The sequence below is a fragment of the Nicotiana tabacum genome, chromosome 10 (genome assembly GCF_000715075.1).
Source record: "Nicotiana tabacum cultivar K326 chromosome 10, ASM71507v2, whole genome shotgun sequence".
NCBI lineage: Eukaryota > Viridiplantae > Streptophyta > Magnoliopsida > Solanales > Solanaceae > Nicotiana > Nicotiana tabacum.
In genome coordinates this window covers 279482-351570 of record NC_134089.1, presented here as the reverse complement: position 1 = coordinate 351570, position 72089 = coordinate 279482, and the positions used below count along the sequence as shown (strand labels likewise).

The 72089-nt window shown below is 39.8% G+C and overlaps 2 protein-coding genes across 4 annotated transcripts; both read left to right on the top strand.

Moving 5' to 3' along the window:
- The first annotated feature begins 7576 nt into the window (after positions 1 to 7576).
- Positions 7577 to 13430, top strand: LOC107774012 (endoglucanase 8-like). Of its 2 annotated transcripts, none has more exons than XM_075222390.1 (7): positions 7577 to 7855; positions 8027 to 8434; positions 9285 to 9377; positions 9497 to 9658; positions 11026 to 11137; positions 11281 to 11444; positions 13363 to 13430. In XM_075222390.1, exons 1-7 carry the CDS (start codon positions 7616 to 7618, stop codon positions 13387 to 13389), a joined length of 1206 nt encoding a protein of 401 aa, XP_075078491.1. In that variant the 5' UTR covers positions 7577 to 7615; the 3' UTR covers positions 13390 to 13430.
- A 14371-nt stretch (positions 13431 to 27801) lies between these two features.
- Positions 27802 to 34516, top strand: LOC107773352 (uncharacterized). Of its 2 annotated transcripts, XM_075222408.1 has the most exons (10): positions 27802 to 28329; positions 28650 to 28839; positions 28955 to 29088; positions 30708 to 30820; positions 31730 to 31853; positions 32868 to 33023; positions 33270 to 33425; positions 33512 to 33591; positions 34009 to 34058; positions 34160 to 34516. In XM_075222408.1, exons 1-10 carry the CDS (start codon positions 27943 to 27945, stop codon positions 34294 to 34296), a joined length of 1527 nt encoding a protein of 508 aa, XP_075078509.1. In that variant the 5' UTR covers positions 27802 to 27942; the 3' UTR covers positions 34297 to 34516. The 2 variants fall into 2 exon arrangements, with proteins under 2 accessions (XP_075078509.1, XP_075078510.1); XM_075222409.1 differs by lacking the exon at positions 34009 to 34058.
- The last annotated feature ends 37573 nt before the right edge of the window (positions 34517 to 72089 follow it).

Below are 72089 nucleotides of genomic sequence, written 5' to 3'. Positions count from 1 at the left end.
GAACTCTAGGCGAGGCCGAAACTAGGTATCCCCACCTAGAAAAATTGGCGCTCTCTTTGCTAAGCGCCTTTAGAAAGCTAAAACCGTACTTTTAATGCCACCCCATATGTGTTGTAACTACTTACCCATTGAGAAACATAATGCATAAACCTGAGCTCTCGGGATGATTGGCCAAATGGTCCGTTAAGATCAGTGGGTACGGTATCGAATATCAGCCCCGGACCGCCATCAAGTCTCAAATTTTGGCACACTTCGTGGCCGACTTTACACCGGCCCTAATACCCGAGGTCGAAAGAGAGTTGTTGTTGAACTTAGGGACTTCTTCGGGAATCTGGACCCTCTTTATAGACGACGCCTCGAACTCAAGTGGTTCAAACTTGGCATTGTATTGAAGTCACCAACAAGTAATATAGTTAGACAATCTATTAGGACTGTAAAATTGACTAACAATGAGGCCGAGTATGAGGCCATGATTGCAGGTCTCGAACTGGCCAAAAGCTTGGGGGCAGAGGTGATCAAAGCTAAGTGCGACTCCCTCCTTGTGGTGAACTAAGTTAATGGGACGACGATAAGTTCAACTCGGGGGCGGTCGTACAACTCATGAGATAGGTAGTGGAAGAAGGTCACGCCGAGATAAACTCAACAAGCCTAACTTGAGACTGGATAAACAAATATATAGAGTATCTGAAGACCGAAAAACTGCCCCCGGATCCCAAGGAATCGAGGACTCTGCATACGAAGGCGGCCCGATTAAGCTTGTCTGAAGACGGTACCCTACTCCGGAGAACGTTCGATGGTCCACGCACAATATGTCTTGGACCAAGAGACACCAAGTATGTTCTGAGGGAAGTCCACGAAGGCACCTGCGGAAATCATTCGGGCGCCGAATCATTAGTTCAGAAAATAATCAGAGCCGGCTACTACTGGATCGGCATGGAAAATGACACGAAAGAGTTCGTACAAAAATGCGACGGGTGTCAAAGGTGTGCTCGATGATTTATCAGCTCGGGGAGCATCTACATTCTGTCTTGTAACCCTGGCCGTTCATGAAATGGGGAATGGACATCGTCGGCCCCCTTTCATGGGCACCCGGTAAGGCTCAATTTATACTATTTATGACTGACTATTTTTCTAAATGGGTGGAAGCCTAGGCGTTTGAGAAAGTTAGGAGAAGGAAGTCATTGATTTCATCTGGGACCACATAATATGCCGGTTCGGAATGCCGACAAAGATCGTGTGCGACAATGGGAAACAGTTCATCAGCAGCAAAGTAAGCAAGTTTTTTGAATATCATAAGATCAAAAGAATCCTATCAACACCTTATCACCCTAGTGGGAACGGACAAGTGGAGTCCATGAATAAAACCATACTCCAAAACCTCAGAAAGAGATTGACCGATGCCAAAGGAAAATAGAAAGAATCTTGCCCGAAGTCCTATGGGCATACCGTACGACCTCAAAGTCCAGTAGCGGGGCTACCCTATTCTTGTTAGTTTACGGCGCCGAAGATCTAATACCGGTCGATGTGGGAGAACCGAGTCTCAGGTTCTGATATGCGACCGAAGAGTCAAACAGCGAGGCCATGAATATGAGCCCGGAACTGTTAGATGAAAGGCGCGAAGCTGCCCTCGTCCGGTTGGACGCCCAAAAACAACGGATCGAGAGGTATTACAATCGAAGAGCCAACCTTCGACACTTCAATGTAGGGGACTTAGTATTAAGGAAGGTCACACTAAGCACCCGGAACCCGAACGAAGGGAAACTGGGGCCGAATTGTGAAGGCCCGTATCAAATTATCGAGATCACCGGAAAAGGATCGTACAAACTCGGAGCAATGAACGGTGAGCGACTACCGAACAACTGAAACATAACTCACTTGTAACGATACTATTGCTAAGATACGACCCCATTCAGTTCTTTTATTTATTTACATTTTGGACTAACACTTGCATGTGACCGTCAAAGAACGATACAATTTTAGGCCTGAAAGCACGTATTGCACTCCTTTTCCCTTGAAAAGGTTGTCTCAAATGGGTTTTCCGGTAAGGTTTTTAATGAGGCAATAATGGATCGTGCTTAATTAGAATCGAAGACAGGTTATGAACCGGTGTCAAGGATCACATCAACAGTATCCGAGGCTTCTCTATGATTGGCCTCGAACACGGGTGGCATCACCCTCGGATAATGATTTTAGCAAGGAAATAAACTTTGTGCTCGAATAGTCTAGGCTCGATCGATAGGATTTACTGTAAGGGACAAACGATCAAATGAACCGTGCCCAACATAGACCACCCGAACCTTGACACAAAGCTTATACACATGTGTAACCTTGTATATTACGCACAGAAATGAAAGGAAGTATCTATCTTGCATATAAATGTTTTGTCCCTTATATTTCTTTCTTTCTTACATTTGGTCTCCTAAAGACGTCGAGCCAAAGGGCCACCTCACTCGGGGACTGCCTCCCAAGGCAGGTTCGGACGGCCTAGGATAACAAAGTCCGGGGGCACAAAGCTTATTAGGCAGTGCCCGAACTTTAAAGGCTACGGCCATCCCCATTCGGGGATGGATGTCTTGGGTAAGCCCGAATGACTCGGGGTAACAAGTCCACTGGGCAACCCCCGAACTAGAAAGGCTACGACCGTCTTAGAATGGCTCGAAGACGTCCGATACCCGTAACCAAAACATAAGGCCTTCAAAATTTCTAAACCAATTCAAAAGGCTACCCTCGGCAAATTGTAATCTAAACTATTCTAAGTACTACAAGTCTTAAGCAAAATAATATTAAGAACAAGGCTTGTTCAAACCTCTGAACAATATATATATATATATATATATATATATATATATATATATATATATATATATATATAAGATCTTTACAAAGGGCAAACGGCCTCAACAAAAAGTACAAAGGTGCAAAAACAAAGAAAAATCTACAAGGCACCTAAATAGCCCGGTCTTCGCCGGAGCCCGCCTCAGCAACGGGACCATCGGTGTCTTCTCCGCCCTCGGGAATCTTCTTTGTCCTTGGGATACGCCAATTTCTTGGCCTTGGCCTCGAGCCCCTTAGCATTTTTGATCTCGGCCGATAAATCAAAACCCCGAGCATGAACCTCCTCGAGGGCCTCCCTTCGGGACTGCCACTTCACATATTCGACAATGTCTTTTAGGCGGTTATGGGTTGCCTCGACATCGGCTTTGTATTGGCCATCATCTCATCGGCATCAGCCATGGTTATTTTAGCCACCGACCTGGCCGCTTTAAGCTCCTTGGCGAGGGTCTCTCGATCGGCAATAGGCGAGCTCAGCTGAGACTGAAACTCCTTAATTTTCTAGGACCGTGCCTCAGCCTTCTCCCTCGTCGCTTGAAGTTGGGCCTTCGCCGAGACCAATTGCGCCCGGACAGTCTCTTTTTCCTAGGCTAAGCGGTCCATCTTGCCTTTCCACTCTTCGGCCTCGACCTTGATTACATCCATCTCGATCCGGAGTTGGTCGATCCGATCAATCTTCTGTTGGATCTGCGAGTTCTGACCATTAGTCACCGTGTCTAGCTCATCATTACTAACTTCCAAGATTTTTACCTGTTCAACCAGGTCGGCGTGTTCTTTCCGAGTCGCGTCCAACTCGAGCCAAAAGTCAAATCGAGCCAAAAGTCACACCAAACCAGAATCCGGGGCATGCCGCCTGCCCTCGAAAATATCGAGGTCATGGTTTCGGAATCGGTCCTAACCTCGAACGATTTTGAAGAACATTGTTGGACAATCAAGCATAGCCAATAGAAGGCCGAAACATCCGTGATTGGCAGGATATCACAGCGGGGATTTCGGCATGTATCGATAAGCAACCGACAACTAGTTAATCAGAATATTTTTTACCTTTTATAGAGTTGTACATATAGTAGGACTCCCTACTATATAAAGAGGATGTGATAATTCATGAAATACATTATAACACGTATACCAAAGTAATATACCGCTATTTTCTCTGTCACTAGCTCTTTCTCTTTTTCATTGGTGCCAGCTGTGGTGAGCCCGGCTCGAGGGTCAATATTTCAGTAAGGCTGGAACTATCCTACTCGTGTGGTTTGAATTTATTTTATCTTTGTTTGTTCAATAGTAACTTAATTTATCGTTTTGTATCAAATTAATCCGTGCATCCTTAAAATCACTTACAAATTTAATTGTTATTCGATTTTGAGGATAAATAATTATTATTTATTAATTTGGTGCAAGCATAACGTGCAAGTACGATGTTTAGCAGTGCAATAGCTACTCCCTGTTTAGGATACTCTTTGACGACACAAATTAAAGCAGAATCACAAAATAAATTTTTGCTTTCTCTTCCCAGTCCTACTATTTCTTCGATTTTTTACAAATTATCATCCATTATAGTATTACTTTGGAATATAAAGTAGACATGCCAAAGAAAAAGTGGAGAGACATATACCAAGTTTCTCCATAGCCAAAAATATTTTTTTTTTCTTTCAAAAAAGTATTTTTTTTAAAATTTGAAGTGTTTCGCCAAACTTTTAGAAGAAGAAAAACGGTTTTAAGTAGAAACGGAAGCAATTTTGGAGAAGCAAAAAAAAATAGTTTATCTACGAAAATACTTTTGAGAAAAATACACTTAGAAGCAGTTTTTAAAAAAATGGTCAAATATTAATTGCTACTCAGAAGTATTTTTTAAATTAATTAATTAAATACAAATTACTTTTCATCAAAAGTACTTTGATAAAAATAATTTTAAAAAAAATACTTCTCAGCAGATTTTTGTAGTTTGGGAAGAAGAAAAAACTTACGGCGTAGCATTTCACACTTACGTTACCTTTTTTTTCTTTAAGGTTTTCTACGTTGATAACTCCCAAAAGTTTAGCGGCTCGACACCCTTCTTTTTATGTTTCTTGGTCCTAATCATTTGTGTGGAAAACTTACATTGTGCACGCGAATTTCTTTAGAAATAGTTAAATTGGGACGTGTTCTTTTGAAACAAGGCAGAAATTTGATAAATATGTTGGTGAAAATCAATACAAACTTTCTACTTCTCCGAAAATTTTGGTGTCAATATATTCCGTTCTATGCGCCTCTATTGTTGCTCGTCTTTAGTCTCACTTCCCAACTCTTCATTTTTCACTGTTGGTATCATTGTCATTTGTGTTCTTGTTCTACATGACATTAGAAAGATACTAGTGACGCTAATACAATATTTTGAACACTTGCCGCATCTTCAACTTACACTAATTTCTTTTCTATAAATAGGGTTTCAAGTTTTTAAAATTTTGTCCAAATTCATGAAGCTAGCAGCTAAACACGACTGATTAACATTCAACATAGAGATTATTATTATTATTATTTTTTAAAAAGTTTTTCTGTTACACTAGGGGATTAGGGAGGACAACCAATATTGAAGCTACATCGATTGTGTGAGAGATTTTCAATGGTATCATCAGATTATAGTTTATTTCTTTTTGTCCTAACTTTCCTCTTTAAAAGAAGATAAACTTGGACCAATTTAAATTAAATTTCTTCAACTATTTCCATTATATTTCCCTTTATCTTTTCTTCATTTTTCTCCTTTTGAAGGCTACAATAAAGGAAGAAAGAAAGCAGTAGAGTAACCAATGAACCGGCTTTAGAAAGATCATAATCATAACTTTATATCTTCCCACCGCCACATCAATGAAATATGAAGAAACCAAGCCTCACGCAAAGGATAACGAAAGGAGAACAACCAAGAAAAAAAGGAAACAATTTTCCACTGAATTAACGGCGGAAATTATTTCGGTCAAAACGGGCCAACTCAGCAACCCATATCATAGTTCGTGAATCTGACTGGATATAATGGGACCCATTTTATCACTTTTCAGAACTTCCACGTGTTCCCCATCAACTGACGGTGAGCCACCCCAATACCCCACCCATTCATTTGTGTCTCTACACACCGTCTCAATTATTCAGCTGCCTGCCACCGTCTCCATTTTTAACTTTGCATCACAATTCTTGCTATGTAATAAGGATCATTAGCAGTATTTTAGAAAATACAACGACGGAAAGAACGTTCTTTAATTGAGTTAAGCAGAGTTGAATTAATATATTATATAAACAGATTTTACTTAAACTATAGAGCTTGTGATTTCAAAACTTCTGCACCTCTTTGTAGACATTATATATGGATCATGTAGGCCCAGAATTTTCCTAATAGATTTATACATAAGTTTTGTAGTGTTATAATTTAAATGTACTTTGTGATATAGTCAATTCTTGTACAAAGTTAAAATATAATTTTGGGATGGTATAACGTATATATTCACTATTTTTTCTCTTCTTCTAACAAGCGATAGAAGGTTTTAAAAGATAGTGTGCCCAAACATCCAACCTAACTCTTAAACCATTGTTATAAAAACATTAAGAAACTCAGTATCAAAAGTATTAAAGCATAAGATTTTAAGTTTCACAAATAAGAGATGATTTATTGACATTAGTAGAAGTTTGTGAGGATCCAAAAAATTAAAAATGAAGCTACTTGTTTAGCAAAATATGAGCTTGAAAATTTCTAATTTTTATTGGGTATGACTATTAAATATAATATATTAATTATTTTTAATTCAACTAGCAATAGTATAAAATCAAAAGATATGCATATTGATGTTATCATAGATAGCTAAGAGGTCTTATTTCTTTTCTGTCTTCAAAATTATAGATAAAAAGAATTTGCAACCTTGAATGTACAAATTAAGATCACCAAATGATGAGAGTCTTAATATTGAATATTTTTTAAAACACAATGGTCATTGATAGCTTAAACATATTTTTCCAACTAAAAATATTAAGAGAAATAGTATAAGTAAAAGATACTACTTTAAATAATATATTCAATCAAATAAAAAAAATGATTCTTTTTTAAATGTCAATATTACTTATAAAATAATTTTAATAATTCTTGTAACAGTTCCTTCAATGGAAATAAGTTTTCAAAATTAAAATTGATAAAATCTTACCTTAGATTAACAATGGTTCAAGAGAGATTAAATGAATTAGTGGTAACAGATTGAAGAAGCATTTTTAATGACTCTATCTACAAAAGTTAAAATAATAGATTTCAAATAAAAATTATGATAAATAAATTAAGTCCTTTCATTAAAGTTCGGCTTTAAACCTCTAATTTTGTGAGCCGCCCCGTAGAACCACGTCATTTAGGTGATTAAACTAGAGGCAATAGATAATTGGGTAATACTATGATTTTCTGGCTCAATCCTAGAAATTGTGATTAAATCTTGTTTCACCAAAAAAAGCAAACAAAAGAATCTTGATAGTTGTTTCACCTCCACAGCATTAATCTTGTGGTGCTAGCTGGAAAGCAAAAAGGATAAAGGAAAATTCCAGCCATATTTTACCCGGTCCAGCCAAACAAAGAACCGGTCAAACCGTTGGTAGAAAACGGTCAAAACTCTCCTCATCGGTTTCTCAACCCCATCCACTGACATTCCACCACGTGTAATGACCCTACAGGTGTAGCCCCAGGAATCCAATGACAACTACTTTCTCACTTTCCCCCCCTATATAAAACAGTCTTATATCGTAGTCCTCTTTACTTGTGAGTAGTCTCGAGCAACTAAATATGGCGCGAAAAAATTGCGGCTTTCCGGCAGGTTTCCCGTCATTTCCCCTTAGTCTAGCTCTCATTTTCTTCCTCTCCGTCAATCCCCTCCGGCATTGCTCTGCCGGTGGCCATGACTACCGCGACGCCCTCCGAAAAAGCATCCTCTTCTTCGAAGGCCAACGCTCCGGCAAACTTCCACCCGACCAACGTATAAAGTGGCGTAAAGACTCCGCCTTGTACGATGGCGCCTCCGCCGGAGTAAGTAACAATTATAATTTCTCAATCCCAAGCTAGCTGGAATGTAAATTTTTAAAATTAATTTATGTATAACTAGCTTTTTACTTTTCAACCCGCAATTAATATGAGAAAGTTTCCACATGATAGAAATGGTTAGTAATTGAGCTAAGTTACGCGTGACGTTTTGTACAGGTGGACTTGACAGGAGGTTACTATGATGCCGGGGACAACGTCAAATTCGTCTTTCCAATGGCGTTCACTACCACATTGTTGTCGTGGAGCATAATAGACTTCAAAAGGAACATCGGAAGTGAGCTTGGAAACGCCGTGAAGGCAGTGAAGTGGGCGACGGATTTCTTGTTAAAAGCGACGGCTAAGGAAGGCGTCATATATGTGCAAGTGGGTGATGCATTTTCTGACCATAGCTGTTGGGAGAGGCCAGAAGATATGGACACTTTGAGAACTGTTTACAAGATTGACCAGAATCATCCTGGATCAGACGTCGCCGGCGAAATCGCTGCCTCTTTGGCCGCCGCGTCCATTGTTTTCCGGTCACTCGACTCTTCTTACTCTGGTCTCCTACTTGATCGTGCCGTTAAAGTAAGTCTATACTGTTTCTCTTTGGTCTTTTCTCTACTGTTTTAGCTTTTTTCTTTTCGCTTTATTCTTCCGGAATAACAATTGTTTGCGATGTATATAAAATGTACGTACTACTATACACTTTTAAGCAACTTAGGTTAATGCTGACATTTTATTTTAAAAAAGTGTCTTAATTAAGAGATAAGGAGTAATATGTGTTGTTGCATGAAACTATCCCACATTATCGGGTGTAATTAGTAAGCATGGACATAAAGTTTAAGAGGGAAATAATGTATAATTTAGCAAATCCAGGATAGGTCCATAAAGTGTGGATTCATTCTCTAAAGTCTCAAAAGCGAAATGCTTTGGGAAGTGTTGTCTTAGTGTCCTTTTCTGGATATTGGTCTGGAAGCATTAAATAAGTTTGTTGGGTCCTCCCAAGAATTTCCCCATATTGCTAATTGGCCTTATAGTTGTACCCAATCCTCCTTTGGGAATTACCAAGGACGGGTTTACACTAGCTTTTCCACTAGTAAACTAGAATTTCTTCAAAACTAGAAGGGATATTACTAGCATTTTTCTTTAGTTTTTTCCCCCATTTTGTCAAGCTAAAGCTAAGTTACTAGTGTGGACATATAGTTATTTCGTGTAACCATAGTCATTTTGCATGTGAATAGATGGTGTGAACAAAGACCGGGGGGAATCATTATATCAGTTGTGTTTTAAACAAGACCTTGCTTTTGGAAATAATAAGATTACATTCAGTATACCTTAGATAAAAACACTCACCATATTCCAAATATCACTATCAACCCCAGAAAAAGGAAAAGATAATATGACCGTTGTATTAAAACGGTCTCGTGTTTTGTAGGTTTTCGAGTTTGCCAACAGGCACAGAGGTGCATACAGCTCCAGTTTGCACTCTGCGGTTTGCCCTTTTTACTGTGATTTTGATGGATACCAGGTAACTTTACTTTTATTAAGAAAATTATCTTGTTCGCTGATCAAGTTAATCAGAATTAATTTTTATATTATCAGCATATATTAACTTAAATCTTTTTGGGTATCGTTGATATTAAACAGGACGAATTGCTTTGGGGTGCGGCGTGGCTACACAAAGCAACAAGGAGGCGTCAATACAGAGAGTACATAGTGAAAAACGAGGTTGTTTTAAGAGCTGGAGACACCATTAATGAATTCGGTTGGGATAATAAACACGCTGGGATTAATGTCCTCATTTCCAAGGTTAGTCTGTTCTAGACTTAATTTATAACCTGGATAAGGAGATATTACTTACATCACTTATTAACTAATCCACTAGTAGTATATACTACTCATTTCATATTCGTCTTATTCTTGGTTCCCCATAATACATTGATATTGGTTTCTTTCTTGTGTCTGTACAGTACTTATCAAATCCTTGTCTCATTTATGACTTAGATTTATTCTTCTGGTACTGTGATTATCTATTCTTGACTTGTTCAGAAAAAATGACTGCCAATCACATGGTGTAGATATAGTTATCTGTATCAGTGTTTAGTGGATATCCATTGGTGGGGTCCTCTTGGCTACTGCTCTTTGAAAATTAGAGCAAGTGTGATTATTTCACATGATAGTTTACGTTATGGGCTCCATGTGTGTTTTACTTGAGAATATTGTAGTTTTTTTTAATGTAGCGTCCTTGCGTGAAGTAACTAATTCACCGGATATTTCTAACTAATATTTAGACAAATAAAAACAATTACCTAGCATTTACTTGACAATTATCCTTACCCTTCAATTATCCTATTCTCGCCTCAATAAAAAATATCATACTAAAACATATAAAAGCTCAAGAAAAAATGGTTTAAATTATCCAACCTTTTACAATGTCATGTGATTCATGGAATGGAATGAGCTATCAAAAGTATTAGTCAAATAGTGTACAATTTTATGTAAAATTGAACAGGGAACTGAATTAAGCAGTAAAAAGCTGCGGAAACTGTGAATTCAAGAGGAAAACAGGAAAGCCAAAAATGTTAAAATGAAAGTAGGAAAAAAGAAGACTTGAAAGGTGAAGCCTACAGAAGTGCTCCATGTGAAGTGTATATGCAAAATATAGATAAAATAAAAAATGACCCAAAAAAAGAGAGCTTGGGAGTAGTCTTTGAAGTAATGGGTATGTGTTAAGAGAGGGGTCCAACTTGGATCAGTGACTTTACTGGTGTAAGCATGTGCTAAAAGTTGTGGGAGGTCAGTTACTAATCTTCCCTATACAGTATACATACACAGATATATGATACAAGTGGCAACTATCTGCTTTATATTTTCGAAAACAGTGTGATTATGACTTACCATTATAAGGGGAAGGGGTTTCCTCCTCCAGTTTTGACAGTACTCATTTTGGCATAATATTTTATTCTCCTATTGGTCCCTTTTTAACTAAAATTTTGCCCACAGAATATATATCTGACAAGTTGGCTTGTAAACTGTGCTTAGATTCTTCTTAGCTATTCTTTCAACCAACAACTAGCTAGATTCAGGATTTATTTTACTAATCTTATTATTAGCTTTTATTTAGCACTCCAATATTACTTAGCACCTTAATTTTAATTTGGTTAACATTTCAACAGGAGGTGTTGATGGGAAGAGCACCAGATCTAAAATCCTTTCAAGTAAATGCAGATGCCTTCATCTGCTCAATATTACCTGGAATTTCTCATCCCCAAGTGCAATATTCTCCGGGTAACAAAAGGCATTATCTGACTACTACTTTCGAAAAGTGAATGCTGAAGAAATACTTAATAATAATATGAAAGAACTGCGAGTGAATTACAATATAGTATAATACTAATAATGTTTGTCATTTTGTTGTTGTGGGTGAGAAGGTGGACTCATTGTCAAACCTGGCGTTTGTAACATGCAGCATGTGACATCCTTGTCCTTCCTACTGCTCGCTTACTCTAATTATCTAAGCCACGCCAATCATGCCGTGCCATGTGGCTCCATCTCAGCCACCCCTGCTCTCCTCAAACATATTGCCAAACGTCAGGTAATTTTGCACCCACCCAATGTAATTCTTCAAAAATTGAGTATAATTTTTATATCGTGATAGTGAAATTTTGTTTTACACTATCAATAACATAAATGATAACAACAAATAATAATTCATAAGAAATGAGATTCGAAACCTAAAACATTTGACATATTACATGTTGCAATAAGTAAGTATGCTTATAGTGTAAAGTATTTTTAAGCATATAAGTTAATTCCTTAAAAAATTAGGATAAAAATTGGAACCAATGAAATCAGAACCTACTACTACGTTTAATATCTTGGAATGAAACAGGTTTAGATTTCCGTCGACTATATTCTAGATTAGAGTCGCACTTCAATAGTGATCATTTCGTCTGCACCTAATATTGTTTTGAAGTAAAAATTACGATACAAGCTCTTTCAGTCACTTCACTCTCCCTATACAACCAAAATTAAAAGGACCCCGTGTTCTTTAAATTTCCTCAAATTGCGGTGAATGAACTTGAAAAAACTTGTGGGCCCATCTGCCCATTTCAAAGTCTTAAATCTTAATTACCTTTTGTTGCAAGAAATCAATAATATTGATATGAGATCTCACGGATCATTGTTCCACATATCCATCCTTCCAAGTCGTTGTGTTGTTACTATTTCTTGCTCATTATTGTATTTCTTTTCAAGAATGTTTTCACTATGCTTTTAACGAGTCTATTGTCTGTCGGAACAGCCTTTTTACTTTCACAAGGTAGGGATAAAGCGTGCTTATCCTTCTCCGACTTCACTTGTACGATTACACTAGATTTGTTGTTGTTAATGTATCCATCCTTCAATGTCATTATTTATGCCTTTTTAAATTAATTTTTGTGTATATAATATCATAAATCTTCAATAAAACTATACATTGGGCCTTACAGGTGGATTACATTCTTGGAGATAATCCGCAAAGAATGTCATACATGGTGGGGTATGGTCCACGTTACCCATTAAGGATTCACCACAGAGGTAGCTCTTTACCATCTGTGGCGGCCCACCCAGCCCGTATTGGGTGCAAAGGAGGGTCCAATTATTTCTTATCACCAAATCCAAATCCAAATCGCTTGATTGGTGCTGTTGTTGGTGGGCCCAATATAACTGATTCCTTCCCAGACGCAAGGCCATTCTTTCAGGAGTCGGAGCCCACTACTTACGTTAATGCGCCATTGGTGGGCCTTTTGGCTTACTTTTCAGCCCATACTTGATCTCTTCCAATTTAAAGAGAGAATAGAGTGGTGTGCAAAGGCCACCCTCTCTATACCATATATTATTATTGTTCAACATTCTATTTCTTCCTTATTCAATCAACGAAGAAACTACTACGACTAGTCTTTTTATTTCACTATACCATATGCCAACTATTAATACAACAATGTCTTGTTCCCTATTCAATCGATGAACAAAGTACTACAAGTAATCATTTTTTCACTATATATGCCAACTATTAAAACATCAATGTCTTCTTTGACTTCTCCATGTGCCTTCAAATTAAAAATATAGATAGGTTAGTGAGGAAAATAAATTTTGCCCATAAGTGATGAAAGTCATTTTTTTTAATCTTTTAATGAAAATTCTTTTTTTTTTTCTTGTTTTGGAAGTGACTTCCATCTTACCAAACATGAGGAAATAATTCTCTAATGAGAAGTATTATCATGAAAAACGACTTTTTAATACGAAAGATGCTTACCTTGTAATTATGATCAAAATGAGAAGGAGTACTTTTTGTAGATGTTGAGCTGAGTTAGAGAGGTAGGCCTAGGGGAGGAAATTTCATACTATCGGTCATATTGCCCTGCGTTTCTTTGACATTCTGTATATGGATACTGTTCTCATCTTTTTCTCCTGTCTCAAGAGTTCTGCAATGAATATTAACTCTAATTTAATCAGTAAGTTGTTGATCGTAGGAGCAATTGATGTATGCTGGAACATAATGTGGATTTCTTTTACTAGTCCTATCAATGGGCAAAAATAACACAAGTTCAAAAGAAAGGATCAGCAGCCTTGTATTTTAATAAATAAGGTGGCAACATTTTCTATGCACAACCAAAACCACATTTTCATTTTGTGGGACTAGTAGCAGCAGCGCTAAATTCACCAAGTCTCATTCTCAATTTTGGCTTAGTAGATGACATATAGCTGAATATGCTTATTCTAAATGCTAATCAAAAAAGCCAGGAGTTGTCTATAAAAAGTGGTACGTACCATCATCGTTACCCCGTCGTTTCTTGTGTCTATTCTCAAGGGTAAGAACTCTAATAGTTCTTAAAAGATTTTTAAAATTTACATTTTCGAAAGCATCATGGACGTACTACTATCTCTATACACGTTATTTAAACTCAAGTAATTGGGTCCTAAAGATCTGTAACTAGATGCAGTTGTAGGCTACTATTATGTATGCATTCTGCCAGAGAGTAGTTCATATGCTCTGTTTGTCTATCCTTTAGCAAAAAGAGGCAGCAACAACAACAACAACATACCCAGTAATATCTTACACCGTGGGGTCTGGAGAGGATAGTGTGTACGCAGACCTTACTCCTACCTTGTGAGGATAGAGAGGTTGTTTCCAATAGATCCTCGGCTCAGGAAAGTATAAACAAGAAGGGACAGTACCAAGTAGTCATATAAAAGCAAAATAAAAATAACCAGATAGTAAAGTGATCAACAACAACAACCCAGTATAATCCCACTAGTGGGGTCTGGGGAGGGTAGTGTGTACGCAGACCTTACCCCTACCCTGGGGTAGAGAGGCTGTTTCCAATAGACCCTCGGCATCCTTCCCTCCAAGAACTCCCCACCTTGCTCTTGGGGTGACTCGAACTCACAACCTCTTGGTTGGAAGTGGAGGGTGCTTACCATCAGAGCAACAATGAAGTGTTGCTTAGGGGTACCCAGTAAAGTGATCAACAATGAAAGAAAACAATGGTTAGTTATAAAAATCTACTACCAACAGAAAGCGAGAGTGCCTGCCATTAAGCAAAAAGAGAGAGAAAAAAATACTAACAATATATTTTTCCTTGTAATAAAATTTTAAAGCTAACTGGAAAGTGTTGCTCAGGGGTACTCGGTCCCATTCAAAAAAATAAGGGGAGTGTTGTTTCCCAAACACTAAGTTTAAGGGGGTCTAGTGAATTTACTCTAAATAAAACGATATAAATTATAGGCATATCATTATATATCTATTTGTCTCAATTTATCTGACACTTTTATTTTTTTTTATCCATAAAAAAGATGTTTATATATTTAAAATAATATAACTTTAAAATTTTCATTTGAGATTATTTATAGACGATCCGAAGAGATTCTCTATCATATATCGATAAAAAGAGTTGATAATTCATTTATTTCTTTTTTCATGTAAAGTTGATAATTTTGATGTAGAATATCCTTAAAAGGCAACAAGAAAACTTGATTTTACATATGAGACTCATAAACAGGCACACCCTATGTGGAAAAAAAGGATCAAGAGCCGCAGATTAATTTTCTTCTCTTCTCCTCTATTTTTTTTGGTTGTGTTTTTCTGTTCTCTCTTTTGCCAAAATCGTACCAAGATTCCCATCTTCTTCTTCTTCCTATATATATTCGACAGGAAGATCAGTACTACACGCCTTTAACCTCTAAAAGCAAAAAGCTTAATTATGAGACAAAGTACTTCACTCACATTCTTGACCATTTCTAACTTGTATACGGTCAAAATCGAGCTTGCCCTTCGTATGATTAATCCAGACTGGAACATGATAGACCAAGATTCAACCTCGTGTAATATCGAGTCATGATGCGAAGTTAGGATGCCGAGCTCGTGACCCAGAGACCGATCAAGATCGAGATCGAGCAAAATAGAGATCGGCCAAGATCGAGATCGAGCAACATAGAGACCAATCAAGATCGAGATTGGCCAAAATCGAGACCGAACAAAATAGAGATCGAGCGAGACTGAGAAAATCTTATCGAGCCAAAAAATAAAAAAGCCGGAATATCCGCAATTGGGCGAGAATCTCGGCGGAAATCCTGGCGCATATCAAGGAAAGGCCAATTAATGAATTTATCATGTGATTCCTTACTGTATTTAGGATTATATTGAGAGTAGGACTTCCCTACTATATAAAGGGGATCTGATCATTTGTAGGGGACACATTATTTTATGCAAAAAAAGCAATACAGTGCCTTCTTTCAACATCATTATTTTATTATAAGGGTGACAAGTGGGCCGGTCTAGGCTCGGGACCAGCCCGGGACCGCGGGCCAAACGGGCAAAACGGGCTAAACGGGCCAGGACAGTTTGGCCCGGTTTTAGTGGGCCTGGGCCGGTCCTATGATTTGGGCCCGCCAGGCCCGGGACCATTTAGCCCGCCAGCGACCTAGACCGGCCCGGGACCAGATCGGTCCCTTAGCGGGCCAAACGGTCCCAACGACTATTTTATTTTTAAAATATAGCCATTGGGCTGTCAAAAATAGCCATTTAACCCCCCAAACTTTGTTTTAATCCCAAACTTTTTATAATTACACTTTTTCCCTATTTTCAACTATAAATACCCCATCATTCTTTCATTTTTTCTTACAAAATCATCAATCTATCACAATCTCTCTCTAATTTTCTTCTATAATTGCTACTATTGTTTACTTTATTGTTACTAAGTGTATAATATATAAGCTATATTCGATATATATATATATATATATATATATATATATATATATATATATATATATTTAGTATATATACTATACTATACTATATATACAACTTATATAAGCTATATAAGATGTATATATAGCTTATCGAATATAGCTTTTATATATATATATATATATATATATATATATATATATATATATATATATATATATATATATTCGATAAGCTATATATACATCTTATATACTATATATAAGATGTATATATAGTATAGTATAGTATATATAGTATAGTATAGTATATATATAAGCTATATTCGATAAGCTATATATATATATATATATATATATATATATATATATATATATATATATATATCTTATATACTATATATAAGATGTATATATAGTATAGTATAGTATAGTATATATACTAAATGAGATGTATATATAGTATAGTATAGTGATATCATGTATCCTTAGAGCCGTGTATAGATTCAATTATTTTCCGTTTTTCGGGTAAATAGTTTGGCGCCCACCATGAAGCTAAGGATAATAGTGGTTATTTGATACAAATCTCTATAAAACACACAATGTTACACTTGCTCTTTGAAGTGTCTTTGATTTCAGGCTAAATATGACGAACTTTCAATTACTGCCCCCGTATATCGACAACGGATCTGGCCATCAAGGTGAGAATAACAACGTGACGCCTAGTGATGTAAGGTCACCCGCTGACCCCGTTGGGACTCGGGCGGTGGATCCGATTGACGTTAATTCACATGTGGCCATCGACGCGAACCAGCATACTGGTACCGAAAACTGAGTCCATGGTGGAACCCGATCTGCAGCTCGAAATACCCAAAATATCGGAGAAGACAGGATCAGCCTACGAATGATCTTCGAAATATTACAAGCTCAACAGGTGGCGATAGCCTCAGTTGCAGAGCCAAACCCAGGCACCAAGCAGGGCTAAGCCTAGTCCAGCCCAAGAAGTCACCCACAGAACGGGGTCAGCTGTGGTAAGGTCAAATGAACAAGAACCGGGGACTAACCCCGAAATTATAAAAATTCTCGAGGAACTTACAAAGCGGATAGAGTCATGGAAAAAGGAGATCGAAGCAAACGACAAGAAGGTAGAAACCTATAACTCCAGGGTTGATCAGATCCTAGGGGCACCACCAATATTGAAGGGTTTGGATTTCAAAAAGTTCGAACAAAAGCCCTTCCCCCTGAGCGCGGCTCCCAAACTGATCCCCAAGAAGTTCTGCATGCCCGAGATTCCTAAGTATAATAGAACGACCGACCCCAATGAGTATGTCAGCTCTTAAACGTGTTCCATTAAAGAGAATGATTTAGAGGACGACGAGATCGAATCCGTGTTACTAAAGAAATTCGGGGAAACCCTGTCAAAGGGGGAAATGATATGGTACCATAATTTACCACCTAACTCTATCAATTCTTTTGCCATGCTTGCAGATTATTTTGTAAAAGCACACGCCGGAGCCATAAAGGTCGATACTAGAAAGTCGTACCTTTTCAAGGTAAAGCAGAAAGACAACGAGATGCTTAGAGAGTTTGTGTCTCGGTTCCAAATGGAACAAATGGATCTACCACCGGTCGCCGATGATTGGGCCGTTCAAGCTTTCACTCAAGGACTAAATGAACGAAGCTCAGTGGCTTCACAACAGTTGAAGCAGAACTTGATTGAGTACCCGGCTGTTACCTGGGTCGATGTACATAATCGATATCAATCGAAGATTAGAGTCGAAGACGACCAGCTGGGGCTCCTTCCGGGTCTGTTACCAAAAGGGACGCTGATCGAGAACCAAGATCGAATAAGGATCGATACCAGCCGTATAATAGAGATCGTAGGGGCAACGGGCCAGGGAACAACTCTGCATGAGGTGTGAGGAGAAATGATCAAGGCCAGAGATCTCGAGGGCTCATTAGCAAGAATGTTCCTATAGGCATATCGGACCTAAGGAAGCACTACGATTATCAGAATATAACTTCAATGTTGATGCATCCGCCATCATATCGACTATCGGACGCATCAAAGATACTAAATGGCCCTGACCTCTGTAGACCGATCCAGCCCAGAGGAATCCCAATCAAGTATGCAAGTATCATGGCACCCATGGCCACAGAACTAAAGATTGAAGACAATTGAGAGTAGAAGTGGCCCGGCTATTCAATGAAGGGCACCTTCACGAGTTTCTAAGTGATCGGGCCAAGAATCATTTCAAAAATAGGAAGTTCAACAAAAAAAATAAGCAAGAAGAACCTCAACACGTTATTCACATGATTGTCAGAGGGATCGATGCTCCCCAAGGGCCAGTGTTAAAAAGCAATAAGGTGCCGATCACAAGGGAGAAGCAATCTCGGGCTCAGAATTACATACCGAAAGGAACCTTGTCCTTTAACGACGAAGACGCAGAAGGAATCATACATCCTCATAATGATGTACTGGTAATATCTGTACTCATGGATACGACTCAAGTTAAACGTTGTTGATTGATCCAGGTAGTTCGGCCAACATCATTCGATCGAGGGTTGTAGAACAACTCGGTCTACAAGACCAAGTCATGCCCGCAGCTCGAATACTAAACGGATTCAACATGGCATGTGAAACCACTAAGGACGATATAACTTTGCTAGAAAACGTGGTCGGGACTATCCAAGAGACAAAGTTCCATGTGATCGAGGGCGACATGATGTATAACGTCCTGTTCAGGAGACCATGTATCCACAACATGAGAGCAGTGCCCTCGACCCTTCACCAGGTTCTAAAATTCCAAACACCAGAGGGAATCAAAACAGTCTACGGGGAGCAACCCGCTGCAAAGGAAATGTTTGTCGTTGATGAAGTAATTCCGATATCAACACTCTCATCGACGAAGGGGTCAAATTCGAAGGGAAAACAAGAGGCCAAATAGCAATCACAAACGCCGTCCTCGACCCAACAAGAGAAGCAGGGGACTAACGAAGATGAGGATTATAGAATCCCTCGATCCTTCATAGTCCCCAATGACTCTGACGCTACCAAATCAACGGTTGAAGAGCTGGAGCAAATCATACTAATCGAACATCTGCCTGAACGAAAGGTATACCTGGGCACGGGTTTAAATCCTGAGCTCAGGACAAAGCTTATTCAATTTCTTGTAGCTAACATGGACTGTTTCGCTTGGTCCCATCTCGACATGACAGGTATCCCACTAGAAATCACCACCCATACACTAAGCTTGGACCCGAAATTCCGTCCGGTGAAGAAAAAAAGAAGACCCCAGTGCGAGGTCAAACATGCTTTCATCAAAGACGAGGTCACCAAGCTTCTTAAAATAGGGTCCATCCGTGAAGTAAAATACCCCGAATGGTTAGCAAACGTAGTAATAGTCCCTAAGAAAGGAAACAAACTTAGAATGTGTGCAAATTACAAATATTTAAATAAAGCATGCCCAAAGGATTCTTTCACTTTGCCTAATATCGATCGCATGATCGATGCCACGGCCGGCCGCGAGATCCTCAATTTTCTCGATGCCTTTTACGGGTACAACCAAATACGGATGAACCCGAGTGATCAGGAAAAGACCTCGTTCATCACTAAATATGGTACCTACTGCTATAATGTAATGCCATTTGGATTAAAAAATATTGGTGCCACTTATCAATGCCTAGTAAATCGGATGTTCGAAGAACAAATAGGAAAATCTATGAAAGTTTACATTGACGACATGCTAGTTAAGTCCCTATGAGCAGAGGGCCATTTGAAGCATTTGCAGGAAATTCTCGATATATTGAAGAAATACAACATGAAGCTGAACCCGACAAAATGCGCATTCGGGGTTGGGTTAGAAAAATTTCTCGGATTCATGGTATCTAACCGAGGAATCAAGATTAATCTCGACAAGATCGAAGTTATCGATGGCATCATGGTAGTAGACAACGTAAAGGCCGTACAGAGGTTAACCGGGCACATGGCGGCCCTCGGGCGATTCATCTCGAGGTCCTCCGATAAGGGCCACCAATGTTTCTCGTTGCTAAAGAAGAAAAATAACTTCATATGGACCTCGGAATGCCAACAGGCCTTGGAAGAGCTTAAACGGTACTTATCCCCACCTAGAAACATTGGCGCTCGCTTTGATAAGCGCCACTAGGAAACTAAGACCATACTTTCAATATCACACCCTTATGTGTTATAACAACTTATCCACTTCAAAATATTTTGCATAAACTTGAGCTTTCGGGACGGTTGGCCAAATGGGACATAGAAATCAGCGGGTATGATACTGAATACCGACCCCGGACAATAATTAAGTCTCAAATTTTGGCAGACTTCATAACTGACTTCACGTCGGCACTAGTACCCGAGGTTGAAAGAGAGTTGTTGATAAACTCGGGTACATCTTCGGGAATCTGGACCCTCTTCACGGACGGTGCCTCGAATGCAAAAGGGTCAAGACTCGGCATCGTACTAAAACCGCCTACAGGTAACGTGGTTAGACAATCTATTAGAATTGTGAAATTGACTAACAATAAGGCCGAGTATGAGGCCATGATTATAGGTCTCGAACTAGCCAAAGGCTTGGGAGCAGAGGAGATCGAAGCCAAATGCGACTCCCTCCTTATGGTGAATCAGGTTAACGGAATCTTCGAAGTTAGGGAAGAATGAATGCAAATATACCTAGATAAGTTACAAGTAACTTTGCACCGATTTAAGGAGTGGAATTTGCAACATGTGCCTCGAGATCATAATAGTGAGGTCAATGCCCTCGCAAACTTAGGTGCATCGGTCGAGGACAACGAGCTCAATTCGGGGGCTATCGTGCAACTCATGGGGTTAGTAGTCGAAGAAGGCCACACCGAGATAAATTCCACAAGCTTGACCTGGGATAAGAGAAATAAATACATAAAGTATTTGAAAACTGGAAACTTCCCTCAGATCCGAAAGAATCAGCACGAAGGCAACACGATTCACCTTGTCCGAAGATGGAACCTTGTTCAGAAGGATGTTCGACGGTCCATTAGCAATATGTCTGGGACCAGGAGACACCGAGTATGTTCTGAGGGAAGTTCACGAGGGCAGTTGCGGAAATCACTCCGGTGCCAAATCATTGGTTCAAAAGGTAATCAGAGCCGGTTATTACTGGATCGACAAGGAAAAAGATGCAAAAGAGTTTGTTCGAAAATGTGACAAATGCCAAAGGCATGTACCAATGATTCGCCAACCCCGGGGAACCGCTCCATTCAGTCTTGTCACCATGGCCATTCATGAAGTGGATAATGGACATCATTGGCCCTCTTCCATGGGCACCAGGTAAAGCCCAATTTATTTTATTTATGACTGATTATTTTTCTAAGTGGATTTAAGAATAGGTATTCGAGAAAGTTAGGGAGAAGGAAGTCGTCAACTTCATTTGGGATCTCATCTTATGTCGATTCGGGATGCCATCCGAAATTGTGTGTGATAACGGAAAAACGTTCGTCGGCAACAAAGTAACCAAATTTCTCGAGGATCACAAGATCAAAAGAATACTATTAGCACCTTATCATCCTAACGGGAACGGGCAAGCCGAATCGACCAACAAAACCATCATCCAAAATCTTAAGAAGAGGCTAACCGATGCCAAAGGAAAGTGGAAGGAAATTCTACTCGAAGTTATCTGGGAATACCACACTACTTCGAAGTCCAGTACCGGGGCTACCCTATTCTCATTAGTTTATGGCGCCAAAACTCTAATACCGGTCAAAGTCGGAGAGCCAAGTATCCGGTCCCGATATGTAACAAAGGAATCAAATGACGAGGCCATGAATACGAGCCTAAAACTATTAGATGAAAGGCGCAAAATAGTCCTCATCCGACTGGCCGCCCAAAAGCAACGGATCGAGAGATACTACAATCGAAGAGCCAATCTTTGATATTTTAACGTCGGGGACTTAGTGCTAAGAAAAGTCACCCTCAATACCTGAATTCCCAATGAAGGGAAATTAAGCCTGAATTGGATAGGACCGTACAAATTCGAGGTCACCGGAAAAGGGTCCTACAAGCTCGGAACGATGAATGGGGACTACCGAGCAATTGGAACATATCTTACCTAAAACGGTACTACTGCTAAGGTACGCCCCTTTTCCATTCCTTTTCTATTTCAGATTAACACTTGCAGGTGGTTGACAAGAAACGATGATGGAGTTTTCAGCAAAAGGCACGAAGTCTTTAGGTCTGAAAGCACGTGTTGCACTCTTTTTTCCTCAGACCGATTTTGTCCCAAATGGTTTTTTTCGGAAAGGTTTTTGACGAATCGTCATCGAAGATCCATTCAACAATATCCGAGGTTCCTTTGCAATCAACCTCGAATACTGGGGGGCTGCCCTCGGATATGCGTTATCTTCGAATATTAACTCTAGCGAGGAAACTACTTTATAAAGGGAGGGTCTCGATAGATAGGATTTATTGTAAGGGTCGAACGGTCAAAACGAACCGTGCCTACGTAGATTGCTCGAGCCCTATTTTGATCGAGAATAAAGAGAAGTATCTTCCTTACAAGCATATTATGCTTTAAATTTTTTTATCTTCTCTCTTTACATCCCTTAAAGAGCTTCGTACTTCCGAAAATAACGAGCCCTAGGGCAATACTTAACCGGAATACGAATGATCTCTCCTTCATTCGGGGACTGCTGTCCCACTCAAATAGCCCAAGTCATTGGATCTCGGGAGCGAAAGACCTAATAGGCAACACCCGATTTCTAAAGGTCACGGCCACCCCACTCAGGAACTATTATCTCAGGAAAGCCTAGATAGAACGTGAAAACAAGCCCAATGGGTAGCTCCCGAACTAAAAGGCTACGACCAGTTTAACACAGCTCGGAGACGTCCGAGATCCGTGACAAAAATAGGCCTTCAAAAAAGAGAAATCTTTCACAACTGGTTCTAAAGGCTACCCTCGACAAAGTCTCAAAATATTTTCGAAGAAAAACTTTGGTAACATCGAACCCCAATAACGCCTTAACCCAGAAAGGCAGTAAAGGAAAGGTTTATTCGAACCCTCAAACACAACCTTATTGCTTCATGCTAAGGCATTTCAATCTTTATAAATACAAATAACAAAGCAAAGGAAAAATATAAGAGCCGAAAGGGAAAGAAAAGCCTTATATTCATATACAATAGTTTGTTACAAATACCAAATCGGCCTAACACAAAAATGTACAACTGCCAAAAACGGCCTCAGAAAAAATGCAAATGATAAACAAAAATTTCTAAGTGGCTTGGCATTCATCAGAGGTTGCATCTCCATCCTCGGGATTTTCTCCATCTTCGGATTCACTCGAGCTGGCTTCCTCTTCTTTGGAATTTTCGATCTCAGCCATAATATCGAAACCCTGGGCATAAACTCCCTCGAGGGCTTCCCTTCGAGCTTGCCATTTTGCATGATCCACCATGCCCTTGGCCTTGGCCTAGATGGCCTCGTCGTCGACCCTAAACCGGGCCACTTTAGTATCAGCTTTTGTATTGGCCATGGTCACCTCAGATCTGGCCATGACCACCTCACATCTGACCACGACCACCTCACATCTGGCCACTTTGAGTTCGTTGGCCAAGGTTGCTTTATCAGAAATGGCCAAATCCAAGTGAGACTGAAGCTCCTTGACCTTCTCGACCAGCGCCGAGGCCTTCTCTTTTGTAGCTTGGATCTGGGTCTCAGCCGACTCCAATTGTGCTTGAACGGTTTCCTTTTTCGAGGCTAGGATGTCCATGTTCTTTTTGAATTCTTCCGCCTCGGCCTGTATCGCATCTACCTGCGTCTGGAGCTGTTCGATTTGTTCGAGCCTCTGTCGGACCTGTAGAATCAGATCATTAGTAGTTATCTCCAATTTATCTTCACTATCATGAATAACTCGAAATACTTGCTCGGCCATCTCGGCATGCTCATCTCGAGCCGTCACTAAATCAGCCTGAAGGTTCTCACTGAGAAGCTTGTAAGTATCATTTTTCTCAGTGAGGTCCTGAACCTCATCCTTGTGCTCCTGCTGGATTCGAAGGAAAGCCTCATTATGCAACACCGAAGCCTGCAAACAAGGAAGATAATATTAGAATTATCTACAACTCCGAGTTTAAAAATAATGGAGAGACCCTCGAAGTTACCCGATTCAGAGCATGTTGGGTCTCATTAAAAAGGCAAGCGCCCCCCACCGCGTTCATCACGGCTTAGTCTTCCTCGGTCACCAAGGATCTAAGGTAGCTAATAATCCCCACGGGGGGGAGATAAAATTCGGGCATCCTCCGGGATAGAAAGCACTATATTCCGCCTGCGGTCGGGGTTAACACTTGGGGCCGGTAATCGGTCCACCAGTTTTGGGCTCAATGAAGAACAGATGGCACCCGATGAAGGTACTTTTTTTGGTACCGGTAAACTACCAAACCCGGTGTCATCCTCTGAGGCAGTGGACTCAAACCCATCCAAGAAGCCATGTATATCGGTCGCTCCCTGAATACCTTCGTAAGAGTGACCTTCCAACGTATTGGCCTCGCGGATCATAGCGTCCGAAATCTGAGGGAATCCAGAAATATCGATCAGCCCGAGATCATCCCTCAGGATATCTTCCGCTGCCCGGGAAGCCTCGACCCCGGTCTCTCTCTCGACCATCTCAGCTTGGGACAGAGTGGCCTTAAATCTTTCTGCTTCAGGAACTATGGACAATGCTCCCTCATCAACCTCTGCCAATTCGGAGGACTTTTGTATCGAAACACCAGCCCGCACACGGACCACTAGTTTGGAATTATCTTCATCTTCAGACTCATCCTTTAATCGGTGGATTAAGTTCGAAGGCATAGCACCAGTGTCCCCCTTGGGCTTGCGAGACTTCCTCATCATTTTTTTCTTTTCCGAGCCTGGGGAACTCTTAGCCCCTTTTCTCTTCTTTTCTTTGGCCTGCTTCAAAGCAGATGGAAGGACTTCTTCGTCACCAGATGGGGGCCTCATCGCAACATCCTTCCTGAGGCCTACAAAGGAAAAAAGGAGTAAGTAAGAGAAGAAGCTCGAACGATAACCGTTCCAAAAGAAAAGCTTACCATGATTATGGGCCTCCCATCGACCCTTTGATAACTCCACCCAAGCATGCTCGGAGTATGTTTTCTGCGACACCAGGCCCTCGACCCATTGCTTGATTTCCAGAATCGGTTCTGGCATCTGGGCCACAGTTGCAACACCAAAAACATAGATGAGGAAAGAGGATAAGAAGTAAAACAGTAAAATGAACGTTCAAAGGGAAATACTATTCATTATTTATGTTCCATTTCTCAAGAAACGACATGTCTTCAGCAGGGATCAGGTTCGAAGTCCTTATTTGGACAAATCAGCCCATCCAACCTCGGTCACGAGTCTTGTCTATGCTCGAGAATGGGGCTTTGTTGGCTCAACAAAAAAGCTTGATCAGCCCTCCTCGATAGAGCTAGGGACTGTAAAGGCGCATAAGGTGATCGAGGGTGAAAAGAAACCCCTCGATTTTGCTTGTGAAGAATCGGAGGAGAATCACTATTCTCCAAAAAGAATGATGGATCTAGCCAAGGGTCACGTCGTATCTCTTGCAGAAGGCGGCGATGATAGGGTCTAAGGGACTCAACGTGAAGGGGTAAGTATAAACACTTAGGAACCCCTCCACATGGGTAGTAATCGATTCCTCAGGCGATGGGACTACTACACGATTTTTGTCCACTTGCATTCCTTTTTCACTTTGTCGAGGATTTTCTCGATGATTGAATATATGAACCTCGAGACCGGCTCACATCGGCCTGGTACCGAGGAGGCTTTTTCGACCTTAAAGTTGATGACGGTTGGGCACATACCGGAACGAATTCCTCAGGGTGGGGCTCCGCCGCAGCCTCACCACCGGCAGGTCGTGATGAAGAAGCAGTCTCTTTTTGCGGAATAGTTTTGGAGGCTTTCACCATTGATGAATAAAGGAAAAGAGAATTAGGACGGTATGCAGTTTAATTAGAGTTCTAGAAATTTAGGTGTGAAAATTATGAAGCAAAGGGTTTTTCTCAAGAAGAAGCAAGAGCAGAAAGAGCTTTGAGTGTAAAGTTTGAATGAGAAATGATAAGGTTCTTATAGGTTGCTGGCGATGGTTCGGAACCGGTAATGGCCGACTAGTAACTGACAGGAATTTAATGCCTTGGTAACTGGACCGATGTGACGTTTCGTCGCATACATCATAATCGAGCTCGTCGCTGACGTCATTACCCATCGAGTCGGAGTTCGGAAATTCATATCGTTTCTCGCCATCTTCTTTCCGAGAAATGAGGAGACTATCTGTATACGATCAAAACCGAGCTTGCCCTTAGTATGACTAATCGAGACTGGAACATGATAGACCAAGGTTCAACCTCGTGTAATATCGAGCCATGATGCGAAGTTAGGTTGCCGATCTCGTGACCCAGAGACCGATCAAGATCGAGATTGGCCAAGATCGAGATCGAGTAAAATACAGATCGATCAAGATCGAGATCGAGCAAAATAGAGACCGATCAAGATCGAGATCAGCCAAGATCGAGGCCGAGCAAAATAGAGACCGATCAAAATCGAGATCAGCCAAGATCGAGACCGAGTAAAATAGAGATCGAGCGTGACCGAGGAAAGCTTATCGAGCAAAAAAACAAAAAAGTCGGAATATCCGCATTTGGGCTAGAATCTCAGCAGAAATCCCGGCACATATCAAGGGGAAGCCAATTAATTAACCTATCATGGGATTCTTTACTGTATTTAGGATTATATTGAGAGTAGGAGTTCCCTACTATATAAAGGGGGTATGATCATTTGTAGGGGACACAACATTTTATGCAAAAAAAGAAGAAGCAATACACTGCCTTCTTTCAGCGTCATTATTTTGTTACTCTGTTCATATACCAGCGGAATCTTCACCTGGTTTGAGGGGGATCGAACTTGAGGGCCAAGGCTAATTGATTTATTTGGTTTGCATTTATTTCTTTTACAGTTAATTTCAGCACTAATATACTTATTTTCTCAATTTGTACCAAGTGATATCACGTATTCTTAGAGCCGCGTATAGATTCAATTGTTTTCCGTTTTTAGGGTAAACACAACTATAATCCACAAAGTTATCAGACATTTCAACAAAGGTATTTGTTCAATGACAAGCACTGGGGTGGCGCCAAGAGCAATGCTCCTATATTTGTATTGAATTTATTATTCAAAACGTCGGTTTCATGTTTGATACAGCTCCCAATTTTAAAGCCCTCCTGCTCTTCATTGAGGTATTCCATCAGTTTCTTGAGGTTCTAATATAAAGTTGAAATGGCAAATATAATGTAAAATGCATATTACAGTGACGATGTAAAGCTTTTTTTATTCTATAGGCTATAGCAAATTATTATTTTATTTTCTAGGTTACCTTTGCTATAAAGAATTATTTTATTGTTGCATGCCAACTTAATCTAATACTATAAAAGATATCAGTATATGTATCATCAGTGCACAAAATCTGAACTTGTTCGTTTATAAGGTCGAGAATGAGGTCTCAACTTATGTACATAAAAGATTATAAATACATTAAGAAAGTAAAATAAACACAGAAGCCAAAGCCTACATTATCTCCATACAGATAAGACGATAATTTTGATGTGGAATTTCTTGATATTTTTCTAAAGTTTTCATGGCCTACCATCGTATAAAGTCCAACAAGGCAACTGAAAACTTTAGCCATCTAAACACTTTTATTCTATATAAACTATTGAGAGAATCCCTTCTAATTGCTTGGCCCCATAACCACCCCCGGCCTCACTGCCCCTCACTGTTTTCTTTGCTTTGCCAACTGCAAAACACTGAAAGAAAGGGATCATGAAAATCAGATTACTTCTCCTCCAATTTTCTCTCTTCCTTGTGTGTTTTTCTTCTCTTTCCTTTGCCAAAATCCCACCAAGATTCCCTTCTTCTTCCTTTGTTCAACCAGAAGATGTCTACTTTTCTCTGGCATCTAAAGGCAACAAGCTTTATAAGACAAACTACTTCACTCAAATTCTTGACCACTTCAATTATAATCCAGATAGTTATCAGACCTTTCAGCAGAGGTATTTGTTTAATGACAAACATTGGGGTGGTGCCAAGAATAATGCTCCTATCTTTGTATACACTGGTAATGAAGGAGACATTGAATGGTTTACTCAAAACACTGGTTTCATGTTTGAAATTGCTCCCCATTTTAAAGCCCTCCTAGTCTTCATTGAGGTATATATTACCTCTCTTCTTTCAATTCTAAATAGTACTCATTATTTCTCATTTATAAGTGGTTTTGCCTTTTATTTACTTCACAATATTTTTTCCATAATCATCATTTGCTTTACTATTGACACAATCTAAACTTTTAAATAAAATGATACTCCCTCCTATCCATATTACTTGTCTTTTAAGATTTTTGTACACCTTTTAAAAGTACATTTAATAATCTTAATCATATATAAGAGTATTTGTCTGAACATACATGCCCATTTTTAAACATTTCACTTAATTAACAATTTATTTCTGGTAATTGGTATGTTGTATTACAGCATAGGTTTTACGGGAAGTCAATACCATATGGAGGAGACAAGGTGATAGCCTATTCAAACACAAGCACATTAGGGTATTTGAGTTCGACTCAGGCATTAGCTGATTATGCAACTCTTATAATTGATCTGAAAAAGAACTTGACTGCCACTGACTCACCTGTAGTTGTTTTTGGGGGTTCCTATGGTGGAAGTATGTACTGGCTGCTCTTTCGGCATTTAATACTAATATTACCTTTGCAGCTTTTGCTTATTAATTACTAAATGTTTTTGGATACTTACAACCATTTAATATATTTTTGTGACAGTGTTGGCAGCATGGTTTAGGCTAAAATACCCACATGTGACCATTGGAGCCTTGGCTTCTTCTGCACCCATCCTCAACTTTGAGAATATTACTTCTCCTTACAGCTTCAATAATATCATCACCCAAGACTTTCGGGTAAGCTTTTCTTTTTTGAGAAATGTTGGTCAAGTTAAAAAGATATTAAGTGATTCTCTTTCTTTCTATCTGAACTTCGGTGAATAATTAGCAACAAAAAATAACTTCAGTGAATAGAGTTATCCAATATTTATCATGGTGAAAGATAGTGAAATAGTTGAGATGCATAATTTGAAAACAATAGTTATTAAGAAAAATGGTTGCCATGCTTCATATCATCAAATTAACCCGATAATGATGTACATCCGTTGGTGGTTCACCATTTCAAATCGAACTAGTATATTTATAGAAATAGAAATGGTAATAGTTTATTGTTCCTTTTTAATGTTTTGGTTGTATACGGGTAAAACCGAGCTCGATGCTCGGTCGAGTATGTGGAACAATAGATCGGGTTCGACACATCTGCGATAGATCGAAGTTACAAATGAAATCGAGCTCGATATCGAGGTTCGAAGTTCGACAAAACCATCAGACTTGCCCTCGAGTTTACCGAGGGCACGACCGATCGAGGAAAAGCTTCGCCAGCTCATCCGACAAGGATCCGTGATTCTCGCCGCATTAATCAATCATTATGACAGAAATTACAGAATAAAGTAAAAAAAGGAGCCAACGGTCTATCTTGTTTCTTATAAAATAATGTCTTAAAAGCTCTATCTCCCTCAATATATATATATGGGGAACTTAGTAATTCAGGACACATTGTAACAGACTTCAAAGAATAGCATACTATCTTTTTCAGCTTTATTCATTTTATTTTGGCTTCAATAACATCCCGCTCCCAATACTATCATTCATAAATTGGAAGCAAGCTAACTTGGCAAGGTTTAAGTTATTTGATTTGCGTGATTCGCACTTGTTTTTCTATTTATTTTTTATATTAAATCTGATTTCTTACTTTGTATCAAATTATATCACGTATCCTTAAAACCACGTATCCAATTTTCGGGGTAAACATTGGTAAGTATGAAAGTTGTGAGATAAGCAACTGATTACTTTCCTCAAAAGCTATAAGAATACTACTCTTAAAACTTCAATTTGAAGAAAAAGGATGCTTGCAAGAAAAGAATCCTTTCTTTCGTTTTTTTTTAATAAATGTTTTACTTAACTTTAATTTTCTCAAGAATTACATTTCTTATATAACAACTCTTTTCACATATAAGCGACCCGAAGGAAAGCTCATCCACATTCTTGTAACCAACTTTTACACCAACTTATTAATAAATAGGACTACATAACATATGTTTTATGTAGCTATTATCAATTACTATAGCTAGCTCATCCACATTTTTCTAACCAGCGTGGGAGTGAATGCAGTCGAAAGATAAAAGGCAATGAAGATGAGATTCAGGATAAGATGACATGATGTATGTCGTAATGTAAAAGGCATCAATTGATTAAATATTGGAGAAATTGGAAAAGTCTTGGACAACTATATATTTTGGAAGTTTCTCATGATTGAATAGTATATTCAGAATAAACCAAAGGTATCATTATTATCAAATAACAAACAAACACCTCTGTAACAAATGAAAAGGTTTGGTGCATTCTGCTCTGTATTTTTCTCTCTTGTGCCACTTATTTTTGTTTTTTGCTTATATGTGCACAAAAAAAAAATATAGGGTGAAAGTGAGAATTGTTACAACGTGATTAAGGGATCATGGAAAAAAATTGAAGAAACGGCTAAAACAACCGGTGGATTGAAGAAACTCAGAAAGTCATTCAGAATATGCAAGTAAGAATCATTTTTAATATTGTTTAATTATGGTGGGGATACATTAATTACTTAAAATACTAGTTAACAGAGGCGGACCCAGGATTTGAGCTCGATAAGGGCATCACTAACCTTAAATATGCCAAAAATTAACGATAAAATTCTTTGTGCAGTTCTTTAAAAAATTAATAAGTATGACGTACAACTTATCCGCAATATATAAACAACTAGAAATTTTAAAAGAAAGAAAAAGCATTAAGCAAAGAGTGAAAGATTACTTTGCAAAATAGGTGCTACATGAACCAATGTTGATAGAAGCGATGTCGCCCAACACTGCTTCGTTAATTTTTCTTAATATATATATATATATATATATATATATATATATATATATATATATATATATATATATATATATATAAGTAATATGCAAAAATAAACATTGTTATTAATGCTTTGATATAAAATATTTTGACAAAATTGGTTTTCAAAATGTAAAAGAAAATAAAAGAAGAAAGAACAAAATGCTAATTTTGCAGGAACTAGGCCTCGGACACAAGACCAAATGGTGAGGAAAGCTGGGAAGGTGGTGAAACTAGCAGCTCAACCACTGCTGCCGTCCAGCTTTTGTTTTCCTGGGCCCAAGTAAATTATTTAAGGGATCTTATTTGGATATATAGTACACATAAGATCTATATATACATAGTTTTTACCGAACCTAACGGGTTCCGGTGACCCCACACACTCCACTGTAGGTCCGCCTCGGTAGTTAATGATATTAAATGACATATTGGTGGTGTTTATTTAGAAAACTGGAGTAAGGTTAATATTGAAATGCTGGGGTTGGGTTTATCAATAATCAATATTCAATACCGGAACCAATAGATTCTCTAAATAATTAATATGATTGTTTTAATTTTTTTTTTATAGGAACTATATTAGTCCAGATTTTCTTGTAAATTGGCTCTCTTCGGCATTTACATACACAGCCATGACTGATTATCCAACTCCTTCCAATTTCCTTAATCCATTGCCAGCGTATCCAGTAAAAGAGGTACAATTTTTTTATTACAGAAACCTCTTTATTTTAAACATGTTGAGATGTTTTATCTTTATATTGTTTCTGGTTCACAGTTCCTCGGGGAAAATAATATTACTAAAAGGATTTTTTTAGAGGTAAACTTTGAAAATATCTGTTTGTGATTTTCAACTTTTTTGTTTCTTCTTAATTTCTTATGGAAACCAATGCTTTGCTCCTTGACTCCTTCATATTTGAATAATAAAAACAAGAAAACAGAATATTCCAACCTCACATTTTAAGATATTTGAAATGGATCTCTTTCAACAATTTGATTGACAATTCAATAGTGGTGTGTAACTTTTCGAAAAATCCAAGCATGCTTAGAAAAGAGCTCAAAATTTTACAAATGAAACAAAATGCGGGCTCCAATATTTAAGCTATGTTGCTTTCACCCTTTAAAAATACCATTGAGTGTTGTATATTAGATCCTCCAAAAATTATTGTGAAGAATCCTACCCAAGTACAACAAGATTTTTTGAGAATCCGAACAAGAGATTTTGAGTGAGAAAATTATAATTACTGTAAAAGTAAAACATCTATAGCAAGGGTAAATATTAATCACTCCTTTTTCGTAATTTTTCATAGCATTAATTAATTTACAGAAATTGTTTTGCAGCGTATAATTTGCCTTTCTTTTTATATAAAGAAGAGCAAAACTATATCTAATTTCAATTACCAATAATACTTCCGTTGTTCGTTTTTACTTGTCCATTTTAATTAGCAAATCAAAATAAAGAAAAATATATATTTTTTATTTTATCATTATCCTTAACTACTGATTCACTAAATCATTTCTCAAGACTTTTATAATATTATCATCATAATAGGTAAAACTGTAAAATACATATTTTGTTTATTTTTTCTTAAAAGCAGTACAAACTCTAAAGTAAACAACTAAAACTGAAGAGAGGAAGTATATGATTTGACATTGGAAATCAAAATTATTCTTTGACCAATTGGGAATAATAATTTTGTACATAAATGAAGATGTGCAAGGCAATTGATGATCCAAAGACTGGAAACGACACGTTCGAAAAGCTATATGGTGCTGCTAACATGTATTACAACTACAGTGGGAAAGCCACTTGTTTTGATCTAAACGATAATTCGGATCCTCATGGCCTAGGTGGATGGACTTGGCAGGTATTAATTACTCTCTCAGATTCATATTATTTGTTTTTTTTTTCCCAATTTGAGTTTAAAAAATATTTGACGTTTTTAGAAAAATAAAAAGTACTTCTCCCGTTTCAGTCCCATTTATTTTTGTGGAATATGACTTTTATTATTTGTTATAAAATATTTGATGTTTTAAAAATAATTTAACTAGTATTAACATCAGTTAGATGATGATAAGATATTAAATTTTTTTTATTTTATTGTGTGATACAGGCATGTACAGAGATGGTAATGCCTACAGATGGGAACAACAAGGAGAGCATATTTCAACCCTCTGAATGGGATTACAATGAAAGAGTCCGATTTTGCCAATTAATTTTGGATGTTAAGCCCAGATCAGATTGGATTACTACAGAATTTGGTGGCTATGTGAGAATAGGCCCAGAGTGTGAACTTTTCAGCCCATGCCCATCTTATAGTAATACTAATATAAAATTCTGGGTTTTGTATTGCAGAATATTGAAAGCGTTCTAAAAAGGTTTGGGAGCAACATCATCTTCTTCAATGGGCTAAGAGATCCATGGAGTGGTGGAGGGTTAGTAACTTCTTTCTCTATGAACACATAACATATATATATAGTCAGAGCCGGAGCCAGGATTTGAACTTTATGATTATAGTCCTTTTAAGTTACTGGACTCTAAATTAATATTATAATTTGTACATATTCAATGAATTTCTGAAGACAAATATACATTGTTTAAACAAAAGTTACTGGGTTCGACCGAACTCGTATCTCACACACTCTGGCTCCGCCCTGAGAATAGTGCATCAATTTCCTCCTAATATTTCCTTACACTTATATATACCCGATATGTGTATAATATCACCATGGATCAATCACCTCCCCCCTCCCACATCCTCTCACACCCCACCCAATGCAAATTTGCATATAGATTTACATAAATCCACAAGGTTTACTTTTATTTATTTATGTATTTATATTTTTTGATAGGGTCCTTAAGGATATATCTAAGAGCATAGTTGCTATTATCGCAAAAGAAGGTTATAGCTGATCTCATTCTTTATTTCCTCCTTTTCTAATTCTATTAAAATACCGGATATTTTAATTTTTTCGTTTTTTTTTCTTTACACTTTGATTATAGGAGCACATCATGTGGACCTTAGATGGTCAAGCAAAGAAGATCCAGAATGGCTCCGAGAAGTGAGGGGAAGAGAGGTCAACATCATATCCAATTGGATCTCTCAATACTATCAAACTTTAACTGATCTTTCTCATTAGGAGTTTATAACATCTCTACAAAGAAAAATAATGCAAGGAAACAAAACTAAAGTAAACCAGAGAGAATGATTTAGAAAGGCAAAAAAGGAACAAATTAAGTGATCCTAATTCTTAGTGTTCAATATGATTTTCTTAAAATACATTTGTAATTTCCTTGCCTTTGGTTTATGAAGTATATCTTATCTCTAGCGCCAGGAACATTTCTGGTTTGGCTGAAAAATATCTTTACAGAATAAAGGGTCAAGTCACAAGTGCTTATTATATAAACTAGAGGGTGTGTACCCGTGCAATGCACGGGCATATGCTTAGAATTTGCTACCGCGGTACCGCCGTACATGACATGCAAGTGCTTACGGTAATACATAAAAGTTAATTTCATCACAGTAATATCAAAACATAAATTCAAGCCACAAAAGATTCAACTCGTCATCACATTGCTTCAGCCACCAATGCATCGATACAAGACTCTTACATGTAGGGGCGGATGTAGTGTTCTACCGACGGGTTCAATTGAACCCATAATTTTCGATGCGGAGTAAAACTTTATATGTGAAAACTCATTAAAATTGAAAAAATAGTAGATATGAACCCATAACTTTAAAATATAATAAGTTCAGTGCTAAAAACCTTAAAAGTTGAACCCATAGAATTTGAATACTGAATCCGCCTCTGCTTACATGGCATGTTCGCAATAAAATATATAAATGCACAAAATAGAACGTTAGGATAAAAAGTTGAGTGCACGGTCTTATATATTCTACAGTTTCTAGAAGGGAAAAAGATAATGTTAGATGACAATAAATGAAAAAAGTGGAAAGTTATAATTTGAGCAGCCCTTGTTCCACGAGCATGGTGGTCATCACAAGATGTATGTACACGTTGCAAACTCAAAAGCTAGCTGCAGTATAAGCTTCTTCCAGCTGAAACTTTTCAAACTGATTCACACAATCAAAGAGGAGAAGCAAAATGTATCCAATTCAGAGAGAAAATAGCTGCTCAAACAGGGGAAGAGAAATGTATCACATTAGCAGAGATAATAGTTGCTCAAACATCAACTTTAACCCAAAAAGAATGTCATTTCTTCTCCACTAATCAAGCAAGTAACTAAACAAAATTACATTAGCAGAGATAACAGCTGCTCAAATAGGAGAGCGAAATGTATCACATTAGCAGAGAAAATATAACTGCTCAAACATCAACTTCAAAAAGAACGAAGTTTCTTCTCCACTAATCAAGCAAGTAGTTAAACAAAATTAAGCAGAAGCAATAAATATATCACATTAGCAGAGATAATAGCTGCTCAAATAGGAGAGCGAAGAAATGTATCAGAAAATATAGCTGCAAACATTAGCAGAGATTATAGATGTTCCAACAGGAGAGCTGTATACGGTCGAAATAGATTCCGGTCTTTGTATGATTGATCGAGTTCGAAACATAATCGATCAAAGTAAGACTTCGAGATTGGTTCCGAAGATGGTACAAACAAGTTTCGAGTCCGAGGGGCCGATCAATATCGAGCTCGATATTATAATCAAGCTCGAACCCAAATTGAACTATGATGCAAAGTAAAGTTGTCGAGTTTATGATCCAGGGACCGACCAACATTGACCCCGAATCGGTTCAAGGGTCCGAATCAGACTCGAGCTCAAGTCAAGATCGAGAGCTCGAGTCAAGACCGAAAACTCGAATCAATATCGGGCTTATAGACAAGAGCCGTTACAATCCCACTAGAGGAGAGAATCTTGGCAGGAATTTTGGAAAAACTAATTTATCATGGGTCTCCCACTACGTATTTTTAATTATATCTAAAGTAAGATCCCTCTACTATAAAGGGGATGATTATCATTTCTGTAGAGGGCAAATTTTTGCTAACATTGTAATTCAAACATCATATTCTTCTATAGTGAAAAGTCTTTCTTTCAAGCTTCTTAATCTGGTTCCACTTGTTTAGTTCAAAAATTTTATCTTCTTTACAACCTTGTCTATTTTGTATTCTTCGCAATCTATACTTGATATTTCTATTTATCCTTACGATTTGTATTAAGTTAAACCACATATCATTAGAACTACGAACAAATTCAACTCTATCCGTTTTTCGGGTAAACAGTTTGGCGCCACCGTGGGGCTAAGAATAACAGTGGTTATTTGATACGAATCTGCAAAAATATACTTGTAGATTGTTTCGCGCTTGTTTTCGAAAATATCTTGAATTTCGGATTAGCAACGACTAGCTACCAGTCAAATGGCCACACCAATCGACAACGAAGTCGGTCTTCAAGATGAGAACAATAACTTGACACCCAGTACCGAAAGACCACTTGTCAACGCCATTGGAGCTCGAATTAGAGCACCGATAGATATCAATTCGCATGTGGCCATTGAGGCGAACCTACATTCTGGACCCGAAAATAGCATTCATGGTGGCACTCGGTCTGCAGCTCGAGATACCCATAACATCGAGGAAAACGGCGTCAGCTTGCGTATGATTTTCGAAATGTTTCAAGCTCAACAGGCAGCAATAGCTGAGTTACAGAGCCAAACCCAGCTACAAAGCAGGCCGGAGCCCAATCCACCTCGAGAAATTACCCACAGAACGGAGCTAGCCATAGTGAATTCAAATGAGCAAGAATCGGGGACTACTCCCGAAATTGCAAAATTGCTCGAGGAACTCACAAAGCGAGTCGAAGCCAACGATAAAAAAGTAGAAACATATAACTCTAGGGTCGATCAGATCCCGGGAGCTCCACCAATGATAAAAGGGTTGGATTCAAAACAATTCGTGCAAAAACCTTTTCCCTCGAGTGCAGCCCCAAAACCAATCCCCAAAAAATTCCGTATGCCCGAAATTCCCAAATATAACGGAACGACTGATCCCAACGAGCACGTCACCTCTTACATATGTGCCATCAAGGGCAATGATTTAGAAAACGATGAAATCAAATCCGTGTTGTTAAAAAAATTTGGAGAGACCCTCTCGAAGGGAGCAATGATTTGGTATCACAACCTACCACTAAATTCCATCGACTCGTTCGCCATGTTAGCAGATTCTTTTGTGAAAGCACATGCCGGCGCCATAAAAGTCGCAACAAGGAAATCAGACCTCTTCAAGGTAAGACAAAAGGATAACGAGATGCTGAGGGAGTTCGTATCTCGTTTTCAAATGGAACGAATGGATCTGCCAGCAGTCACAGACGATCGGGCTGTTCAGGCTTTCACTCAAGATTTGAACGAATAAAGTTCGACTGCTTCACGACAGTTAAAGCATAACCTGATCGAATACCAAGCCATCACGTGGGCCGACGATCACAATCTGTACCAATCAAAAATTAGGGTCGAAGATGATCAATTGGGGTATGAACCCGCTGTTAGAAGGGATATTAATCGAGAACAAGGTCCGATCGGGGACCGATACCGACCGTACAACGAAAACCGCAGAGTCAGTGAATCGAGACATAACCCCGAGCAAAATAACAAAAGAAGTGATCGAGGTTAAGGGTCCCGGGGGCTGATGAACATAAGTAGGTTCGATAGGCCTACCGGATCTAAGGAAGCGCCTCGGTTATCAGAATATAACTTCAGCATTGATGCATCTGCCATCGTGTCGACTATCGAACGCATCAAAGATACTAAATGGCCTCGACCCATGCAGACCGATCCTTCCCAGAGGAATCCCTATCAAATGTGCGAATATCATGGCACCCATGGCCACAGAACGGAAGATTGCAGGCAACTAAGAGAGGAAGTAGCCCGGTTATTCAACAAAGGGCACCTTCGAGAATTTTTAAGCAATAGGGCGAATAACCATTTTAAAATTAGGTATTTCGGCAAGCAAAACGAACACGAAGAACCACAACACGTCATTCATATGATCATCGACGACGCTGATACCCCTCAGGGACCGGTGCTTAAATGCACTAAGACATCGATTGTGAGAGAAAAATGATCTCGAACTCAAGATTACACACCCATAGGAACTTTGTCCTTCAATGATGAAGATGCAAAAAGAGTCATACAACCTCATAATGATGCACTGGTAATATCCGTACTCATGAATAAAACTAAAGTTAAGCATGTGTTTCTTGATCCAGGTAGCTCGTCCAACATCATCAGATTGAAGGTCGTAGAATAGCTCGGCCTGTAGGACCAGATCATACCCGCAACTCTGCCTCTAAATGAATTCAATATGGCATGTGAAACCACCAAAGGCGAGATAATTCTACCAATAAACGTGGCCGGAACCATCCAGGAAATGAAGTTCCACGTGATCGAAGGCGACATGAGATACAACGCCCTTTTCGGAAGGCCATGGATCCACAAGATGAGAGCTGTACCTTCGACCCTACACCAGGTCCTTAAATTCCCAACATCGAGAGGAGTCAAAACAATGTACGGAGAACAACCAGCCACAAGAGAAATGTTCACCGTCAAGGAAGCGAAACCAATATCCTCGCCTTCGCCAGTAAAGGGATCGGGCTCAGAAGGGGAACAAGATACCAAATAGCAATCACAGACATCGGTTTTGACCCAACCAGATAACCAGAAGATCGAAGAAGATGATGATCAGAGGATCCCTTGATCCTTCGTGATTCCCGATGACTCCGACGCCACCAAATCAACGATTGAGGAACTGGAGCAAGTCACACTAATCGAGCACTGGCCTGAACGGAAGGTATAACTAGGAACGTGGTTGAGCCCCGAATTCAGGAAGAAACTTATTCAATTTCTTATCGATAACATTGATTGCTTTTCCTGGTCCCATTTAGATATAACAGGGATCCCACCGGACATAACGATGCATCGGCCAACATCGATTGCATGATCGATGTCATGGCCGGCCACGAGATCCTCACTTTTCTTGATGCCTATTCCGGGTATAATCAAATCCATATGAACCTGGAGAACCAGGAAAAGACTTCATTTGTTACCAAATATGGAAATATTGTTCCTAGTAAATAAAATGTTCAAAGAACAAATAGGTAAATCAATGAAAGTATATATTGATGACATGCTGGTTAAGTCCCTACGCGTAGAGGACCATTTGACCCATTTACAGGAAACATTCGAGATTTTGAGGAATTACAACATGAAGCTCAACCCCGAAAAATGTGCTTTCAGGGTCGGTTAGGGAAAGTTCCTCGGCTTTATGGTGTCAAATCGGGGAATCGAGATTAACCCCGATAAAATCAAGGCCATCGAAGACATCACCATCGTGGACTGTGTGAAAGTTGTACAGAGGCTAACGTGACGGATTGCAGCCTTAGGCCGATTCATTTCGAGATCATCAGATCGAAGTCACAAATTTTTCTCTCTACTCAAAAAGAAGAAAGATTTCGCTTGGACCCCGGAATGCCAACATGCATTAGAGGAACTAAAACGATATCTATCGATCCTACCACTACTTCATACTCCAAAACCAGACGAAAAACTTTGCTTGTATTTGGCAGTATCGGAAATCGCAGTAAGAGGTGTCCTAGTTCGAGAAGAGCAAGGTACGCAATTTCCCGTTTATTATATAAGTTGGACCTTAGGAGAAGCAGAAACTAGATATCCGCACCTAGAAAAATTGGCACTTGCATTGATAAGCGCCTCTAGAAAGTCAAGACCGTACTTTCAATGTCACTCCATATATGTATTAACCACTTACCCGCTTCGTAATATTTTGCACAAGCCCGAATTATCAGGCCGATTGGCCAAATGAGCCGTCAAACTCAGTGGGTACAATATCGAATATCAACCCCGTACGACCATCAAGTCTCAAATTTTAGCAGACTTCGTGGCCGATTTCACGCCAACCCTCGTGTTGAAATCGGGTATGTCATCGGGGGTATGGACCCTTTTTACGGACGGGGCTTCGAAGTGAAGGGGTCCGGGCTAGGCATAGTTTTAAAGCCACCCACGGGTAACACTATTAGGAAATCTATCAAAACTACCAGGTTGACTAACAATGAGGCCGAGTATGAGGCCATGATTGCAGGTCTCGAGATAGCTAAAAACATAGGAGCAGAAGTCATTAAAGCCAAGTGTGACTCTTTGCTGGTGGTAAATTAAGTAAACAAAACCTTCGAAGTTCGAGAAGATAGAATTCAAAGGTAATTGGACAAACTACATGTCACTTTGCACCATTTCAAACAATGGACTTTACAACACGTTCCACGAGAGCAAAACAGTGAGGCTGATGCACTTGCGAACTTGCGATCATCGGTCGAGGAAGGTGAGTTGAGCTCGGGGACTGTAGTTCAACTCTCGAGATCCGTGATCGAAGAAGGTCATGCCGAGATAAATTTTACGAGCTTAACCTGGGATTGGAGAAATAAGTATATTGAATACTTAAAGAATGGAAAGCTCCCATCGGACCCTAAAGATTCAAGGGCCTTACGAACCAAAGCTACTCGATTCACGTTAGCTTCAGATGGAACGCTATACCGAAGGACATTCGATGGAACATTGACATTATGCTTAGGCCCAGGAGATACCGATTACATCCTACGTGAGGTGTACGAGGGCACTTGTGGGAATCACTCCGGTGCCGATTCATTAGTCCGGAAAATAATCAGGGCAGGGTATTATTGGATCGATATGGGCAAAGACGCAAAGAAGTTTGTTCGAAAATGTGACAAATGTCAAAGGTTTGCACCAATGATCCATCAACCCGGAGAGCAACTTTATTCAGTCCTATCCCCATGGCCATTCATGAAATAGGGAATGGATATCGTCGGCCCTCTACCATCGACCCTAGGTAAAGCTAAATTTATTTTTTTATGATTGACTATTTCTCTAAATGGGTTGAAGCACAGGCGTTCGAGAAAGTAAGAGAGAAAGAGGTTATAGACTTTATCTGGGATCATATCGTATGTCGATTTGGGATACCCGCCGAAATAGTGTGTGACAATGGGAAACAATTTGTCGGCAGCAAAGTGACGAAATTCTTCGAAGACCACAAAATAAGAAGGATATTATCAACACCGTATCACCCCAGTGGGAATGGACAGGCTGAATCAACGAATAAAACTATCATTCAAAACCTAAAGAAGAGGCTGAACGACGCTAAAGGAAAATGGAGAGAAATCCTACCCGAAGTCCTTTGGGCATATTGAACAACATCAAAATCTAGTACGAGGGTAACCCTGTTCTCCTTAGTATATGTCTCCGAAGCCCTGATACCAGTCGAAGTCGGCGAACCCAGTGCCAGATTTTGATATACAACAGAAAAATCAAATAACGAGGCTATGAACACTAGCCTCGAATTATCGGACGAAAAACGAGAAGCTGCTCTCGTCCAATTGGCCGCCCAAAAGAAATGAATCAAAAGATACTATAATCGAGGAACCAAGCTCTGCCATTTTAAGCCCGGGGACTTAGTGCTAAGGAAAGTCACCCTCAATACCCGAAATCCAAACGAAGAAAAACTAGGACCGAACAGGGAAAGACCATATCAAGTCTTCGAAAACGTCGGAAAGGGATCATACAAGCTCGGCATTATAAATAGCAAGCAACTATCAAACAATTGGAATGTGTCGCATCTAAAACGATACTACTGCTAAGGTACGACCCTCCCATATTCATTTACATTTCAAAACTAACCCCTGCAGAAGTCCGATCAGGAGCTAAGATGGATCCTTCATACGAAGCCTTAGATCTGAAAGCACGCATTGCACTCTTTTTTCCTTAGACCGATTTTTATCCCAAATGGGTTTTTCGGCAAGGTTTTTAACGAGGCAACCAATGATAGTGCCGTACTTGGAAACAATACGACAGTATCCAAGGCCTCTTTACAATCAACCTCAAATACTGGGGGGACATTAGCCCTCAAATATATCAAGTTCTGATGCAAGAAAGTTATTTCGCAACAACGGGGTTCTAATAGGAACAGTTGTAAGAGCCAAATGGTCAAAACGAACCATGCTCATGTAGTTGTCCTGAGCCCTGATGCAAAACATGAATGCATGTATAATGACTTGCAAAGAAAGTTCTCTGATATCTTATATCCAGGAAAAATTCCTCTATTTTGAGATTTATTATGCAAACAGAATTAAGATAAATCTCCGATTTCGAGTTCGAATCATTCACTCGACTACTAAGCCTACGTGCTACTTTTTCGAGTTCGAGCAAGCACTCGCTCAACCATTATGCCTATGGGGTACATTATTTTGAGTTCAAATCATTCACTCGACTACTAAGCCTATGAGTTACTTTTATTTCGAGTTCGAGAAAGCACTCACTCGACCATTACGCCTATGGGCTACGTTATTTCGAGTTTGAATTATTCATTTGACTATTAAGCCTACGGGATACTTTTATTTTGAGTTCGAGCAAGCACTCACTCAACCATTACGCCTACGGGCTACATTATTTCGAGTTCAAATCATTCACTCGACTACTAAGCCTACGGGCTACTTTTATTTCGAGTTCGAGCAAGAACTCACTCGACCATTATGCCTATGGGCTACATTACTTCGAGTTCGAATCATTCACTCGACTACTAAGCCTACGGGCTACTTTTATTTCAAGTTCGAGCAAGCACTCACTCGACCATTATGACTATGGGCTACATTACTTCGAGTTCGAATCATTCACTCGACTACTAAGCCTACAGGCTACTTTTATTTCGAGTTCGAGCAAGCACTCACTCGACCATTACGCCTACGGGCTACATTACTTCGAGTTCGAATCATTCACTTGACTACTAAGCCTACGGGCTACTTTTATTTCAAGTTCGAGCAAGCACTCACTCGACCATTATGCCAACGGGCTATATTTCTTCAAGCTCGAATCACTGACTCAACTAATAATCCTAAGGGCTACATCACTTCAAGTTTGAGTAAGCCTATGTTCAGACAATCACTCAACTCGACCACTAAGCATACGGGCTACCTTTTTCAAGTTTGAATAAGCGCTCGCTCGGTTATAAAGGCTACGGAGTCCAAATTTGATTAAGTTATTTAAATCCTTGTGAAAATATTCATAAGGCGTGAATAAGGTCTTCACAATATAGGAAACAAAACAGAAGCAAGTCGGTATAGAAGGAGATATTTTTATATACAAAATTGTTTACATGATTGATTACAACGTAAATATTAAGGACTAAGCTTCCTGATCATCCCCATGAGCGGTCTCTTCTCTATCGGGCTCCCCCCCGTTCTCGGATCCGCTCTTACTCCCATCGTCATCATCATTGTCATCATCATCATCATCATCATCGGAAACCAAGCCTTCAGCATCGGCTTCGAGTTCTTTGGCCCTTTTTATCTCTTCAGCGAGGTCGAAACCTCGAGCATGGATCTCCTCGAGGATCTCCCTCCGAGATCGGCACTTAGCAAGTTCAGCGACCCAATGTGCTCGAGTATCGACGGTCTCGGCTGCCTCTCTTGCTTGGACCTGGGCAGCTTCAGCTTCGACCTGATAGGCAGCCACGAGTGCATCCGCATCGGCCTTTGCTTTTTTGGAATCAGATTCGGCCTTGGCAAGTACAGAGGTCAACCGAGCCTCGAGCTCCTATATTCTTCTTGTTTGGACCGAACTTTTCTTCTTCATTTTTTGAAGTTGGTTTTCGACCGATGATAATTGGGTTCGAGCAGTTTTATTCTCTGCAGCAAAGCGGTCCATTCCTTCTTTCCACTTCAAAGACTCTGCTCTTATCACATCGACTTCTTCACAGAGTTTTCCGATCATCTCGATTTTCTGCTGCAGCTATGAGACCGAAAGATTAGCCATCGTTCCGGTATCAAGACCATAGGCTTTTAAAAACATTATTACCTGCTCGGATAGATCGATCTGATCTTGGTGAGTCCTGGCCAACTCAGTTTGGAGGTCTTTTATTTCCTCTCCCCTTTGGCCCAAAAGAAGCTTTATGGAGTTCCTCTCCTCCGTAACCCGTTGAAGCTCGGCCTCGTATCGACACAGGTCGGTTCAGGACCGAGAACATGATTCTCGATGAACTGCCGTGGCCTACAAAGAAAGAAGAAACAAGGTCAGAAAAAGAAAGCAAACTTGAAGGTAACGCTATATGATTTAAGGCCTACCTGGTTCAAAGCATGCTGCACCCCGTGAAAAGGATCTGATACGTCACTTGTACCGGCAGTGTCTTCGACACCGATGAACAGGTCACGAAAAGGATCCTATCCATCATGAGGCCTACCTAATTCGAGGTCCCCCAAAGCTTGGGCTTCCCGAATCGCCCCTACAGAAAAAGCAAGGAAGGTAGGCGAGTCTTCGCTTGTTACTGCCCCAAATGAGCCATCTGGGGCATTCTCTTCGGTTCGAAAAGATTCAGGAAGAGCCCCTTCTGACATATCCCCCATCTGTCGGCTTCGATGGGAAACACCTTTGATCTCCGGCAAATCGGGGACTCTACCTGAATCTCTCTCCGATATATCCTCAGTTCGAGGCGGAGCCTTATGAACCACCATCGATCCAGCTGCCTGTGGAACGTCGGTGGTCTTCTTTGTTCGGGCCGCCAGAGCAGACCCATCGTTCTCTTCTTCTTCTTCTTCTTCTTCTTCTTCTTCTTCTTCTTCTTCTTCTTCTTCTTCTTCTTCTTCTTCTTCTGCTTCTGTTTCTGCTTTTGCTGCTGCTGCCGCCCGTCGCCGCCGCCGCCGCCCGCCGCCGTCGCATGAAGGTTTATGCAAAGAGACACATGTGAAAGCCAAAAATTGATGAACCAAGATGAACATTCTAGGGAACAACTTGACACATGAAGGTTTATACAAAGAGACACGTGTGAAAGTCTAAAGGTTGTATTTACTAATTTACCCTTCGTCGTACAAATAGAGTTTCACTTATTATATAGTTTAATATCAAAAAATAAAGAGAGAGCGAGAGAGAGAGAGAGAGAGAGAGAGAGAGTAACGAAGAAAAAATATACACACTGCAAAATTGAAAATTCATTCAACTTATTGCTAGAAAATGTAGAATGACCAAGTGAATAAGTCTGTGCCTTTAAAGTATTCGAGCTAGCTGAAGCGATTTTTATCCAAAATTACTATTGTTTATCCTTAAAATCGGATAACAATTAAATTTGTAAGTGATTTTAAGGATATGTGATTTCACTTGGCACAAACTGAGAAATATAAGAATTGAAGTTAGAAATTAACTGTAAAATGAAGTAAACCAATGTAGCACGCAACTTTGGCCCTCGAGCTAGGTCGCCCTCGAACCAACTGAGTATATTATTGAAAAGCAAGAACTGAACAACTGAATAAGAGAGCTTAAGAGAGAAAACGTAATATATTGCTTTGTTATGCGTGAATGCCCTTACAAAATGATTGAAACCCCCTTTATATAGTAGAGGAGTTCTACATATGGTACAATTCTAAATACAGAAGGAAGTCTTCTGATTGGCTAATCAATCGGTCTTGACTTGATATATGCCGAGATCTCTGCCACAATCCTCACCCGATCACGGATTCCTCGACTTTTTGTTATTCGACTCAGCAGGCTTCCTTGGATCTCACTAGATCCATATCCTTCTCGGTCTCGACCTTAGCTGGTCTCAATCTCGATCGATCCCTGAATCACGAGCTAGGCAATATTTATTCATGTAACAATCCAATATAACTTGGAATTGAACCTCGGTCTGCCACCCCGGTCTAGATTGACCATACAAAATCGGGTAAGCACGATTTTGACCGTATAGAGATAGTCCCCTCGTTGTTTGGAGAGTAATTACAAGAAACGATTTGAGCCTTCGATCATGACATTATCGTCATGACATAAGCAGTAGACGTGAAAGAAACGTCTCGTCGGTACAGTTTCCTAGGTATTTAATACGCGTTAGTCGACGGTCGGCCACTACCAGTTTTGAACTGTCGTTGTGAAAATGATAAATAGCCCCCTTCTTCATTATTTCAAACTTTACTTTCAAATCTTTTGCATTCCAATCTCCATAGTTCTTTGCCTTCTTCAAAGCTTCCTATCTTCAAATCTTTGAGTTTCTTTGCTTGTTCTTCCTAAAACACCAAATACTTCAGTCTCCATTCTTCTTTTCCCACAAAAACTAAATGGCTAAAAAATCTAAAATTATTCCGCAGAAAAAGGCTGCTTCCTCATCTCGGCCGGCCGGTGAGAAACCATTGGTGGAGCCACGACCTGAAGAACTTATTCCCGGGGGGTGTGTCATAGATTCCGACTTTAAGGTCGAGAAAACCTCATCCGTTCCTGGTCGATGCGAGCCGATATCAAGATATATATGTACGATACCCAAAAGCCTCCTCGACCAGGTGAAGAAAGATTGCAACTGGGGAAACAAAGAGGTTGTGATACCGGCATCAGAAGAAGCGATCACCACCTACGTGGAAGGGTTCCTGAGTGTTTACACTTATCCTTTCATGCTGGGTCCCCTCGATCCGATCATCGTAGACTTATGCAAGCAATACCAGGTGACCCTCGGCCAAATTCTCCCCTCTTTCTGGAGGATCGTGATACTGCTCCGTTTCTTCGTGAGCAAAATTGACGGGCTTCCCTTCAACCTTGACCACCTCCTAAGATTATATAGCCCTCGACTATATCAAGGTGGGCTGATAAAGCTTCAACACCGGGCCACCAAGGCATTCATCTCGAGTATAGATGAAGACAAAGATCGGGGCCGATTCGTTCGGGTGAAGACCGCAGACATAATCCCGGCTGAGAGCATGCGATTTCCTGAGAAATGGAATATGAAGTGTAAGTATAATTCCGTCTTTAATTTCTATTTGTTGTTTTTACTTCTTTACCCTTTCTTATCAGTGTTTTTCTCTAGGCAGCCGTTGCTTGGATGCCGGGTACGGTTCCCCATCTCGAGAACTAGGTTAGGAGCCTGGTTTCGACGTCAACATGTGGATTTGTCAAAGGGCCGGTGGGAGGCTTGTACTCATGGTAAGCCTTTTTCTTGACTTACCAATTTTCCTATCATTTAAGCATCTTTTCAAACATGAGTTTACTTACTTTATCCTTTTGTGGGTCTCAGAAAGGATGCGACTATGAGACCCCCACCCGGTGATGCATAAGTTTCACCACCTATCTCGAAACCGGCAAAGGAGAATAAGAGGAAAAGGGCCTCGAACTCCGAGGGTCAAAAACCCAAGAAGAGAACAGCTCGTAAACCCAAGGGGAACACAATCCCGCGGACTATGGAGTCAGTCCAAAGACTAAGGGAAGTAGAAGAAGAAGAAGAAGAGAAAGAAGATGATTCCAGGCTGGTGGCTCATGCGCAAGCTAGAACCGAGATTCGTCGGGATTGGTGGGAGTTGATACTGCTCTGTCTAGGTTTGATGAGGTCGAGGAGGAGACTTCGGCCCAAGTCCCCGAGCCGAGAAGAACCAAAGATGCTTTATCTCGGGGCGAAGAGACCGTTGAATATGCGGTGGATGCCGGTGCAGAAACCGGGTTTGGGGCTCCCCAAGACAGAGGCACCATCCCAAAAGACCCACTTGGTCCAATAGAGATCGGGGATTCCCCCCCGTTTCCTCCATTTTCCGAGTTGATGATATGCGACGCTCAGGCCGTGGAGACTTGTCACGGGGAGGGAGCCCACGGAGAGGAAGAACTTTTCCGTGGTTATTTTGTTGGGGTAGAAGACGTCACCGGTCTGAGTGACTTGGGGGCTCAGAAGAAGAGCTCGACCGAGGTGGGAGCGCCTTGTCTTTTTAACGAAGCCCAATAGGCCCTGAATCGGACAAGTTCATATTTTCTTTGTCAATTTTCATACTTGTACTTTTCTCCCCTTGTATAATTCCTTCTTTCTATTTTTGTAGGCTTCTGTGCTTCATCACGAGGCTTTCTTCCGATCCCGAGGGGAGCTAAGCCGGTACGAAGCTGAAAACTGAGGACTTACTGAGGAGAGAGGTGCCTTCAAGCTTCTCAGTGAGCAGAGAGAAGGGGGAGCAAAAGGACTTTGGGTTGAACTAGAAGCATCTCACAAAGAACAAGCTGATCTGAAAGAATCTTTGAAGTTAATAGCACTTACTCGGGCGTGGTGGCTAACAGATCGGTCCCACAGGTCCAGCGAAAGCTCGATGTGATCAGGCAGCTTTGTGAGGAAGTGGACGCAGTGAAAGCGGAGGCCGAGGCATGGAAGAAGAACATGGACCGCCTTGCCTCAGAAAAGGAAGCTGCCCGAGCTCAACTGGCCTCGGCTGTGACCCAACTCCGAAGCTTGAAAGAGAAGGCCTTGGTGCAATCCAAGAAAATAGAGGATTTCCAATCTTGGTTAGGTTTAGCAACTTCTGATCGAGAGAGGCTGGAAATAGAACTTGCAGCGGCCAAAACGGAGGTCGAAACGACCACGACTAATGCTGATGCAATGGTGGCCGTCTACCGGTCCGACGCTGAATCTGCTCAGGTTCCAGCAAAGGAGGTTGCCGAAGCTGCTTAGGCTCGAGCAAACTGGGTTGTCGAGCATGCTAAATGCCAGTCTCAAAGGGAGACTCTCGAGGAGATCCATACTCGCGGCTTCGATCTTACCGCCGAGATCGAGAATGCTAAGGAGCTCAAAGCTGAAGCCAGAGTGTTGGCCTTTCCTGATGATGATAATTTTGGGAGTATGAGCGGATCTGAAAGCGGAGAAGGCCTCGAGAGAGAAGATGCTGCTCCCGGAGAAGACTAAGTCCTTTAGTGTTTTTTGAATTTCTTTTAAGACTGTTTTGGTCTTTTGTAGAGAAATTTGATCGGGCCATGTTGACTTTGTAAATGATTTTTGACGTGTATATATATATAAAAACTTTCTTCCTTTCTGCCTTATAAAATTATGAAGTTGTATTCTAAGATAATTTGATTGAAACCGAACTAGTATAGCCCTTAGGCTTTACGATCGAGTGAGTGCCTGCTCGAACTCGAAGTAAGGTAACCCTTAAGTTTTATATTTGAGCGAGGATGGTCTCTCGAACTCAAAGCAAAAACAGCCTTTAGGCTTTTGTATTAGGCCGATATAGCCTTTGTAAAAAGATTGTTTATGGCTTTCTCCCCTTTTTGGCTTGAAAAAGTTTTTTTATCATTTGTATTTGCAAAACTTGTAGTGCCTTAGCATGCAATAAGGAACTGTTCGGGAGTTCGAACAATATTGTACTCATTAGATTTTATGATTTTGCCGGGGGTAGCCATTTTAACCAGTTTATGAGGGAATTCGAAGGCATGTTTTGTTACAGAATTTGGACGTCTCCGAACCGTGTTCATTTGGCCGTAGCCTTTTTAGTTCGGGATTTGCCCCTTGGGCTTATTTTCCCATTTTACTTCGAGCTTGCCCGGAGTGTCAGTCCCCGAGTGGGGTGGCCATGGCCTATAAATATCGAGGGTTGCCTAAAAGGTCTTATGATCTCGGAGTTTAATGATTCGATCTTGTTTATTTTTCGGATGGCTGTTACTCCGAACCGCAAGAGATAGTTGCCCATCATACGGCTCTATCGCTCTGATGAACCTCTTTCCGCTTATTCTACTAAACCAGCAACAACAGAGTAAGCTCCTATATCCGTGAAGGACTGCTTTCTAGCAGAGGAAAACTTCTAATAATAGATCGAGAGTATAAAATTGTAAAGTAGAAAACATTTTCTAAGGCATGCGATATCGGCAAAGAAAAATATTTCTCTTTATAAATGATTATACATGCGTATATGTTCTGTGCCAGGGCTCGAGAAAACTATGCGGGCACGATTCGTTTTACTGTTTGGCCCTTGCAAATTTTTCCTATCGAGACCCTGCTTCCATGAAATAATTTCTTCGCATCAAAGTTGACATTCGAGGGAAATGCCCCCCCAGTATTCGAGGTTGATTGTAAAGAAACCTCAGATACTATTGAATTGTTCTAAGTTAGTACGATCAATGGTTGTCTCATTAAAAACCTCGTCGGAAAACCCATTTGGGATAAAGCCGGTCTAAGGGAAAAAGAGTGTAACACGTGCTTTCAAACCTACAGGCTTCGTGTCGAAGAATCCATCGTTGTTTCTGGTCGAACACCTGCAAGGATTAGTTTAAAATATAAATGAAAATGGAAGGGGTCGTACCTTAGCAGTAGTATCATTTTAGGTGCGATACGTTCCAATTGCTCGGTAGTTGTTCGCCATTCATCGTGCCAAGCTTGTAGGATCTTTTTTTGATGATTTCAAGAACTTGGTACGATCATTCCCAGTTCGGACCCAGTTTCCCTTCATTCGGATTTCGGGTGTTGAGGGTTACTTTTCTTACCACCAAGTCCCTGATGTTAAAATGTCAAAGATTGGCTATTCGATTGTAGTACCTTCGATCTACTAATTTTAAGCGGACAATCGGACGAGAGCGGCTTCGCGTCTTTCGTCCAACAATTCTAGGCTCGTATTCATGATCTCGTTATTTGACTCCTCTGTTGCATATCGAAACCTGATGCTAGGTTCTGCGACCTCGATCGGGATCAGAGCTTCGGCGCCATAAACTAACAAGAACGGTTGCTCCAGTGCTGGATTTCGATGTTGTGCGGTATGCCCATAGAACCTCGGGTAGTATTTCCCTCTATTTCCTTTGGCGTCAGTCAATCTCTTCTTAAGATTTTTGATGATGGTTTTGTTGGTCGATTCTGCTTGTCCATTCCCGCTGGGATGATAAGGTGTTGATAGGATTATTTTGATATTGTGATCCTCGAGAAATTTAGTTACTTTGCTGCTGATGAATTATTTTCCATTATCACATACAATTTCGGAGGGCATCCCGAATCGACATATGATGTGGTCCCAAATGAAGTCTATGACTTCCTTTTCTCTGACTTTCTCGAAAGCCTGTGCTTCAACCCATTTAGAGAAATAATCAGTCATAAACAAAATAAATTAAACTTTACCTGGGGCAGACGGGAGAGGGACAACGATGTCCATTCCCCATTTCATAAAGGGCCATGGGGATAGGACCGAGTGGAGTAGTTCCCCAGGTTGATGAATCATGGGCGCGTGCCGTTGGCATTTGTCGCATTTTCGAACGAACTCCCTTGCATCCTTTCCCATATCGGTCTAATAGTACCCTGCTCTGATTACTTTGTGGACCAGTGATTCGGCACCAGAATAATTTCCACAAGTGCCCTCGTGAACTTCCCATAGGATGTAGTCGGTATCTCCCGGTCCCAAACATATTGCCAACGGTCCATCGAATGTCTTTCTAAATAGCATTCCATCTTCGGACAAAGTGAACTGTGCTGCCTTTGTGCGCAGGGCTCTCGACTCCTTTGGATCTGATGGAAGCTTCTCGTTCTTTAAGTACTCTATGTACTTGTTTCTCCAATCCCAGGTTAAACTTGTGGAGTTTATCTCGGCGTGACCTTCTTCGATTACCGATCTCATGAGTTGTACGACAGTCCTCGAGTTGAGTTCTTCGTCTTCGACCGATGAACCTAAGTCTGCAAGAGCATCGGCCTCGCTGTTCTGTTCTCGAGGTACATGTTGCAAGGTCAATTCCCTAAATCGATGTAGAGTCACCTGTAGTTTATCCAAGTACCTCTGCATTCGGTCTTCTCGGACTTCAAAAGTCCCGTTAACTTGGTTTACCACGAGGAGGGAATCACACTTAGCCTCTATGACCTCCGCCCCCAAGCTTTTGGCTAGTTCGAGACCTGTAATCATGGTCTCATACTCGGCCTTATTGTTAGTCAGTTTTGTAGTTCTGATAGTGTCTAACTACATTACCTGTGGGTGATTTTAGTACGATGCCTAATCCGGAGACCTTCGCGTTCAAAGCACAGTTGTTGATACCCAATTTTGCCCTCATATATTTTTCAAATAATATATATACTTTCAAAATATTATTTTGCATTATTATTTAATTTACAAGATTTATGCAAATATTTTCCCATAATGTTTCATAATTTTAAGACTTCAAAATCAATTTTTCTTGTATTTAAATCATTCAATATTTATAAATTATCCTTTAAATTATTTTTATAATGACTCAATCATCCAGTTTATTATTCTACATCTATATATATGCCTCATAATATTTTACTTTGTTTTATATAATTATATTTCGTATTTTTAGGCTATTTACATAATTTTGTAAAGAATAGCCTATATTCTATGCATAATTACATTTTATTGTATTATTTGTGCTAAAAAGCATTTTTTATATTTTTTATAATGTTAAACTAGTATTCTAAATTATTTTACTGCATAAATAATATTTTATTATTTATTAATCTCTTTTATGAATTAATTTTAAAATAATTTTGCATATTTATTTTATAGCCCAATACAAGGCTATTTCTCGACCAAATTAGGCCCAAACCTTTGGCCCACTCCACTTCACTCATCAGAAGCCCAAACCAAACACCCCTTTAATAAACCTGGTCGGTACCCGTTTAATTAACCCGCCCCAACCCCTTTTTAAAATCTTGGCCGTTGTCCGTTTGTGGTGTTGCCTAAGTGCTTGCCTAAATATGTCAAGTAATAATCTCTGAAATCGAACAAAAAAGGGTTCAAATCTTTGATTTTGAGCACTATTGTGTCTACATACGTTTAACACTGTATTATGTGAGTCCCATTTCGTTTGAATTTCTGTGATTTACACTTTCCCTAAAAAAACTAGGGTTTACCCGATTTCTCTCCTAAATTGATTTTGAACTGATTTTGCATGCCTTCTTTCCTTATTCTATGATTGATTTATTTTGTTTCCTTGTTTGTTCGTTCATTTTTTACTGCTATATAAACCCCTCCCCATTCCCCTTTAAGGAGAGACTGAAATCGACTTTTTTCACTAAAACATTGAGGTTTTGTTATGATATTCTCTTGTTCTGTATTCTGTTTTTGGCCGGCTGAAAGCCAAGGCCACTAAGACTCTGTTTTCAACCTTCTCTTGGTGCGAGCATTTCTTGGGGTTCTTTCGAAGCTCCTGAGAACTTTGACGCATTGAGATTCTGGGTTCTTATGGAATTTTTGCTCTTTACTGTTATTCATTTAACTGGTAAGTTACTAGACTTCTGCAATTTCATTCTTATGTGTCTATGATTGGTATACGTTCTCACTTCTGAAATTCATAGCTTAATATATTTCTGGACTAACCTTGTGTGCAATTCTGCTAGTTTTACCTCAGTTTTAGGTCTCTTTAACATTTAATTTCACATGATGTGGCTACTCTGAAACATGCTTTTGCCTAATTTGAGAAATTTAGATTCTCTTAAATCCGTTTAGCCAATGTGTTCTGAACTGCTGCTGTGTGTGACCTTTGCATTCGTTAGCATCTCTTTAATGTTTAGTTCTGCTTAAAATGTCAATTATGTTATTTGAATATGCTTCATCTGCATAATTTGTACTTTCTTTAGTTAATTAGTCTATTATGTCCAAAACCTAAATGTTTACATTTACTATCTGACATGAGCTTGTTTTCCCATTCTGTTCTGAATCTCTATAATGGTAATCTTGCCATGTAGTATGTTTTAAGTCTGTGTTAAGATCCTTCTCTACCAACCATGACTAGTTCCTTGTTAATATGTCCCTCGGCATGTTTTTGGCTCACTTAATCCACCAGTAATTGTCATAATCTGTGCTGCCCCATCATGTCTAATGCAGTTCTGCTGTCTGATGTGAAATTAACATGACTATTTTATGACACTAGGATATATACTTAGCATAATTTGGACCTTTAGGTTTTCACCTGTTTGGTATTGGGCATTTGTGCATGATAATCTTTGTCAATCCTGCAAACTTGTTCTTGGCCTTAACTCTGCCAATATGTGACTGCCTATGTGCTAAGTGTCGAACCTGCTTCTAAATCTTTACTAAACTTGCTTTTAAATCCTGTGACCTATTCGATTATCTGCTCTATATGCTCAACTTGGCCATGTCTGTTTTAAGTTATACTTGTATCCCTCAATTCCTGTCTCTCAACCTTGGTCCACTCTCCTTCACTTGTTACCAATGCTCTCTTAAATTTCTCATTCTTAGCCGGCTGAAAGCCAAGGCTACCTAGGCTTTAATGCTGACCTCCCTAGTGTGAGCACTGCTCGGGGTCTATTTGAGGCCCTTGTGAACTCTGACACACTAGGATTTGGGTCCTTAGTCATTCCCTGAAACTTAAACTACCCCCATTCAACCCCTTTCTTCCTATTATCTACTGTACATCTAAGTCGGTTGGTTTAAATGATGCAATGCTTGGCAATACGGTTATATGAATTGACTTTGGGATCCTCTATGGATTATGGGGTTGTGTTGATGAATACGACTCCTTGTTAGAAGTCTGGGTATGCTGTGTGAGAATTGCTGAAGGCCCAGACAGTGTTGGGTATTTCATTTGGGCCGGCTGTGGGCCTATTGTCATTATTTGTATAACATTTGTATCTTACTCATTAATGGGCCTGTAGTAACTTTGTATAAACGATTGGGGTGTTAGTAAAATGGAGAATGGGTAAATTTCTAATATGTGCATACCAAATGGGTAGATAATATGCCTATAAGACTCAGTGATTGACTTGCTATATATGTGTTATTCCATCACTTTGTGCACTCTAGAAATCATGCTATTTGGGGAAACACACACACACACACACAGAGTCTTCTAGCAAACATGAATTCAAAGTGCTGCAAATTATGCTTACTGCTACGTGCTACTAGAAAACCTACCTATAGGAATAAATGTCATTGATTTCAATTTTCATCAGCATTCACTAGAAATCATGCCTACAGTATTCTGACTATTCCGTTTGCCACTGTCACCAAGAAAATATGCCTATAGGATTAAGGTATGATGATAAAATCAGCTCTAAGTGCTGAACGTTAGAGATCCTGCCTATAGGATATAATTACTCGCCATAATTTGTTAATGTTAAATCGCTCAAAATCTATTTCATGTATGCTATTGTTAGAAAGCATGAATAATTCTGGGCTTTCCTTCAATATATTTCATTGTCACTTAGTGATTCACACCTGGACACATCATCTATAGGTTAAATAACTGGAAATCTACAACCTCAAATCAGCATGCAACAATCGTATAATTATTTGGAGATAAGCAGTGCCTAGCCTTTGAAACCTCTTGTATGTTTTAATGCATAGTCACATAGAAATCATGCCTATAGGGCTTAAGATTCTTAATTCTGAAATGGCCTAACATGAAAACCCTTTTCGCGTGCATTTGTTTCTTAAGTGTGGAGGCTAACTTGAGCCCTTAGCTGCCATATTTGAAGTCCAATATGTGTTTTGTTTGTCGCCTAGTTTTGTATTTTTGAGTAGCCTAGATAAGGTCTAGAACCATCCAAATAGAGGTCCAAAACCTCCTGGACCATAGGTATGGGACGGGTAGTGCACGCATAGGGTACAACTTAGAATTGAATTAGAACACTCTTAGGTAAATAACTTTAACATAGTAATCAGGTAGCAGGAGATGATAGTCTGTGCTCGCTGGATAATATGAGTAACACCCTATCTCAAGGGAGTTATGAAATATTATTTATGTTGCACGGGGTGATCCTTTAGGCTAAAAAACTTAGGACCCCCCTATTTTTCTTTCTTTTCTATTAGAATGAAAAAATAGCTGCACCTCCCTATTCAAGATCTCTTTGTAATAAATTTCTTAGATTTTGTACTCTCTTTGCTTACTTGATCACATAGACTAATCCATATAATTTAAGTTTGGCCACCCACAATTGTGGACCTCGAAGAGTGTCTAATACCTTCTATTTGAGGTAAATTGAGCCCTTACCAGATCTTTGGTGGCGTTGACTAGTTAAAATAGAGTTATTTGCAAATAGGTGCCCTAACGCACCTTAAAAATTGTTAGGTGGCGACTCTCCTCTTTTAATACCTCATTTAAAAGAGTTGCCACACGTCGAGGCCCGATTTTACGAGAAAAAAGGGGCACGACAACCGTATGTAAAGAGGGTCCAGACTCCCGAAGATGTACCCGATTTTATCAGTAGTTCTTTTTCAACCTCGGGTACGAGGGCCGGCGTAAAGTCAGCCATGAAGTCTGCCAAGATGTGTGACTTGATGATGGTTCGGGGTCGATACTAAATATCGTACCCACTGATTTCTACGACCCACTTGGCCAATCGACCCGAAAGCTCGGGTTTGTGCGAAGAGGATAAGTTGTTACAACACATATTGGATGACATTGGAAATATGGTTTTAGTTTCCTTGAGGCGCTTATTAAAGCGAGCGCTAATTTTTCTAAGTGTGGATATCTAGTTTCGGCCTCACCTAAGGTCCGACTAATATAATAGACAGGGAATTGCGTACCTTGTTCTTCTCGGACTAGGACTCCACTTACCGCCATCTTCGAGACTGCTAAGTACAGGTAAAGTTGTTCGTCCACTTTTGGGGTGTGAAGCAGTGACAGGCTCGATAAATACTGCTTTAGTTCCTTTAAGGCCTGCTGGCATTCCAAAGTCCATGCAAAATTGCTCTTCTTCTTAAGCAGCAAGAAGAATCGGTGGATCCTATCTGAGGATCTCGAAATGAATCGTCCTAGGGCGGCTATCAGCCCCGTCAGCCTCTCTACAACCTTTACATTATCCACTGCCGTGATATCTTCAATAGCTTTGATTTTATCGGGGTCGATCTTGATTCCCCGATTGGACCCCATGTAACCAAGAAACTTGCCCGAGCCAACCCCGAATGCACACTTTTTGGGGTTGAGCTTCATATTGTACTTCCTTAGTATATCGAAAGTCTCCTGCAAATGCTTTAAATGGTCCTCTACTCGCAGGGACTTAACTAACATGTCATCAATATAAACTTCTATTTTTTTTCCTATTTGTTCTTCGAACATTCGGTTTACTAGGTGCTGATAAGTTGCACCAGCATTTTTTAGACCGAATGACACTACATTATAACAGTAGGTACCGTACTTAGTGATAAACGAGTTATTTTCTTGATCCTCCGGGTTCATCTGTATCTGGTTGTACCCGGAGTAGGCATCGAGAAAACTGAGAGTCTCGTGGCCGGCCGTGGCATCGATCATACGATCGATATTAGGCAAAGGAAAAGAATCCTTGGGGCATGCTTTATTCAGGTCTTTATAATCTACACACATTATAAGTTTGTTTTCCTTCTTAGGGACTACCACTACGTTTTCCAACCATTCGGGATACTTTACTTCCCGAATGGATCCTATTTTGAGAAGTTTGGTTACCTCATCCTTGATGAAGGCATGATTGACCTCGGACTGGGGCCTTCTTTTTTGCTTCACCGGGTGGAATTTAGGGTCCAGGCTCAGTTTGTGAGTGGTAATTTCTGGTGGGATCCCTGTCATATCGAGGTGGGACCAAGCAAAGCAATCCATGTTAGCTTTAAGAAAATGAATAAGTTTTTCCTGAGCTTGGGGGTTAGCCCCATACCCAGGTATACCTTTCGTTCGGGCTGATGCTTGGCCAGTGTGACTTGTTCCAGCTCTTCGACCGTCGATTTGGTGGCGTCAGAGTCATCGGGAATTATGAAGGATTGAGGGATCCAGTAGTTGTCATCCTCGTCAATCCCTTACTTCTGTAATTGGGTCGAGGCCGGTATCTATGGTTGCTATTTGGCCTCCTGCTTTCCCTTCGAATCTGATCCCATCATTGATGAGAGCGCCGATACCGGTATCACTTCATTGACTGCAAATATCTCCTTGGCGGCGGGTTGTTCCCGTACACTGTTTTGACTCCCTCCGATGGGAACTTTAGAACTTGGTGAATGGTCAAGGGTACTGCCCTCATGTTATAGATCCACGGCCTTCCGAGCAAGGCGTTGTACCTCATGTCACCCTCGATCACATGGAGCTTTGTTTCTTGGATGGTCCCAGCCACATTCAGTGGCAAAGTAATCTCACCTTTGGTGGTTTCGCTTGCCATGTTGAAGCCGTTAAGTACTCGGTCTGCGGGCACAATTTGGTCTTGTAGGCCGAGCTATTCTACGACCCTCGATCGATAATGTTGGCCGAGCAACCTGGATCAATCAAAACACGTTTAACTTGAATTTTATTCATAAGGACAAATATTACCAGTGCGTCATTGTGGGGTTGTAAGATCCCCTCTGCATCCTCGTCATTAAAATACAAGGTCCCTTCTGGTACATAGTCTCGAGTCTGCTTTTCCCTCATGATCGAAACCTTGGTGCGTTTGAATACGGGCCCCTGAGGAATATCGACCCCTCCAACAATCATGTGGAGCACGTGCTACGGCTCTTCTTCTCATTCTGTCTGTTTGAATCTCTGTTCTGGAAGTGGTTTTTAGCCCGATCGCTTAAGAATTCTCGAAGATGCCCTTTGTTGGACAAACGGGCTACCTCCTCCCTCAGCTGTCTGCAATCTTCTGTTCTATGACCATGGGTGCCATGATATTTGCACATTTGATTAGGATTTCTCTGGGCCGGATCAGTCTGCAGAGGTCGGGGCCACCTGGTGTCTTTGATGCACCCAATGGCCTATACAATAGCTGATGCATCAATGTTGAAGTTGTATTCTGATAGTCGTGGTGCTTCTTTGGGTTCAACATTTCTGTCCAAACCGCTCTTATTCATGAGCCCTCAAGAGCTCTGTCCTCGATCATTTTTTTATTAATTCGAAAGGGTTGCGTCTAGGACCGTTGTTTCTCCGATCTCCACCGTATAGCTGATATCGATCTCTGTTTGACTGTGGTTCCCGGTCAATTTCCTTTTTAACTCTGTCGATAGTCCTGTTTGGATAAACAGACCCGGAAGGAACCCCAACTGGTCATCCTCGACCCTAATCTTTGACTGGTACCAATTGTGCACGTCGACCCAGGTTACATCTGGATATTCGATCAAGTTATGCTTTAACTCTTGTGAGGCTACCGAACTTCGAACATTTAGGCCTTGAGTGAAAGCCTGAACGGCCCAATCATCGGAGACCGGGGGCAGATCCATACGCTCCATTTGGAACCGAGATACGAACTCTCTGAGTATCTCGTTGTCTTTCTGTTTTACTTTGAAGAGGTCCGACTTTCTAGTCTCGACCTTTATCGCTCCGGTATGTTCTTTGATGAAGGAATTAGCGAGCATGGCAAAAGAATCAATGGAGTTAGGTGTTATGGTACCATATCATCTCCCCCTTTGATAAGGTTTCTCCAAATTTCTTCATCAGTACGGATTCAATCTCATCGTCCTCTAGATCGTTCCCCTTTATTGCGCATGTGTAAGAAGTGACATGCTCGTTGGGGTCGGTAGTTCCACTATACTTGGGAATTTCTGGCATGCGAAATTTCTTCAGAATGAGCTTAGGAGCTGCGCTCGGGGGGAAGGGTTTTTGTACGAACTTCTTTGAATCCAAACCCTTCAAAATCGGTGGTGCCCCCGAAATTTGATCAACTCGGGAGTTATATGTTTCCACTTTTTTGTCATTTGCTTCAATCTTCTTCTCCCCCAATTTAATTCGCTTTGTCAGCTCCTCGAACATTTTCAAGATAGCGGGGTCGGTCCCTAACTCATTCACATTTGACCTCCCTGACACTGGTCCGACCCTTGAAAAACTTCCTATGATGGCTCGGGTTCGACCCTACTCAGTGCGTGGTTCTAATTTTGAAGTTGTGCTATTGCAACTTGTTGAGCCTGCAGCATTTCGAATATTATTCGAAGCCTATTATGCCTTCTTCACCGCCCTGTGCGTTCTGACCGGTTGATCGAACATCTCTGCGGATGCTATTTTCGGGGTCGACACCCAAATTTACATTCAGGGCAACATGGGAACTGACGTCGATGGGGTCTGCAACTGGTACTCCCTCGAGATCAACTGGAGGCACTTCGTTTCCTAGGGAAGCTACATTGTCGTTTTCGCCATGAAAACCAAGACCATTGTCGATGTGTGTGGGTACTTATTGAGAATTCGACATGCTAATCCTGGAATCAAAAATGCTAATAAGAACAAGTGTGAAGCAGTGTGTTATGAAAATTAGCACCGGGAAATCACTATTATCCTTAGCCCCATGGTGGTCGCCAAACTGTTTACCCTTAAAATCGGATAACAATTAAATTTGTAAGTGGTTTTAAAGATATGTGATTTCACTTGGCACAAACTGAGAAATATAAGAATTGAAGTTAGAAATTAACTGTAAAATGAAGCAAACCAATGTAACGCGCAACTTTGGCCCTCGAGCTAGGTCGCCCTCGAACCAACTGAGTATATTATTGAAAAGCAAGAGTTGAACAACTGAATAAGAGAGCTTAAGAGAGAAAACGAAATAAATTGCTTTGTTATGCGTGAATGCCCTTACAAAATGATTGAAACACTATTAGAAATCCGGTAAAAACCGACCAAAAAACTGACCAACTTTGGTCGGTAATGGCCAATAACCGTCCAAAACGCGACTATTTACGTGTGGACGGATTACCGACCAAACTTGGTTGGAATATTATTTTATTAATTTAACATAACCGACCAAGCTTGGTCGGTGTATTAAATTTATTAATTTTTTGTACCAACCAAAGTTGGTCGGTATTGAAATTATTTTTTTTAAATTATTAAAATTTAGAAAAACCGACCAGCTTTGGTCGGTAAACTGGACTGGGTAGGCAGAAAACCGACCAAAGTTGGTCGGTAATGTTGAATTCTGGGAATTCATTGTACATTAACCGACCAAAATTGGTCGGTAAACTGCAATTTAATTTTTTTTTTTATTAGTAACCGACGAAGGCTGGTCGGTTTTCTGGGTTTAAGTTTGGCAGAAAATGTCTGTTTTGGTAGCTACACCATCTGCCAAATCAAAACAGTATACCAATACCCCCAATTCAACTCTAACAACCACCAAATCACCACAAATGCAACCAAAAACCTAACAACTACGACAACAAAGTGCTTCAAAGCCTCTCCATCTAAAGGATGACACATAACACCAGGTGGTCTACTATTTTCAAAGTGCCATCTCATATGAGGAGCATAACTCATCGACGCATATAACCTCTTTAACCTATATATAAAAAGTAAATAATGCATCGTCTTTACAGCGACCATATTCCCGCTGGAAAGCCTCTTGAAACAAGGCTTTTCGAAAAAATTTCAACTTTCTAAAGTTGCATCATCTTTATAATATAACATGTAACCATCTTCACAACAATCAATTCTCATTGACCAAAATTCTAACTTAGAAACCAATCTCTTTGCCTTATAGAAATCACCAGGTAAGTTTATATTTGGGTCAACTAGTTCACTCATAAGGTCAATGAAAGAGTCCATGGCTGTTTGAGAAATATTCCAATCAAATTTGATACTTAGTAATCTAACTGCAATAGACAGCTCAGAGTGCGGACTTCCTTCACATAGTGGACGGATAGCTTCCTCTAACTGTTCATAAAAACGTTTTGCATCATCATTAGGAGTTTGTTCAACATTTTTATTGGGCTCACCCCCGAAGTGCATCCCAAAAGCATCCGCAACCATATCCTAAATTCTAGAATCATGATTTGTATTCTCCACCGACCTACTACTTTCACCAACAACCATGTTATGAAATATTCCACGACTACCATCGATCTCTCCATGATTAATCCACACAAGGTAATTCTCTATAAACTCCTTCCTATAAAGATGAAGCTTAACTTCCTCCGTTTTTTTAAACTTCATATAATCGCACATGACACAAGGGCACCTAATTGCTCTTTCACTCTGGTATGGTGAAAGTGACATTGCATGTCTATTAAAGTCATCAACCCCTTCTACAAAATCCTCCCGCAATCCCCGCCGATTAGGATAATTCCTATTGTACATCCAAGTACGATGTTCCATCTATACAAATAAAACAAGAACAAATTAATTTATTCTACAGTTATAAATTAATTAAATCTTTTTTTTGTTAATTAAAGATAATTATTTTTTCCTAATTACACCAAAAATTAAATTATAGTAAATATAATTAATTATAAACTATAAGTTCAATTCATATCCTAAGAGTTTAAACATAAACTAAAAGTTCAATTCATATCCTAAGATTTTAACATAAACTAAAAGTTTAATTTATATCCAAAAAGTTCAATTCATATCCTAAAAGTTCAACACATACCCTAAAAGTTCAATTCACAAGAACAAATCCTAAAAACTCAATTCAATTCATATCCTAAGAGTTTAAACATAAACTAAAAGTTCAATTCATATCCTAAGAGTTTAAACATAAACTAAAAGTTTAATTTATATCCTAAAAGTTCAATTCACATGAACAAATCCTAAAAACTCAACTCAATTCATATCCTAAGAGTTTAAACATAAACTAAAAGTTCAATTTATATCCTAAAAGTTCAATTCATATCCTAAAAGTTTAACCCATACCCTAAAAGTTCGATTCACAAGAACAAATCCTAAAAACTAAATTCAATTCAAAGTTAATAATTCAATTCTAACTAAACTATTCAAAACAATACAAACTTAAACATTTAATTTATACCATATATAATCAATTCAATTAAAACAAGACCTAAACCCTAGATTTCAAGAAAATGCAAAATTAAATAATCAATTGAAACACTAATTAACTAATTCATAACTAATTAACAAAATATTAAATTTATACACAAAAGAAATAAGTTGTAATTCAAACCTAGAATTTTTACGAGGTGGAGAAGGAGGGGCGGCAACTGGGCAGTGGCTAGCAACGGCAACGTCGACAGCGATGGCGGCAGCTGGGCAGTGGCGACGCGGGGTGGGAAATGGGATTTGTGTTAGAGAAATAGAGAAGGAGAGGCGAAGGTATTGAGTGAGGAGTATGAAAATTTGGAGAAGAGAGGTAAGAGAAATGGGGGGAATCCTATATATTTCAGATCTAATTTTAGAATTACCGACCAAAGTTGGTCGGTACATTAAGTGTTGACCGTTTGACTATAAACCTACCAACATTGGTCGGTTATTTTAAAAGAAAACTAAATTATTATTTTTTTTTGTGTTTTTATTTCTTAAAATATTATAAACTATAAAAAACTTTATTACAAACTATAAGCATTTATTTTATTTAACTATACAATTATTATAAATAATTATAAACTATAAACATAATCTTTATAAATAATTATATTAACTAATTACTTTTAATAAATTATAATAGCATCTATCTAAGTAAAATTTTTAAGTTATAATTAAGTATATGAGTAATTTTACACACACACACACACACACATACATACACTATATTGTAATTGATGATCAATCGCATACATTACTATTGTAATGACTCAACCAGTCATTTTAACTTTTAGAACCGTGCGTAGCTACTATTAATACTTTTAGAACCCCGTCATGAGAGTGGAACTCGCACCTGCGAGGCTTTTCCGCAGGTGCGAAGCCGCATGTGCGTTCCCACCTCCGCAGGTGCGAAAGGCCTGTTTGGCAGAAAACTTAAAAGAACGGGAATCAACCATTTTTGCGCATTTTTCCTCTATTTTCAGGCGATTTCAGAGCTTTTAAGAGGGGAGTTCAACTAACAACTTGGAGGTAATTTAATTTTACACACCTTGAGTTAAATACATAGATTATGGGTAGATTATAACTAGTAAATCTTAGAAATCAAACTTAGATTTTTATGAAAACGGGATTTTAACCGCGAAAATGATTATGGAATTGGGTAGAAATTATATATTTGAGTTCTTGAGATTATGGGTAATGTTTTCATCTGAAAATTTTCAGAATCCAGGCACGTGAGCCCGGGGTGAATTTTAGGAGTTTTACTGTTTTGGTTTGGATAATTTAATTAATAGCCTAAATTCGAATTATTAAAAATGTATTCATTATTTTGTATAATATTTAGATAGCTTCGGAGTTTTCGGCATCGAATTGAGAAATTAACGCGACGTGGTAATCGGAAAGTGGACTTTGAGACAAGGTAAGTCTCTTGTCTAATCTTGTGAGGGGAAAATTACCCCATAGGTAATTAAAATAATAATTGTTGCTAATTGTGGGGGCTACGTACGCACGAGGTGACGAGAGTCCGTGCGTAGCTACTATTAATGCTAAAATCCGGGTAGTTTAGGACTCAAAAGCATGAATTACTTGTGCAAGTTGTGTGTGTATATATATATATATATATATATATATATATATATATATATATATTGTGAATTTTAGATAAAAATATTAAAAGATAAAAATCTCATATGCTTAATTTTTCTGTTTAAATTAAATAATTATTAAAAGAAATTGTTCATCCTCCCGAATTTATCTTATAATAAATATACTCTCCTTTTGGAGGTACATAAGAAAATGTCTTCCTTTCTTGTGGAGCGGGCCGAACGTCTCGGCAGGATAGATGCATCAATGGATCGCGCCGCATGTCCCTCGGCAGTGTACACGACATTCTGGATCGGGCCGTACGACCTCGACAGAAATCGTGCCTAATAATAATAATTACACGATACTTTGATAGTTTATTGCAACTTGTGAAGCTAATTGATATATTAAAAATATTTGAAATTTAAAGAATTAATTATCTCTGCTTGTTAAGGAATTATTGTTATCCCTGTAAATGAGGCTAATTAATATATTGAGAATTGTTGCATTTGAAGGAATTTAATTATTTTTACTGGTTAAAGAAAATCATTGTAAATTCTATAAATCATGTTGATCTAGATATTGCTATTTTTATTTTATTTATTATTATTGACTCTTAGTGAGTGTCAAAGTTGGATATCTCGTCTCTACCACTTCGAGATTAGGCTTGATACTTATTGGGTATACGTTGTTTACGTACTCATGCTACACTTGCTGCACTTTTTGTGCAGGATCTGAGGCAGGTACTATTGGAAGATCTATCATCGTACATCCACATTATCCAGAAGCGTGGTGGTGAGCTGCTTTCTGGGCCGTTCTACAGCAACCAGTGCCTCTTCCTAAGAACGTATTTTTGTCTAGTTTTTTTCAGACAATATTTATAATTTTTGTATAATCTACTAGATTCTCATACACTAGTGACACCAGGTCTTGGCACACACATTGGTGAAATTTGAAATTGTATTATTTTCTTGGATTTAAGTTAATCAGTATTTCTTTTTATTTCTTTAATATTGCTAGAAAAATAATAAAATTACTTAGAAAATTATTCTGAAAATAATTGATATATGTTTAATTTATTTGTTGGCTTGCCTAGCTATAATGTTGGGCGCCATCACGACCTATAGCTGAAATTGGGCCGTGACAACATGGTATCAGAGCACTAGGTTCACGTAGGTCTCACAAGTTATTAGCAAACCTAATAGAGTCTTGCGGATCGGTATGGAGACGTCTGTACTTATGATCGAGAGGCTATAGGGTGTTAGGAAACTATCTTTCTTCATATTCCATCGTGCATTAATGTAGTACTAAATATCTTTCTCTTATTCTCTCACAGATGGTGAGAACGCGCTCTAATGAGGTTCTAGACCAGGGAAGAGCTACTCCCTAGTTGCTAGAGGCCGAGGCAGAAGCCGAGGGAGGGCTCCAGCTTGTGGTAGGGGGCAAGGACGTCCCATGACGCCAATGGGTCCAGCAGAGAATCCCATTATTGAGGAATAGGGTGAGGTGCGTGTGGCAGAGCCAGCTCCGGTGGATTTCACATCTGCACCGGGATTTCAGGATGTCATGGGTCATATGTTGCGATTCATGGACAAAATGACTTAGGCCGGTTTATTTTCGGCAGACCCATCCACATCTCAGGCGGGCGGAGGAGCACAGACCCTTACCGCACAGGCTCATGAACAGGCAGCCGTTGTATATCAGACCCAGGGTGTACTACCTATGGGTGGAGCCCAGCCAGTGGCAGCAGCTATACCTGAGCCCAGGCTAGCTGCAGCCACTGATTGGTCGATGCAGTTTTACCCAATGAGGTCGGGATCAATTTCCACAGGGAGTTAATTTGGTTTGGAGTTGGGTATCTAACTAATCTAGATGTGCGCGTTGTTCCTAATTGCACTTCCAAACATTGTTGCGATTAATTCTGTTCTAATTTTATACTATAGTATGCTGAGTGTAAGCTAAGTACAATATTTTTGGTGAAAGTTTTCAAGTGTTAAAAGGCACTAGGGAAGTGACTTCTGCCTAGGTGAGTATCTAATGGGTATCAAGAATCTAGGACAAGCTTGTTATGATTGGGGTCGTGATATAACCATCACACATAAATGCTCACTCTATACCTCTCGGTAGTTTGAGTAACTTTGCCCGATTTGGCTTTCTCAAGCCCAAATGGGTATTCATACAATACAAGTGAAATTTTCTCAAGTCGGGTATTACTATCTCTAGGTTTAACCCTTTAATTGGGGCTATCAATCTCTTGAGTTCACCCTAATACCTTGTTAGCCTAATTTTCCTAGACTTAGTCCTTCTTTCTCAAGAAGAGCCTAAGTCATAAAGGCATGAATTAGTGTTTGCAAGCTGAGGATGTGTCTGCCAAGCTGAGGATGTGTTTGCCATCTCATCAAGTATTTCACAAGCATTGGCATAAGTCATTTTCATAACATTTCCCCCAGCTAGCTGATTTACCACACACTGGTTGGTCGTGTTGATGCTCCTATAGAATGTCTGCTGAATCATTGCTTCAGTCATATCATTGTTTGGGCATTCTTTGACCATTGTCCAGTATTGATCCCGGATTTCATATAGGGGTTCATTAGGTTCTTACTTAAAGGCTAAGATCTCATCTCTCAATGCTACCATATGACTCGGTAAGAAAGATTTGGCTATAAACTTTTCTGCCAACTCATCCCACGTGTGTATGGAGTGGTTGGATAGCCTCTCGAGCTTGTCCAAAGCTTTCCCTCTAAGTGAAAATGGGAAAAGTCTCAATCTCATAGCGTCCTCCGACACATTCGTCTGCTTGCTCCCCCAGCATGTGTCTACAAAACCCTTTAGATGCTTGTATGCATTCTGATGAGGAGCTCCAGTGAAGAAGACCCTTTGCTCAAATAGGGTCATCATGACATTTGTAATTTGAAAATTGCCTGCCGGAATCCGGGGCGGGAAAATTGCACTTGCGTAACCTTCATTGGGTAGCACCCGGTGTGCTGCCCGTGGAGGAGGTGGGGGAGGTTTTGGAATGTTGTCATTAGCCTGGCGGCCTTTTTTTTGGACTTGAGGTTCTAGATTAACCTCATCCTCACCATTGTCATCTACCTCCTCCCCCGGAGGAACATGTCCGAGAGCATCATTATGAGCCATTTGGTACCTAAAGTGATTGATACTCAAAAGTTAGAAAAACAGATGGAAAGAAAAATAAGACACACAAATAGTTAGATAGATAGCCAACACCAACTAACTCCCTGGCAATGGCACCAAAAAGTGATCATGTCCAAACCTACACCACTATAGAGTAGCGAGGATGATCGATGCAGTTTTACCCAATGAGGTCGGGATCGATTTCCACAGGGAGTTATTTTGGTTTGGAGTTGGGTATCTAACTAATCTAGATGTGCGTGTTGTTTCTAATTGCACTTCCAAACATTATTGCGATTAATTCTATTCTAATTTTATACTATAGTATGCTGAGTGTAAGCTAAGTACAATATTTTTGGTGAAAGTTTTTAAGTGTTAAAAGTCACTAGGGAAGTGACTTCCGCCTAGGTGAGTATCTAAGGGGTATCAAGAATCTAGGACAAGTTTTTTATGATTGGGGTTGTGATATAACCATCACACATAAATGCTCACTCTATACCTCTCGGTAGTTTGAGTGACTTTGCCCGATTTGGCTTTTTCAAGCCCAAATGGGTGTTCATACAATACAAGTGAAATTTTCTCAAGTCGGGTATTACTATCTCTAGGTTTAACCCTTTAATTGGGGCTATCAATCTCTTGAGTTCATCCCAATTTCTTGTTAGCCTAATGTTTCTAGACTTAGTCCCTCTTTCTCAAGAACAGCCTAAGTCATAAAGGCATGAATGAGTGTTTGCAACCACTAATTCTACAATTTTACATAAATTAGACTAAATATCACTAACCCATAAACAATTAAGCCCTAAAATTCAAGACCCATTAAATACCCACACTAGGGCTGGGTCACAACCCTAGCTATGGGGTCTAGCTACTCATAATAGCAGCAGAAATCAAAGATAAAGATGAAATATAAGCCATAATATTGAAGTACAATATGAAAATCTAAAGTTTGAAGGTAAATCTACTCTAAAATTGCCCAAAAAGGGAAAAACCAACTGTTCACGTGCTCTCCTCAACAAAACTTAACCTAAAATTGATAAAAGGATCTATTTATACTAGGCTAAAATTTCCGGACAAAAATGCCCCTACAGAGGATTCGCGGATGTGTAATTCTAACCGCGTCCGTGCTTGAGCTTTCGCGGCCGCATAATAATGAGCGCGGTTCGCGTTTCTTCAATACTGGGCTTGGATTGGGCTTAATTTCGCGGACCGCGTAATTTCAACCGCGTTCGCGTGTTCTTCCATCGCGGCCGCATAATTTAGACGCGGACCGCATTCTTCAGTTGAGCCTGACTTGCAGGGTCTCTGAACCTCAAGATGCGCTCTCAGCGGAATTCCCTTTGCGGTCGCGCTAAAGATTTCGCAACCGTGTCATTCCAACACGGTCAACGGTAATTTTAGTACTCAAAGCAGCTTCTCTGAATTTACTTTCGTGAACCGCATAATAGTGGCCGCCTCAGCAGTGGTCCTTATGCGGCCGCGCTTTTCTGCCGCTCTCAGCACTCCAGTCTCAGCCTTGGATTCGTGCAGGTTTGACTTCTTCATGAGTTGATTATGGCTTCTTTGCCTCATTTTGACCAAACCCTGCAAGCAAGCATATTAAGTTAGTTTTCGGGAATACCTTTACACATTTTTTACCCAAAACCTAAGCAAAAGAGAGTAAATAATAGGCTAAAACCCTAGTTATCAACTCCCCCAAACTTAAGCTTTTGCTTGTTCTCAAGCAAACAAGGTAATTCCCACCTCCACAAGAAAAAGAAATAAAAATTTCAGTTGTCCTAAGGTGACTTCATCAAACATCAATTGGGACTAACAATTACCCTCAACAAAAATGCATTATCAACAACATCATGCTATGACTTCCATAGTTCTAATGTGACACAAAAGCATCAAACGTTGAGTCAATTCATCAAGGAAGCTCGCTCTCTCACGTAGGTCATTGTGGATCTCAAACTCCTCCTCCTCTACTCCCGATGAGCAAATCTCACTTTATAAAATGTGCCACTCAAAACAAGGATTGTAAAGAAGTGCGCTCATCACTCTCAAAAGAATGCCACAAGTCCGGCTCTAAGTACCATAAGCTTGTCCCTTATGTAAATCACCACTAATGCAAGCTTACTCAACATGAAATCATATAGGGCTTTAGCGAGATGTAATGAAGGCTTTTTGGATCAAGGTAGGACACAATGAACTATGATGGTTTCATCTTTCCTTAAGCACTCCATTTTTTCATTTCGGTTCATACTTTCTTGACTCTTTGAGTCATTTTCTTCTTCCCCAGGGGAACTAGAGAGACACGTTGTCACTCTTTCTTGTTCATTACAATTATTTTTCTCCTTTTCTCATCATTCCATGCCTTTCAACATTGTTTTCTTTGAATCTGTTCAATCTTTTCTTTCTTTTTGACATATTTCTTTTTAACTCTTCATCCTTTTCTTTGCCTTTTCTTTACATCAATTCTTTTTGTTCTTTGTACTTTTCATCACTTTAAAATTCCTCTTCTCTCCCCCAAACTTATGTTTTTGCTAATTGCTCATCATGAATGCTAAGGAAAGATTGGGTGCAAAGAGAGGGTCATTATAAAATGGATGAAGGCTTGTAATGTGGCTATTGAATGAAAAAGGCTTAGGCTCAAAGGGTTGACTAGGGCTATCATATTAGTGGGCTACAGAAGCTTTCACAGTTCAAATGGGACAAGGAGAGCCTACACTTACTTCTCAAGTCGAGCTATACTTAGAATTTCTCCTAGACAAATATTCAGGGTAAGTTCTAGACTTATTGGCCCGGGACTTGGACTTGCAATTCAATACCTCACCTCTCAAGCTACTGGATCATTACAGAGAATAGAGTAGAGGGCCCACAAAAATCTCAGCTAAGAATGAAGATTGCAGATAGCTCACAGAAACCACTTGATGATAGTTTTAGTTAACTCAAGATTCTAAAGGTCACAACTAGAGCTAATCTCGTCAACAAACTTGTCTCTAACCATGAGGTCGAAGGTAAATGTGTCAGTGCCAAGTGAAGCCTACTTGAGACACTTTTATGCATTACTACTATATATCAAAACAGAAAGAAAAATAGACTCAATCCCTTAAGAAGGTTGTCACGCCATCCATCGTTGGGAAGAGCCACCGGCTCACACAACATCCACCTTTGGAAAGAACCATGGCATTAAGAAAATCAAAGGTTTATTGATCACGTACAAATATAAAAAGAGGCTACAAACTCAAAAAGAAGCTACTAAAGGAAATAAGAAGCTAAACTATTAAGGAAGTTATAAAGTAAAATATGAAAAGTAAAATGAATATGTACAATAGGGGAGTGAAACGAATATACACAAAATGGGGATGAATATATACATGGAATGGTAAAGTTATATACATACCAAAAGTGAAAAATAACGAAAATGAAAATAACGATAAGTAAAAATAAAGAAAAATAGTATCTTAATTATTACATGCCAGTCATCAAAGTCATCAAATCAAAATAAGACCACCACCCCCAAATAAAATTTAGCATTGTCCTTAATGCTAAAAGTAAAAATAAGATCAGGGGAGGATAGAGAGTAAAGAAAACTCCCTATGTGGTATTTGTCTCAGCACCATCAGGATCCTCTAACTGGATCTCCAGGTCCTCGGTCTGGGGTACCACAAATCATCTCATCGTCTCTCTGTCAGCCTCCTGCTCTGATGCTTGTGCTGTTTGTGTTGTCGGTGCAGTCTCCTCCATAAGGAAGTCTAGAGGAATATCGCCGATGGAAGTAAGCTTCTCCACCTCCTTCTTTAACAGCTCTTGATTCTTCTTCACCTTCTTGACCTATTTTCCCATCTCCTTGATTACCTTCGCATGAGTACCCAGAGTCTCTAGAATTTGCTTTTGGTTGTCAAGGATCTTCTTTAATGAATCTTCCACTAACAGAGGCATCTGAAGCTATGCTGGAGCTACCTGTGCTGCGACTGCACTAGATAAGGCAGATAGCTTTGATGTAGCTACCTGCATCCAGTTGTTGATGCTGGATAAAGTCTGATTAACCTGCAGTACAGTCTAAGGGTAAGCTGAGGAGGAAGGCACAGATAGTGGGGCAGAGACAGATGTCCCTTAGGATGGAGGTGGCATATCAGCAGATGGACCTTTGACTGTGGAAGGCTCAGACCCAGTGGCCACTACCTTTGGCTCTTCAGACTGGCCATCACAGGTAGTGGCTTTGTCTTTGGACTTGGGATTTTCTGCTCCCTGAAGGCTGTACCAAGAGAAGGGCCTTTTCGGCTTCACCTTCGTGTCAAAGTGTCTCCTCTCAACCCCATGGTCCTCTAGGTACATAGTGATGAAATTGGGTTAAGGGTAGGACATTTCTTCCTTCCCGGTGGCCTTAGATATGTTCTGGGCCATGAGGTTCTCCATATTTATTGGGTACCCCACCATGATGGACGCTATGAGGATCGCCCGGGAGAATGAAATGTCACTGTCATGTAGGCACGGATCAAGGAGGCTGCAGACGAAGGTGCACCACCCTTTTGCTTCAAAGCTCAAAGTGTTTCTAGCAATATGGACCCTAGGTGTAAGCCTAGCCGGTGTTGACCCAGGGATGGCTATCACCTCTGCAAGCCATAGACGGGCTGCCTCATCTAATGCCAACTTCTCCAAGTACAGGGATTTGTTCACATCATCGAACCCGGTATATGTGTTCAGTGTCTTGCCATCAAATCTTATCCTCCGGTTCCGTACCTTAGTCACATAGGTGCCCTTTTTGATGTGGGCGACATTGGTAAAGAATTCTTTGACTAAGTACTCATTGGCCT

Coding starts and splice junctions, on each gene's coding strand:
- LOC107773352 (XM_075222408.1), top strand. CDS start 27,943: ATGAAAATCAGATTACTTCTCCTCCAATTTTCTCTCTTCCTTGTGTGT. Junction 28,840..28,954: donor TGGGGGTTCCTATGGTGGAA/GTATGTACTGGC, acceptor TTTTTGTGACAG/TGTTGGCAGCATGGTTTAGG. Junction 34,059..34,159: donor TGCTATTATCGCAAAAGAAG/GTTATAGCTGAT, acceptor CTTTGATTATAG/GAGCACATCATGTGGACCTT.
- LOC107774012 (XM_075222390.1), top strand. CDS start 7,616: ATGGCGCGAAAAAATTGCGGCTTTCCGGCAGGTTTCCCGTCATTTCCC. Junction 9,378..9,496: donor GTGATTTTGATGGATACCAG/GTAACTTTACTT, acceptor GATATTAAACAG/GACGAATTGCTTTGGGGTGC. Junction 11,138..11,280: donor CCAAGTGCAATATTCTCCGG/GTAACAAAAGGC, acceptor GTGGGTGAGAAG/GTGGACTCATTGTCAAACCT.